Source organism: Helianthus annuus, chromosome 16, assembly GCF_002127325.2.
Source record: "Helianthus annuus cultivar XRQ/B chromosome 16, HanXRQr2.0-SUNRISE, whole genome shotgun sequence".
Classification (NCBI taxonomy): Eukaryota; Viridiplantae; Streptophyta; class Magnoliopsida; order Asterales; family Asteraceae; genus Helianthus; species Helianthus annuus.
Genome location: NC_035448.2, coordinates 33,623,089 through 33,695,177, shown reverse-complemented (window position 1 = coordinate 33,695,177; position 72,089 = coordinate 33,623,089). Strand labels below are relative to the sequence as shown.

Genomic DNA, 72,089 nt, shown 5'->3' with positions numbered 1-72,089 from the left:
TTATGTGTTTTGAGTGTGTTTTATGGCTGAAATTATAGTGTTTTATGACTTTGTACACTTTGTAGGAAAAATAGACTTTATAGCCTAACCCCACCCTCTTACTAAATATATATGAGAAGAATTATAAGCTAAAAGAAATTGTCGCCCCCGCTGCATCGCGCGGGTTTCCTACTAGTATATATATATATATATATATATATATATATATATATATATATATATATATATATATATATATAGGGGATGGATAATGAGAAAACTAGTTTAAATAAGAAAACAAAAAAACTAACTAAAAAAGCCTAAAAAACATACCAATTTGTTTTTACAATTTTTATTAATTTTCGCTAGTTTTTATATATAAAAAAATTAAAAAAAAAACAAAAAATTTGTACTGCACATGTGCAATAATACGGAAAAGCCTAAACCACCTAACCCACCTCGCACCAACACCCCACCCCCACCCCACCCCACCCTCCAAAAACCTAAATTCACCCTTCCACCAAAAGCCTAAACCCCCCATACCCTAAAAACCTAAACCCCCCACCCCACCCCCCGCGAAACCTAAAACTAAACCCTAAACATAAACCTGAAAAAACCTAACCCCGCACCCCTCAAAAACCTAAACCCCCCTCCCCCCCACACCCAAAAACCTAATCCAAATTCTAATCCTAAACCTCCAAAAATCCTAACTCTAAAAGCTAAACTAAACTCAAAAGCTAACTTTAAGCATATAATGCACATGTGTAGTACATATATAATGCACATGTGCAGCACAAGTTTTTATATATATACAAAAAGTAGCGAAAATAAATAAAAGAATTGTAAACAAGAAATTTTTTGTATGCTTTTTAGGATTTTTGGTAGTTTTCTCATTTATATGTAGTTTTCTCATGATCCTCTCCGAATATATATATATATATATATATATATATATATATATATATATATATATATATATAGGATTAGGTTCAAACGTGAACAAAATCCCAAGAGTGAACTGCGTGAACTGATCTGGGCCCTTGATTTTTATGATCTTGAGATTTTTAGTGAATGGCAAGATGGTAATTATTTGTTACTATTTAATTAAGTGAATAAGGGTATATGTGTAATTTACTTTTTAACTTGATTGCATAAATCTCGTTTATCTCCGCATTTAGGTTTCAAAATCCCACAAAAATCTCTCTCTCACATATCATCGACATAAAGAAAAGCAGAGGAGACCATCGATCCCTAAACAAAAAACGAACCCTAAATCGATCCTCGCCGTCCGCCTCCCACCGCCACCACCAGCTCTCATCGTCGCCCTTCCATCCTATCGACATCAAACATCACCGCACCTTCGACGATTATTCTCCTTCCGATTTGGTACTCAATCGATTTTCACTCACACACAATAATCAATCAGGTACAACGATTACCTTGGTGGATGAGTCTGGAACAGAGTTCAAGACAAAGTATTTGAAGGCGAGGCATGTCTTAAGTGGCGGTTGGAAGGGATTTTCATTTGCTCAAAAGTTACTACCGGGTGGTATTCTGTTCTTTCATCTAGTTGGAAGCTGCAAGCTACAGTTAATTATGGGGGGTGTTTGGATATATGTGTGATTTGAGTGTGATTATATGATATTAAGTATTCACAATCGGTGTTTTGTAGGTGCATATAGTAAGAAGATATAGAATAGAAGTTGTAGAAGCCGCTGTTTGTCTATTGGAAATGCATCCTCGGGTTAAAAAAAATCGGGCTTTAACCTCTGGTAACTAACTATATCAACAGTTAAACACTTTCGGTAATCCCTTCTTGATTTGGCAACTAACTTCTGATGATAATCTTATTTTAGAAAAACTGAAGCATGAAAAAGTAAAAGTAAAGGTAAAAGGTAAGAGGCAAAGAGATACCCAAAGAAGCGTGTAATGGGACCACCAATTTGGTGTTTCGCCCAAATGGATACCAATGAAGATGGTGACCGATGTGATGATACTAGCAACGCCTTCAGTTCTAATGTTGTTGAAGGTAATTAATCATTTGCCGGCATAGAAGAGCCAGCTGCGTATGGAGAACTGATTTCAATTGGTGGACTTAATCCAAGTGTTAATGGGAAGTTGAGTTCAACCATTGCAGATATTCTTCAAACAAAACTGTGGTTGAACGTTCAGGTGATTATTGGTTTCTAACCTATATAACTGCATAAAGTTGCTAACTGTTTACATGTACGTGGAGTGCGTTGTATGTTCGAAGATAGGCAACGAGATTGGGTTGGCACGGGATTGGGTGTACACTTGTGAATTATGCAAAGTATTAGTTGCTGAGTTTTTTTGTTCAATTTTTTGATTTTGCTCTTTTTTAATGCGATGTACACATGTGTATTCTGATTTGCTCTGGTTTAATGCGATGTACACATGTGTATTTTGATTTTGCTCTGGTTTTACTGCGATGTATACATGTGTATTCTGATTTTGCTCTGTTTTTAATGCGATGTACACATGTGTATTCTGATTTTAACGCGATGTACACATGTGTATTGCGTCTGTTTTTGTGATATATTAAATTTTTTGTGTATTGAATGTGTAAGGTTGTTGATGTACACTTGTGAATTATGCAAAGTATTAGTTGCTGAGTTTTTTGTGCTATTATAGGAGATGTCGTTAATGAGAAAACTGGAGATGGAAGGTCGATAAGGATGATTCACGTGTGAGGTCGATAAGGATGATTTCACATATGTTTGTTTGCTTGGTCGATAAGGATGATTCAGCGTACAACGTGGCGAACAGTTGTAAAAGATTATGCTTTTTGTTTTTTCGATTATGTTGGGTTTATTGTTTTTACGAAACTGAAACTTGTAATTATATGTTTTTTTGTTTGGTTTGGAAAACATTATGGAACTTGTAATTTGTTAAATATAAAATAGTTTTACAGGTATTATTTCTATGTATGTAGTATGTAGCTAATTACACACATGTACGACGCTGAGTACACATTTGTACTGTTCTATTTATATCCAAGTACACATGTGTATACCGTTGAAATATGAAGGTTACGTGGATCTTAAAAATCAAAATTGAATTCTGGTTATGAAATCTGAAATAAAAATGAAAATTGAAATCTTGTGATTTGTTATTTGTTTTGATAATTATCTTATTAATAAATAAAACATAATGTGGATAATTCAATGAATTTAAAATATGAAAGATGTAACTTAATTCAATTATTAAAATAATGATTTAAATCTAATTTTTTATATAATTACAATCCTACCCTTAACAACTAAAAAGGAAATCAAGGGTCCAGATCTGTTCACGCAGTTTGTCACACCCCCAAAATCCACACGCGGAGTATCACCGCAGGGAGTGTGACATGACCAGGATCAAGCCACCAATCATATTGAACGATATAGTAAAGTAAATGAATGTCCAACCACAAAATATAATTTGTTTTCAAAAATAGTTTAACAAATCTAAGTTATCAGTGGAAGCAAATAGTTCAAAACCCAAATCATAAATTAAAAGTGTTTAAGTTCATCATGAACACTCAATGTCCATGCTCCACAACGACCCTTCCCCATGCAAGCTCCTGCTAAACCTAGTGACCTGCAAAGCATGCAGTAACGAGTCAACAACAAAGTTGAGCGAGTTCACAGTTGGTTGTCCATTTTAGAGTTGTTCCAAAAACATAGTTTAATTCTGAACCGGCTATCTAGCCGTGGGGGTTACCCCATAGTTCAAAAACGTTTATTAGCTAATCCATTTTTACTTCGGCCATTCCAGCCGTGGGGGCTACCCCATGCTCTCAATCTTCGGCTATCCAGCCTGGCACTCCGACCGTGGGGGTTACCCCATGTTTAAACTACCAGACTCGTTACCATATCGACTACTAACGTTCGTCATGTTTATGTGCCCTCGTCAATGTCTATCATCATTGACGTGCCTAGTCCATTAGTGTCATGGCCCTAGCCCCGGTGTGACCCGATCAAGAGCCGCGTACCAGGAACCCCGTGGTTTTTAATTTAGGCAACAGCGGAAGTCTTTAATTCAGGATCTTTTAATACTAAAAATGCCCGTTTACTTTATTACATAATTTAGGGATAAAACCCTGTAATTTATAATAAAGGGATTTCACTGGGAAATCTTTATTTTACAAAACACGTTTCTTTATTTATTTATATTGAGCCACTTCCTTAAGCTTGTAGTGCTTCACGGCACTTTTCCTGGATCACAACAGATCACCTGAAACATGTTTGAAAATGGTTTTGTCAGTGGGGAAATACTGAGTGAATCATTCTTTTTGTCTAAAACAATACTTTTTGTTATAATTTACAGTATTAAGAGCGATTACAATGTTTCTACATGTCAACCATATACCCACGGTATTTGTCACTCGACCACCCATTGGCTATCTCGTTGTCCAATGGTGTCTGTGACTATGGTCATATCACCCCTTGGCTATCTCGTTGTCCAATGGTGATGGATAACAAGTAATGTATACAAAACCCCACATACCGGCTGTAATGAACACTACAAAGACTTAATCCCTGTAATTATAACTTTGAAAACAAACATGATTTTGAAAGCAAGTTTGGTGAAAAGAGAATGACTCACATTGCAGATTTATGCAGGCGGAGTTTTGTCTATTGATTAGCCTGTTTAACCTAATTTAAATAACAATGCACACGAACTGGGTTAGTAACTAATACAACATTTACGACAATTCACGAGATTAAACCCTCACAACAAATGACAAAGTGCGATACTTAAACATCCATCGAATTAACGACGAATGACAAAGTATAAACCCAATTTGAGCAGCACTTAAACATTCGTTGCATAGTTTCAATCGATCGGACCTTGAATCGTAATAGCGATCGAGTTATTACCCTGTTTATCGCGGCAGCGTTTAGTGATTCATGTGTGTTTGTAGTAATTAAACGATATCTCAGCGTATAATTGGAAGTTGATCGTTGAACCAACATCATAGTGTAAGTGCCACACCCCTCTATATATACTGAAAATTTGGTTCCTCCGCGTGTCGCGACAGGGACACCTGATCCTGTCGCGTGTCGTGACGGGTTCACTTTTAGCATAGGGTGGCCACATTCATGGGTAGCTCAGCTGAGTTGGTTGTTTGACTAAATTCATTTCCTACAGCAAACTGTTTAGATAATCGTCAGCTAGGGTTTACCCCCCTTGAGTTTTAGGGGCCCTGATCCTGATTCTGATTGTTCTGAAAATTTTAGGGTTTATACAGGATTACTTGGGTTTCTCAATTAGGGTTTCCTTATTGGACAATTAACATAATAAGTAATAATTTTAGTGAGAGTTGTTACATCCTCCCCACCTTAATAAAAATCTCGTCCTCGAGATTTACTGGAATAGATGAGGATATTTTCGCTTCATTTCTGATTCTAGCTCCCAAGTGTATTCTGGTCCTCTCTTTGAATCCCACTTGATTTTGACTAACACTAGTCGTTTGTGTTTAAGAAACTTGATCTTTCTATCCTCTATCTGTAGTGGTTTTTACACAAATTTCAACTTTTCATTTACCTCTATATCTTGAAGAGGTACTACCAGGGATTCGTCAGATAGACATTTCTTGAGGTTGGATACATGAAATACGTCATGTACTCCAGTTAATTCTTCTGGTAGTTGTAAACGATAGGGTTTGAATTTTGTTCTTGATTAATAAAACATACTATTGTCTCAGATTGTGATGGTTATCTTGCACCGGTTGCGTATGATAGACGATTGTTGATGTCTAAGATTAGGATTTCAAATCAACAAACTCAAGAAGTCATTGGTGTTCATAACATAATCAAACCATTCGTGTTAAATAGCCCTAGATACTTAATAATCCGGAACCCGGGTGTGATTATTTTCTAAATAATGTTCTCAAATCCGTTTTAATTACCGTTTTAATATTCGTCATTCTAAATAACATCATTAAATCATTTTCTACAAACCAATTGGAATCACGTTGTTGGTTCACACTTTCAAACACAACTTTAAAGAAAATTAGCAAGCTTCATAATTACTTTGTACATTTTTTGTAAATAGTCTAACTAATCGAACAGGTCATGCAATACTGACCACATGCTCTTCGTGGATACGATACTCGACTTACCCTAGCTACCTAGGTTTAATTGGGTTTTTGACTGATCGGGACGACACGGTCACGTCAAAATGGCGCCGCTGCCGGGGAGCTAGTGCGCTTAGTATTTCATTGCTTGTTCGATTTTAGTTTAGTTTTCTTTTTGTTTCTTGTATTTTTGTGATTTTACTTTGGGTGGTCGAGTTTGTTTGTGCAGGTACATGTTTTGCAAGTACCATCTTTCAATATGAATTGGGTAGATGATGATCCGTGTGAATGCTGCGGAAGCGGAGAGCATTATTTAGAGGATTGCTCTGTTTTCTACGAAAGAGTTCAAGCCAACAAGGATCGGGAAGACTACCTCAGCGGATTGTATGAATATAGGAGGGCGGATTATGAAGATTTCAATGGTCCATCCTCATATTATCCATACGATAATCCACCATCACCACATTATCAAGAATACTACCATGAACCCGAATTGCCACGTTTCTCAAGTTACCGGGAGGATTATGATGATTATTATAATGAATACTCTCAACCGGCATCCGAGGAACCTCAAGATTCGATTAATTCGAAACTAGATGCTATCATGAGCACTCTTACCAACTCACATCAAGAACTTAAAACTGAAATGCGGAATTCAAAGCAAGAAATTAAAATTGAAATGCGGAAAGAGTTTGAGGTGAGGGATAAAGCTCATGAAGACTTGGCAAAGAAAGTGGGTCATCTCGTCGAAGAATTGGCTCAATTTAGACGAGACCAAGAGATGTTGGCTAGTGGTACTATGTTTGATAGTGATGTAGTGGAAGAGGTTATAGATCTTCCGAAGCAAGAAACTGAATGTTTGAACCAAGCGGAAAATATAACACCGCAAGACGGGTCAGAACCAAAAGAAGCCCAGGTTCATATCGATCCTTCCCCCATACTTATCACTCCAACCAACAAAGTTGGAGATGCGGGTTCGGGTATAAGGATTCGAAGGGTGGCCTTGCAAGACATTGGCCAATTCGTCAAGAAACGACCCCAAAGTAGCTTAATACGCATGCCGTGTAAAATAAAAAGAGAATGGATTAGGCATGCCAAATACCGAGCGTATGTAGGCAACTCGGTAGGAAAATGTGCAATTCGACCACCATGAGAGGTAAATCAGGTAATATTGTTGTAGAGTTTGTACTAGTATTCGTTTATTTTATTTTCTTAGTTAAATGAACGTTGTGGGTGTGTTCCCTGTATAACCCTCACGAGACCTACTCGTACTCCCGAGCTATCGGGTGGTTTAAAAGGGCTTGTTGCATAAGCTAAATGCAACCGTGATTCCTACGAAAGTGAGTTAGGCTTGTTATTGTTGTAAATTATTTTTCCACATAAATCAAAGTAAATTAATGTATGACTTGGTAATATTTTCATAAAAGTGGTAGAACTAGGTAGCTAATGAATTTTAATGGTTGTGAGAAGCATGCCTCTACACAAGGGTTAAGATTTGTAGATACATTATGTTCGTGAGACGACCGCTTTGTTGAAGAGATGAAGAGCACACGAGGAATGAGCTCCAAAAATCAGGTGCATACGTTCCCTTTTTACTTTTGATTTTTAGTTAGCAAATAAGTGGATTGTAAAATGTATTTTATTTTCCGGGGTGAAATTTTGGGGAGGTTAGCTGTGTCACATCCTTTGTGCGATTTAAAAACTCTAGTTCTCACACATTGAGGACAATGTTTGCCTCAAGTGTGGGGATGGGGGAGTTAGTAAAAGTTTTGATTTTTGACCCGTTCATTTAAATACTACACATTGAGGACAATGTTTACCTCAAGTGTGGGGATGGGGGAAAAATTTCAAAAATTTTTCAAAAATGTCTTTGTTTGAAGCGATCTAAAAAGCACAAGTAACTAAGTCAACGAGGGATGGCACAACCCATTTGGTCTTTTGTCATGGTCAAGTTCAAATTAATAGCATGACGGGTATTTAGTGGGTGGTTATTTGGGAATAATCCGCCTAAGAAACTAGCACATCATGCATGTCACATACCACACCCTTTATATATGTGAGGTTTTGAGCCACTTTTACATCATAGAATTACCTATTTATGTTTCTTTGTTTGAGTGGACCATTACTCATGTATTGTAGAACTTGCATCTTTTGATACGTTTGAGAACATAGACTGAATACAAGCACGAGAATGATTAAGGCATTAGGTAAACCTTTTCCTTTAAAACCATTTATCCATCCTTACCCAAATAAATCCCCTAGTCGCCCACTTTGAGCCTAATCCTTTCGTTTGACCAACCCATTTAGCCCACAACCATTAAACCTTTTCTTTTTAAACCCGTGTGATGAAAATTCGATTGTAGGATTATTTGTTTGTATAGTTGTGTTTGTAAAAAAAAATGTTGCAAAAAAAAAGAAAGAAAATCGTTGAGAAAATACAAAAATATGAGTTAGTAGTTGTTGAATAAAAGGCTAAAGTTGTTGCCTTGTAGTTGATGTTTATAGTTTAGTTTTGTTTAGAGTAGTCGTTTGTAATAAAAATCGAATTTTTCATCACCTTAGCCACTTAAAAAAAAAAATCTTATTCCATACCCTTAACCTAGCCCCGTTACAACCCTTGACTTGTGCTTAGTATTCGTGTTCGGTGGTGAAGAATGATTGAGTTGCAAGCATATGCGGGTACGCGTTCTAATCGGTTTTTGAGTGATTACTTGAAAAGTGCTAATTTATTATCTATTAGCCAAATTTGAAACCGAGTGGAGAGAACATTGTGAGGGATGTGCATGGTTTAATATTTCGAGAGCGGGTTAATCTTGGATAACCATTCTTATATGATTAATCATTTATTGCTAAATATGTTGAAAATTGTAAAAAGTTTGAACCGGGTATGACATTTGACCTTAACCTTAGTCTCGAGAATGGGGCGTGTGTTTCTCGTTCGACCCACGTGAAAGTGAAAAACAGATTTGCTTGAGGGCAAGCAAACGACAAGTGTGGGGATGTGATGGGTTGGTAAATTTCCAAAGCTTAACGTGTTTAATTTTACTGATTTGTGTGAAATTGAGTTTTAGAATACACTACTTTGAGATGGTTTGTATTTTGTAGGCCTTGATAGGTATAAGGTGTATTTTGGAAGCTTTACGAGCTTTGGAATGAAGGTAACAAGGAAATGATGCATTTAGGAGCTTACCGGAGCTTAAATAAGTGCATTTCGGTAACTACTTGAGAAATGGGAAGCACATGGAAGCATATGGAAGTAACCGAGAGTGGTTTTGATAAAAATGGTGAAAACATGGGATGAGAACGCAAGTTACTTCATTCGGGACACAATAGAGGGTGCACAAAAGTGTAGATTTCAGAGCAGGAACACATAATGTGTCCCTGAGGACACATAATGCGTCCCTCATCAGTTACAAATCGTAAAAATACCTTTTTGACTAAAAGAAGTTATCATTCAAGGGGATCTGAACACATACGAATTGGGGGGGTTTTGCTAGGCGATTTTGGGTGCTTTTTGGGAGATTCTTGAAGATTCAATCCATCCATTATCACATTCCATCATGTTTTGAAGATCAATCATAAACCATGAGTGGCTAATTTCCCCAAGATCATCCCCGGGTGAAAGATTGTGAGTTTCTAGGGTTTGTTTTTCACATTTTGGTTTGATACAACATTTGTTTACCTTTGATTGAAATTGTATGAATCATTTGTTGGTATTGCTTTGAACTCGAAATTGTTAAGTTTTCTTGCAACATTGACATTGAGAGATGATTGCTATCATAAACTTTTGATTTATGCTAGGGTTTGAATTTTGTTCTTGATTAATAAAACATACTATTGTCTCTTATTGTGATGGTTATCTTGCACCGGTTGCGTATGATAGACGATTGTTGATGTCTAAGATTAGGATTTCAAATCAACAAACTCAAGAAGTCATTGGTGTTCATAACATAATCAAACCATTCGTGTTAAATAGCCCTATATACTTAATAATCCGGAACCCGGGTGTGATTATTTTCTAAATAGTGTTCTCAAATCCATTTTAATTACCGTTTTAATATTCGTCATTCTAAATAACATCATTAAATCATTTTCTGCAAACCAATTGGAATCACGTTGTTGGTTCACACTTTCAAACACAACTTTAAAGAAAATTAGCAAGCTTCATAATTACTTTGTACATTTTTTGTAAATAGTCTAACTACTCGAACAGGTCATGCAATACTGACCACATGCTCTTCGTGGATACGATACTCGACTTACCCTAGCTACCTAGGTTTAATTGGGTTTTTGACTGATCGGGATGACACGGTCACGTCATCTGCTTTTACTTGCGAACAAGTAAGACACCTAGATACATATGTAGCTATGTCCTTTTTCATTCCTATCCACCAGAAATTATTTCTTAAATCTTATTGTTACCGGGATGCATGGTATACCTAGATTTATGAGCTTATTCTAGAATCTTATCTCTTAATTCTCCCTGCTTAGGTACCCAGATTCTTTTCTGGTGGAATCTCCAAATTCCATCATTTCCTTACTCTAACTCTTTTATTCGTCCTTTCATTCCTTCAGCATCGTCTTCGATTGCTGTTTCTTGAACTTTCTTCAGTTGTTCCATTAAATCTAATTGCAGATTTAATCTAAGAGCACGGACTTGCTTTTTCTTTTCATGATACTTACGACTTAGAGCATCAGCGACTATGTTTGCTTTTCCTTCGTGATATTGAATATCACAGTCGTAATCACTTAGGATTTCCATCCATCTTCTTTGCCCCATGTTCAATTCTTTTTGCCCAAATATATACCTTAGACTTTTGTGATCCGTATAGACAGTAAACCTACTTCCATACAGATAATGCCTCCAAATCTTAAGGGCAAAAATTATGGCTCCTAATTCTAAGTCATGAGTCGTATAATTCTCCTCGTGCTTCTTCAATTGTCTTGAGGCATATGCAATTACCTTTTTGCGTTGCATTAATACATATCCTAATCCTAGTTTAGAAGCATCGCAGTAGACTTCGAAATCTTCCGTTCCTTCTGGAAGGGCTAGAATTGGAGCGTTTGTTAGCTTTTGCTTCAGAATCTTAAAAGCCTCTTCTTGCCTGGGTCTCCATTCAAACTTAACTGCTTTACAGGTTAGCTTAGTCAAAGGTACAACTATCTTAGAAAAATCCTTAATAAATCGTCTATAGTATACAGCTAAGCCTAAAAAGCTTCTAATCTCCATAGCTGTTTGCGGAACCTTCCATTTGGTGATTGCTTCTATTTTAGAAGGATCTACGTGAATACCTTCGTGATTCACCATATGCCCTAAAAATTGCACTTCTTGTAGCCAGAATTCACACTTCGAAAATTTGGTGTAAAGCTTTTCCTTTCTTAACAAAGTTAAGAGTACATGCAGGTGCTCACAATGTTCTTCCTGACTTTTGGAATAAATATGTATATCGTCGATAAAGACAATTACGAATTTATACAAGTATGGTTTACAAATCCGATTCATCATGTCCATGAATGCTGCAGGAGCATTTGTTAGTCCGAAAGGCATGACTGTAAACTCATAATGACCATACCTAGTTCTGAAAGTAGTTTTAGGTATGTCTTCTTCTTGTACTTTCAACTGATGATATCCGGAGCGTAAGTCTATCTTAGAAAAATACCTAGCTCCCTAGAGTTGATCAAAAAGATCGTCAATCCTAGGTAATGGGTATCGAGTCTTAATTGTAACCTTATTTAATTCCCTATAATCAATACACATTCTCATCGATCCATCTTTCTTTTTCACAAACAACACTGGTGCTCCCCAAGGGGATGAACTAGGTTGTATAAATCCTTTGCTTAGTAATTCATCTAATTGCTTTTTCAATTCTAGCATTTCAGTGGGTGCTAGCCGGTAAGGTGCTTTGGCTATTGGTGTAGTTCCAGGAATTAGATGAATCCTAAACTCTACTTCCCTACCCCGGGTGGTAATCCAGGTAATTCTTCTGGGAATACGTCGGAGTATTCTGAGAGTACTAGGATTTCCTTAAGTTCCTTACTTTTTGTGTTAATGATTACTGAAATCATGTACACTACTTCTTGTTTTCTTGAATAACTAGCCAACTTCATTACTGAAATGAATTTCAGTGGCTTTCGAGGTTTATCTCCTGTGATTGAAATTACTTTTCCTGTAGGTGTATGGATTTCTATGGAATTTTTATCACAGAGAATTCTAGCATGGTTGGCCACTAACCAATCCATTCCTAATACCACATCGAATCCGGCTAACTTCATAGGTAACAGGTTTGCAGAAAACTTATGGCCTAAGAGTTCTATCTTTCCTTCTCGCAAAACCTTATCTATGCTAACATAATTTCCATCTGCCGTTTCGACTGTAAAAATCTGCCTAAGATTGGTCAAAGGTAAATTAAGAGCTTGGCAGAATGAAGTATTAATAAAACTTTGGTTTGCACCAGAGTCAAATAATACTTTTACATACACGTTGTGAACTAGAAACGTACCAGCTATCACATCGGGAATGAGTTCTGCTTCTTGAGTGGTCAGCTGGAATGCTCTAGCATTCTTTTTAGTAGTTTCGTCAGTTGTCATAGCTTTATTGTCTGCTGGTTTGACCAGTTTGGGACATTCGGTTCTGAAATGCCCAGTTTCTCCACAATTATAGCAGATCCTGGTCTTTTTCCTACAATCTTCCTCACAATGTCCTATAGCTTTGCAAAAGTTAAAGGTTTCATTGCATTTTCCAAAATGTTTCTTTCTGCAATTCCTGCAGAAAGGCGGAGTGGAAGGTTGTCCGATTCCCCTCTTCTTGAACTTGTTATTATTACCCATACGAAATCCTTGGGTAATTTTCTGAGCCAATTCCTTTTTCCGGTTTTTTTCTCTTGTACGTACCAGTTCGTCAGTTAGGGTGTTAGCTAATTCTACCGCATCGTATATAGTGCGAGGTCTTGCAGCTTTAACGATATTACGGATTTCGCCAATCAATCCCCAAACATAACGGGAAATAAGCACCGGTTCTGGCGAAGCCAGGGTTGGTACCTAATAGCGCTATTTAACTAATGACCCGTTCGCCATTGGCCTCGGCGATTAAGTCGATATAAAAGGAGGGACTTCGTTGATAGAGTTCTAATCTAGTAAATCTAAATCCGTCCCAACAGGACGAGGAATTTACATTCCTGTACACGTCCCAACTGGACGAGGAATCCCTATTCCTTAACCCATTCCCAATCCCACCGGGAAATTACCATGCTTTGTAGAAATGTGTAAACTCACCTTAAGTTAGCTCAGAAGATAAGTGAAAGGTCAATCGAGCTGGTTGAGGCTAACCACGTCCTAACATGGTTACCACATAAGTCAGGTCTAGGTTCAAGTAGTGCACGTAAGTTTACAGAGAACTAACAAGTCAAGAACACGTAATGATCTTGGCACACACATTGAACATGTTAAGCAAATCAGTTAAACAAACCCAAAGTTCAACTTGTGCGATCCAAATGGTTTCAGCCAAACCATTTGTGCGATTCACTAATGAAGCCTAACTAAACACCCCGACCCAACATGTTGTGCGTTCAGCACAACCTTGTCCGATCCAACATAAACCCGGCCCACACAATTAAGAAGCCCAACAACATACACGGCCCAAATAATTCCCAGTTTAATGATCTTGTGCGATCCTAGTGAACTTGTGCGATTGAGTTGGGCCACACGGCCCAATAACGTAACAACTCAAACAACTGTGTGTGGCCCAAGGCTTATGCGATCGGCACAGTCTTGTGCGATCCACAAGTCTTGTGCGATCATGCATATCCTAGTTGTACCCTGTGCCCTAATCCGTTGCACTCTAGCTTGTGCGACTGTATTGTGCGATCCATCCCTTGTGCGATCAAGGGTGGATCTTGTGCGATCCCACAAGCTTGTGCGGTTGACTTGAGTGTGTGGAAACTTTATGAAATCAGTTATAAGATCCCGTAATTTTAGCAAATCGGTTATACAAATTTATATTTTTACTCAATCTATACTAACAGGTTCCAATCATGCATTGATTCGATCAAAACAAGATTGTCACAACTAATTCACATAAACCCTAATTAATCATAGTCATGAACAACAACTTATCAAAACCTTCAATCGCATTAACAGGTCGATGATTCCTATTACTAACATACACACTAACATGGCAACATAATTATCATCCAAATACAATTCATAATAGCCGATTAATCAAATATTTGATTCGGTGAACAACAAACAACCCTAGACTATTGATCCGATTATATTTCATCATATATACATATCACCGAAATCAAGCACATAGATTCAAAGCATGATTATAATTGTTATTAACATGTTTACTAGCATGACCCCTAATAAATCACATGATAGAACAATATCAAAACATGGCAGTAAACACTAACCAGAAGTGATGTTAGTTTGGCCGAGATAGGAGCCTCGAATGGAAGGATAGCCTTCGACCAAGAGGAAGAGAGGAGAAGGAGAGAGTTAGGGTTTGGTGTGTGCTCTAGAGTGATTTTGCAACAACGAGGGAACAAAACCTAATTAAGGTTTTGTATTGGTTTATATAGTGGGGTGACCGAACCCATCATGCTGCCCATTGGTTTCAAATTCAAGATGTGCAAGATTGGGCTGAGAGAATGTGTATGACAAAGAACGAGTTGTGCAGCCCAAATGGCTTGTGCGATTATATACACATAAATTACACATTACAATATAAACATAATATTTCATTTAAAACCATGTATCACATAATCACATATGGTCCAAAGAAGTTACATCAAAGCATCACGAGAGGTTCTAAATTATGAATTGTCACATTATCCCCAAGTTGAAAGAAATTTCCTCCCGAAATTTAGCACGTACTCACTGAGGAAGCTGGTTAAGTTGTATGGTTTTCCTGGTTTTCCTGGGGTGTCACATAGTTCACTCTTGGGAGGTTGTTCAAACTTGAACCCTAACCTATATATATATATATATATATATATATATATATATATATATATATATATATATATATATATATATATATATATATATAGAGAGAGAGAGAGAGAGAGAGAGAGAGTAAACTGCAATTTTACCCCCTGGGGTTTTATCAGATTGGCAATCTGACCCCCTACATACAAAATATTACTGTCTGACCCCCCAACGTTGTCAATCTATTACAACATTACCCCCTCCATCCATTCAACGTTATTATGACCGTTTAGAAGCAATGAAATGACCATTATACCCTCTCTATCTTCTTCCTCATCAAGACTCTGAGCTACTGAGACCTTATTTGGAGGAACAAACAGAGAATGAAGTGACATTCGAAGATCTGACAAAAGACTATGACCCTGAAGTGCTGGAACATGCATAGGATTACAGTTATTGGGATGAAGAGGATGATTGGTACCACAATCCATATGAAGGGGAGCGTGGTTCTGATTCGGATTGGTCTTGTTTCGATGATTGTCACTGGAAATAGGGTAGAAAGCAGCATCTAAATTTGTTGTATGTTGTATTTTGGACCACTAAATTATGGAATCTGTACTAAAGCTTGCAATGTAATCGAATTACTTTCTGTCGAAATTATGTTTGGACATAAATATGAAAATACTGAAATGCAGCCATATGAAAAACAACCAAACATTTTCATCACAACGTAATAAAGTAACAAACATAGTCATAAGTGCACAAATGAAAACAAACATTGTCTGTAACAAACTCGACAAACATCCATACAACTAGAGATATTAGAAACCATAAAGAACTTCCATCAATCATAACGATTGTCAATTGGGGCACCTTGAGTGGCAGTATGTGATTCTTGTGAAGCAGCAAATTGTTCACCCCCTTGTCCTTTGCAGCTCCTGATGTTGTGTCCCAGGTTTCCACATTTATCACACTTGTTGGTGGTTCCCTTTCTGGTCATTTTACCTCCTTTGTCGAACTCATTCTCAAGCTCTTTTTCCCCAAATGTCTTCTTTCGCTTCTTCTTTGGCCTTCCAACATGTGTATGATGCTTTGGTGGGATAAGTGTTGTTGGACACTAAGAAGGAGTCCACATCTTCGGCCCATTGATTGGCTCTATGACATTCTCATAAACTTTCTTCCATGTTGACAACGAATACACATCCGAAACCCACTCTTCTGGCATACCAGCATCAATGCTATTCCTTGACATATCCCATGTAGCTGCAACAGCATGTTTGCAAGGCATCCATGTCAAGTCTCACTTCCTGCATGCACAAGTTTTATTTTTAACATTCACAACACACTGTGATCTCGGACCTGCTACTTAATACTTGTCTGTATCAACCATTAAAACAGACATTTCAGAGGCCTGTTTCTTGATCCCATCAAAGACCTCAGTGGCATGAGGTGTCAGTGGCCCCATACACTTTGCTTGCAATTTCTTTACATTCACTATCCTCTTGGTCATGTACTCCCTAATAAATTCTAAGCATGTGATAATCAGCTTGTCCTTTGCCCCTATGATTTGTCTGTTAAAAACTTCATATATGTTGTTCAGCAACATATCACATTTAACTCTTCCAGAAAAATATGCTCTGGGATCTCATTCAGCCACTCATACATAGCCCGTTCTATTGTCTTAATTTCTTCCATAGCCTTGTTAAAATATGGAATGAAGGTCTTCCTACCGGCTGACCAAAGCAAATTCTTGTAAACATTTCCTTGCCAATTGGATTTCATGTTCTCATGAATGTGCCTCAAACAAAACTTGTGCTCAGCATTAGGAAAAACTGCTAGCATAGCTGGAATCAGACCCTGTAATACAAATTGGAAATATTGCTCTTATTCTTCAAGCAAATTTAAAGGAAAGTTAGGAATTAACACGTAATAATGGATTACCTTCTGTATGTCACTGATGAAAGTGAAAGATGAATCAATCGTGCACCTTAGGTCATCTCTCAAAAGTTGCAAAAATCATTTCCAACTTTGTGTTGTTTCTGCCTCAACAAGAGCATAACAAACTGGATATATGCCGTTGTTCCCATCTATACCAACAACACTCAAGATCTGTCCAGGAAAAGTACCTTTCACAAAACACCCATCGACACCCAGTAGTGGTCTTCCAATCATCTTAAATCCTCTCATCATAGATGCAAAACAAGCATATATCCTGCGAAACTGCCTTGTAGGAGTACCTGGGTTCCCACATGGCTCCACATATATCTTAATTGTACTACCTGGGTTGGCTTTGAGCAGTTCATCACAGTACGACCTTAGAAGACCATACTGCTCTTGGTAATCGCCATAAATCTTGGTAGTTGCTATCCTCTTGGCTCTGAACACCTTATGTAGTAGCTGATGCTTCCTAGGAAGTTGACTTTGAATTGCTTGAATTGGCATCTCTGGATTGCTTTCAATCATAGGTTGGATCTCCATGGCAATCGAACTCATTGTGTACAATGATACGTCCCTGGTTGTCAAACAATTATGATGATTATGAACTGTCTTCACACACCACTTCTCCTTAGGCGTCTTTCTTGAGATGTGAACTGCCCAAGGGCAGGTGGGCTTTGTATGCCTTTTAATGTGCCTGTATTTTTGCCCTACCTTGTTAATTTTACTATTTTCCCCTCATCTCCTTTTTTTGCAACACCAAATAGTGGTGGATTACTACCGAAACACACTACTCTATACCTTAACAACTCATTTTTTAGGATAAAAACATCCCTCCTAGCCTTAATAGCATAGTTTTTGACCATCTCGTTCATCTTACTCTTGTCATCGATAAGCTGATCAACAAAGAAGGGCACATCATCTGCACCCCTCTCTTTGATAGCAGCCTTCCTTTTCCTCCTTATCTTCCTGGCAACCCTATCTCTAAGTGTTGTATTGTCATCAGACCCACTTTCAAAGTCCTCCAGGTCTACAGGAAGATGACCTTCTACATTTCTCTCATTATCATGATCCCCATCACTTGAACCATCCAGTTCTTCCCTAGTAAATTCTACATTAGCCCTGAACCTCTGCATATCGACTTCTATTTCACAAACCATATTATCTTCCTCAACATACTCATAATCAGGATCACTTTCTTCATCCTCTTCATTCTGATCTTCACTTTTTTCCTCATCTTCATTCTGACTTTCATTTTCATTTTGTATTAACATGATGCTGGAACAATTTCTCTACATGGCCCTGCTTGAACTTTATACGACTCCATCAAGATAGCTTCTAAATCAACATCACAGTTTAATGTCCTTGATGCACATGATCAAACATAGCTTCTGAATCAACATCACAGTTTAATGTCCTAAGACCAAAATCCAAAGACATGTAAGGTTCCTTGTAATGAATGCAGAAAAAGAGACCATCATTGTAGCCTATTTTCTTAATCATCTCCTCTAAAACATCCGTAGTTAACACACGAAAGTCTACATGAGCAATGTAGTTGATCTTTCCATCTAAGTATTCCCTATTTGGGTTTTCTACAAAATTACCTCCATGGTGTAATTTAATAGTAAATTGTCTCTGAGTGTCACCTGTAAACAAACATCAACAACATATTAACACAACAAAAGGTTCAATTTTTACCTAAATCAGACCTTGTGAGCTTGCATATCACTTACGGTACATCTCGTCTGGTTCGAAATACTGATCTTCAGCTCTAATCTTCCTTAATCGAAGATCCATACTGGTAACAACTTGGATTTCTCTTGTAATTGTTCAAATGTCAGGATTGCCATGTACAGAGTGATGATTTTAGAACTAGGTTAACTTGAGGGTTTCATACTGAGGAAATGTGAAAGATAAAGGGATGTAAGTAAGGATTAGGGTGAAATTACCAGTTTGCCCTTTGATCGTTTAAAGATAACGTTGCAAACTAACGGACACAAAGGCCAGGGGGTAATGTTGCGATAGATCGACAACGTTGGGGGGTCAGACAACAATATTTTCCAGGTAGGGGGTCAGAATGCCAATCTGATAAAACCCCAGGGGGTAAAATTGCAGTTTACTCATATATATATATATATATATATATATATATATATATATATATATATATATATATATATATATAGGGGTTGGTTAACATACAATTTATCTTAACATACGATGCGTACGAGATTGAGTTACAATATGCGGCATTTTGCACACAACATGCAAGTTTTTTATATAACATGCGGTTTTCTTTTTAATATAACATGTGGATTTTCCCTTCTTCAACATACGTTTTTTTTCAACATGCGGCTTTTTATATTTTACAACATGCGACTTTTTATTTATGGATTTTATAACGTGTGAACTTCAAATCTCGCACGCTCGTACGATAAGGCATATTGTACATTATACTTTCACTATATATATATATATATATATATGTTTGGCAAATTGGAAAATAATAATCCCATCTTTCTGAAATTGGCCAATAATAATCCCAAGTCAGTTATTAGCCAATAATAATCCAACCTTGTCCAATTTTTTTTTGTAAAATAGTCCGCCGTTAAAATAGCTTAGCGGAGTTAAGCTTTTTTCCGAATTGCAAACCGATGTTTAGGGCTTTTGATCAGAACGAGGATACGAGTCAATTGATGTAAAACTTACCTCAAAATACTGCCCCCAACCCACGAAAACGGTGCTTCAATTCGGGTGGTTAACTTCCAATTAACAAAATTCAAGCAATTTCGAACACAATTTCGAGGTAAGTTTACATCAATCGACTCGTATCCTCGTTCTGATCAAAAGCCCTAAAACATTGGTTTGTAATTCGGAAAAAAACTTAACTCCGTTAAACTTATTTTAACGGCGGTCTATTTTACAAAAAAATTGGACGAGGTCGGATTATTATTGGCCAATAACTGACTTGGGATTATAATCAGCCAATTTCAGAAAGATGGGATTATTATTTTCCAATTTGCCTATATTTTTTATATCACTGAAATTAGGTCTTACGTTACATATAATAATATTTATATAAATAGTATTATTTTTTATTCTTGTACATCTTTTAAATATAACATTTATTTAGAGAAAATGAAAATATTATATATTAGTATCTTAGATGAGAAGGTAAACAACAGGTGGTGGGTATTTTTCTATTTCAGTATGTAACAAACCAATATGCTTGGCTGTAGTGGAAACAAGATCATCATTGGTTGAAGGGGGTTCATTTAGCAACCAAGAAGACAGTATAACGTTGGCTCGTCGTGTTGACGGTCGATAGTAGCAGGTGTATATCGATTAGGGAAGTTTTTCGGGTATAATTCCATCAAGGTTAATTTTTTCTGTTGTTCGGAAGTATGAAAGATGATGGCATTTAAACAATCGGTTAACATTAAAATGGGTTAGCACATTCTTCAACTATGATAACCAACATACGGAATATAAAAGAAATAACACGTGGCTGGATAGTTCGTTTGGTAAAAAACAAAGTAGGCAGCTAGGTTTTTGGTTGGTAAACGAAGTTTTACGATCAAGGTGTGATTGGTGTTGGAGTTGTGTGTCATAATGGGAATAAACAAACGAGTGGGTGTGATTATTGGAGTTAATCGTTTTGTTCACATAACTAAATGCGTACTAGGTACGTATAAGTGTGTTTTAGTTGGGTTATTTATTCATGAAAATAACATATCGAGTTAATTGTGACAAGGCATTATGAAGTTGACTTGATTATTCATGAAAATAACACATCAAGTTAATTGTGACTAGGCATTATGAAGTTGATTTGATAGGTGATATGAACATATCGTGATGCAACCATTTTTTAGATCAAGAAACAAAGGAAGGAAACAATTTTTGACTCTATTGTTAATTATTCAATTTGTAGTTTGTGAATATAATTTGTAGAGTTAACTACTTAGATGGACCGTGTGGTTTATAGCTAGTTTAGCCTTTTGATACTAAACTTTTTTAACGGGTTCAGGTTTCATGGTTTCAATTTTGTAACACCTTTGGGTACTAACATGAAACTTAATTAATTTTTATATTAAATTTCAGTAAAATGACTAAACTATCCTTCCAATTTAAAAAGACCATTTTTGTTAAATTTCAGACTTGCTCTCTTCTTCTCCGTCCTTCATAGCAAAGATTGGGGGACGAAATCCCTATAGCAGGTGACAACACATGACAGAATAATTTATTTGCTTTTGAACCGTGCCGGACCTCACCGAAACCATAGGTTTCAACCACCGGTGTTGATTTGCGATTGTATAATTGATAATCTATAACAACCCTCCTAAAATATTTTCGACACCCCTAAAATATTTAGAACACCCCTATACGTCCTAAAATACACCCCGTGTACGTAAAATGGCCCTGAATACTTTTATTTTTATAAAAATTAAATAAAATCAGTTTTTATAGTCTCTCGCGTGCCGCGAAGACTTGTTCTTCATCTTACGCGGACCGCGAGCGAGTGGACATGAGGCACGCCCCGGAGCCGCCACGTGTCAACGCGTGTCGAAGCTAGATCGGTGACCAGGCTAAGCTAGGGCCTACCCGGCCCACGTCACGGGGCGCGAAGGCCCCTTCTGTTTCTTACGCGGCCGCGAGAAAGCCAGAATCAGCTCCTATAAATTGGGAGCTTCGGCAGTCATTTTCCGTCGCTCACAATTCGAATTTCTCTCTCAAATTCTGTAGTATAGACATAATATTCGAGCATAATACCCCCTAAATAGCGAAGCTCTGCCTCGTTGAAAGTATTTTAACCCCAGTTACGTATTCGATACGCTGCCCGATTGATCTAGTGCTCCGTAACGGCTGTCGAGGCTCTGCCCGACCTAGTCGTTGGAGTTCTGTCTTGGGGAGGTTATAACTAATGTAAGTTTGGGTTATTATACTAACACGTGTGCATTATTTAAAATTTATAGATTATAACCAGGAAAACACATAGGAAAACCCTAAAGTAGCAATGTGAGTAATGTCCTTTTTGTAAACCTTTTTGCAAACTGTTTTTACAAAACCTCAAATGTCTTACATTATATTAAACGGTGATTGAGTATTTGTATTCTACAATTTTCGTCGGTATGTTGGGGTTTTGTATACAAAATTTGTTACTACACTGTGAGTAGTAACATGACCACAAGTCGGGTTGACAGTGCCGTGGGTGGTAATTAAAGTAGAAAAATAAACAAATGTAATTGCGAGATCGCCCTCAATAACTGTAAACTGATAAAACCTGCTTTGATTAAATTGGGATTCACTCACCAGTATTTCCCACTGACAAAATGTTTTTAAACGTGTTTCAGGTAACAAAATATAAAAGCCAAATACAAGCCAGCTGGACAGCACTGAAGGCTTGGAAAAGTGGCTATAAAAGTTACCTAAATAAAGAAGATGTTTTTATTTAAATAAAATAGGGTGTATCCCTATAAAATGTTTGTAATGGAAACTTGAGAATTTCCCATGTATTTAATATGATAAAAATGTGGTATTTTACTCTGATAAAATATTTCCTAACTACGGTCCTAGTGTAAAAAATGCTGCCAAATTGATAAACACCGATACCGCTATCTCTGAGTAGGCCGCGACTGCCCGCCTCCCGAGGCAGGGGTCGGGGGTTACGACAGAAGGTGGTATCAGAGCTACAGCCACTGATTCAGCCACAGAAGTGTTCTGCTGACACCAAAATTTTATCTGTTATGTTAGGAAATTATCTACGGGATTATGTGCGTATATTATTATTTTGTGTTATTTGACAATTTGTTAGTTTACAGTATGAGTGACCAAGGACCTTCAAATGGTTACCGTCAGTTGTCCAACTCTCCTAGGGATGAAGGAACCTCTTCCCAGCCTACCCCCTCTAGGTATTCGGCTGACACCGAAAAAGGGATTTTTGTATTCAAAGCACAATCTGAAGAGCCATTCCTTCCCAAGAAGAGAGGATGGTTCAGCAGAGGAGCTCATGAACGTAGAAAAAGGATGAGAAAACTTCAGCAGCGATGAGCTTTAGCAGCCGCGAATTGAGAAATGAATGCTCAAACACAAGATATGATCAATAGGAGATTAGCAAATTTTCATATCTTCGCAACTACAGCTGCAGACCCGAATCTAGAACAACTCATAGCACCCCAGGCGTTACCACTATTTCCCACACAACCTATGGAAATTGAGCCAAACCCAGTAGATCAAATTCCAGCACCTGCTTTTGACCCAGCTGAAATCCCTAGAGTACCAGCACGCCATCCCCCAGAATATGACCCATGGTTTGACGACCATAGGGATTATCAACAACGCTACCCCCTAGAAGATGAACCCATGCAAAACCCAGTAGCACCCTACCCAGACCTTGACCCTCTAGACCCCTACTGGGATAACGACCAATATATCAGGGAGATTATAGAGAACCCGTACACTTACGAAGAACCCATGCCCCAGTTCCCTGACCCGATACTAGCACCTGCACCACCCATGAGCACTGAGAATGTGCAAGAACTCCGCACCTTTGGTGAGGAGATATTAGAAGGAAGTGAGAGAATGAGAAAGACAAGGGAGAGACTCGTCTGGAAATATGACGAGCGCAACATGCAATACTGGATGAACCCCTATCAGTAATAGTAATAATAATAAAAATAATAAAATATATGTATGTGTGTGTGTAAGTTTGAATATATATATATATATATAATGATAATAATAATATATAATCATATATAATCAACTAAAATAGATAATCCTATAGTTATCGATGCATACTAGTATTGTATTTTGATTCCAATTGTATTTGTAATAGATATAGATGCATATATAAAATAGAGTAAAGGTCGCAATGACGACGATTTTGGATCAATGTGTTGTTGTGTGGTTATTCGCATTCAATATTGTTTCGTAATATTAATACTTGGTAAATGTTTATAATCCAGATGGACAACGAAGTGAATCAAGAAAACCAGAGTAATGATAATAACGGAAACCAAGTAGATTACAGTGCCATCCAACACATAGTGGCACAAAGGGATTATAGACGCAATGCCATATATTATCAAAACGGTTAAGGAAGCAGATAATAATAAAAGTAATAATGGCAGTAAACGACCACCTACTAAACCAGAACACAGCGTAACCAATGGTCCAATACTTCAAGTGCCCATTCCAAAAAGAAGAAGATCCATGTCTTATGGTTGTACTTATAAAGAATTCTGGTCCTGTAAACCAATGGAATTCTCGGGCAATGATGGAGCCATTGCAGCTTTAGGCTGGATAGAAAAGACTGAGGCAGTCTTGAAAATAAGCAAGTGCGCAGAAGAGGATAAGATAATGTTTGCCTCCAATCTGTTTAAGAACTCAGTATTAGAATGGTGGAACACTATCCTCCAATCTAGGGGAAGTGACAGGGTCTACAATATGGAATGGAATGAGTTTAAGAACATGGTTGAAAAGAAATTCTGTCCTCCCAATGAAAATGAACATATAGCAAATAAGTTCTTAAACCTTAGAATGACTGGAGTGGATAGTAAGGGTTACACTACTACGTTCTTCAAATGTGCTAGAATAGTGCCAACCCTTGTATCACCAGAACCAGTATTAATCTCCCGTTACATCTGGGGATTAATTAGTGAGATTAGGCATGTAGTCAAGGCAGCTAAACCACAAACTATGGAAGAAGCTGTAGCGCTAGCAAGTACCTTGACTGATGAATTAGTACGTACACAAGAAGAGAACCAGAGGAGGAACCTAGCCCAAAGGCTTACCCAAGAATTTCGTTATGGAAATTCCAATCGTGGGAAAAATATAGGTTCTACCTCCGCACCTTACTGTAAGGCCTGTAAGAAGAAGCATTAAGGAAGATGCTCCACCTACTGCAACTTCTGCAAGATACCAGGACATAAAGAAGAAGATTGTAGGAAGAAACCCAGTAATGGAGTGTGCTTCAACTATGGAGAAAAGGGGCATATCAAGCCAAACTGTCCGAAACTAGCTCCAGCCATGAACAACAAGACTACTAAAAATGCTAGAGCATTTGTTCTGACTGCAGAAGAAGCGAAGATTATTCCGGACGTGATTATCGGTACGTTTTTAGTTAATGATGTTTTTGTCAAAGTATTATTTGACTTTGGTGCGAACCAAAGTTTTATTAATACTTCATTTTTCAAACTTCTCAATCAACCATTAACTAAACTTCCACAAGAACGTCTCGTAGAAACAGCAAATAGGGAAACCATTAAGATCACCGAAATCTTGCAGGGAGCAAGAATAGAATTTTTAAATCAAAAGTTTATTGCAAACCTTTATCCAATGAATCTGGCAGGATTCGATATTATATTAGGAATGGATTGGTTAATATCCAATAAAGCCAGTATTCTATGTGATTAAAAGTCAATCCAAGTAAATTCATTAAAAGGTGAAAGATCACAATTAAAGGAGATAAGTCGTCTAGATCCACAAAATTCATCTCTGTGATGAAAACAACCAGTTATGTAAGAAAAGGATCATTAGTGTATTTGATTTCCGTGATCATCAACACTAAAGGAAAAGAACTGAAAGATATTCCCGTAGTATCTCAGTTTCCAGATGTGTTTCTAGAAGAATTACCAGGACTACTGCCGGACAGGGAAGTTGAATTCAGAATTCATCTGCTACCAGGGACAACACCAATTGCCAAAGCATCCTACCATTTGGCACCAACAGAAATGCAAGAGTTAAAGAAACAACTGGACGATCTTTTTGAAAAAGGATTCATACAGCCAAGTTCATCGCCATGGGGAGCACCGATCTTATTTGTCAAAAAGAAAGACGGGTCAATGCGTATGTGCGTTGATTACCGATAATTGAATAAGGTCACGATTAAAAATCGGTACCCATTACCGAGAATCGATGATTTATTTGATCAATTGCAAGGAGCTCGATTTTTCTCTAAAATCGATTTACGTTCAGGATATCATCAATTAAAAGTACAGGGAGAGGACATTCCTAAGACCGCTTTTAGAACAAGGTATGGCCATTATGAATTTACTGTCATGCCATTTGGTTTTACCAATGCCCCAGCCGCATTTATGGACATGATGAACCGAATATGTAAGCCATATTTGGATAAATTTATAATTGTATTTATAGATGATATTCTCATTTACTCTAAGAGTAAAGAGGAACATGCAGCGCACCTACATGCACTTTTAAGTTTATTGAGAAAAGAAAAGTTTTATGCCAAATTTTCGAAGTGTGAATTTTGGTTAGAAGAAGTACAGTTTTTTGGGCATTTAGTCAATCATGAAGGAATTCATGTGGATCCCACAAAGATTGAGGTAATTACTAAATGGAAAACCCCTAAATCACCAACCGAGGTTAGAAGTTTTCTAGGATTGGTCGGTTATTATAGAAGATTTATCCGATATTTCTCTAGAATAGCCATTCCCTTAACTAAGCTAACCTGTAAATCTGTTAAGTTTGAATGGGGACCAAAACAAGAAGAAGCCTTTAGAATTCTTAAGCAAAGATTAACCAACGCACCCATACTAGCATTACCAGAAGGAACTGAAGACTTTGTACTCTATTGTGACGCTTCAAAGTTAGGTTATGAATGTGTGTTGATGCAACGTCAAAAGGTTATAGCCTATGTGTCTAGACAACTTAAGAATCATGAAGAAAATTATTCAACCCATGATTTACAATTAGGAGCTGTAATTTTTGCCCTGAAAATTTGGAGACATTACCTTTACGGTAGTAAGTTTACCATTTTTACTGATCATAAGAGTTTAAGCTATGTTTTCGGGCAAAAGGAATTAAACATGAGACAAAGACGCTGGATGGAGATTCTTAGTGATTACGATTGTAATATCCAGTATCATGCAGGAAAGGCTAATGTAGTTGCTGATGCTTTAAGTCGAAAGTATCACAAAAAGCCAAAAAGAGTATGTTCTCTTAAATTAAATCTGCAGATAGATTTAAATGACCAGATTAGGAAAGCACAAGAATCATTAATCAAGGATGATATTGAGAAATTGAAAGGAATGATTAAGGAATTAGAACAAGGAACAGATGGAATTTGGAGATTCCATAAGAAAAGGATGTGGATACCCAAACTAGGAAACCTACGCCACCGTATAGTTAAAGCTGAACATCAAAAGCCCTCAGGTTTATTGCAGCAGTTAGAAATGCCGGTTTGGAAATGGGAATTGATAACAATGGATTTTGTTACCAAATTACCCAAAACAAGAAAAGGTAATGATACAATCTGGGTGATTGTAGACAGACTAACTAAGTCAGCTCATTTCTTACCAATGAAGGAAACTTTCAGTATGGAACAATTAGACAAGTTTTACGTAAATGAAATAGTTTCATTACATGGAATTCTTTTATCTATTGTTTCTGATAGAGATAGCCATTTTACTTCTCATTTTTGGATAATTTTCCAAAAAGCAATGGGAACCAAGCTAAATCTAAGCACCGCTTATCATCCTCAAATGGATGGACAAAGTGAAAGGACAATTCAGACAATGGAAGATATGCTTAGAGCTTGTGTAATTGATTTCGGAGGAAATTGGGATGATCACTTACCAGTAATAGAGTTTTCCTACAACAACAGCTATCATACCATTATTAACACTGCTCCATTCGAAGCACTTTATGGACGAAAGTGCCGAACTCGAGTCTGTTGGGCGGAAATTGTAGAAAAGCAACTATCTGGACCTGAAATATTACAAGAAACAACGGACAAAATTATTCAAGTCAAGGAACGACTGAAGGCAGCACGTGATCGACAGAAGAGTTATGCTGATAACAGGCGAAAACCGTTGGAATATCAAGTAGGAGACAAGGTGTTATTAAAGGTCTTTCCTTGGAAAGGAGTGGTAAGATTCATCAAAAGGGGAAAGCTAAGCCCCAGGTATGTTGGACCGTTTGAGATTATTAGAAGAATAGGAGCTGTAGCCTATCAGCTACAACTGCCAGAGGAAATGGCAGGAATACATGATGTATTTCATGTATGCAATCTCAAAAAGTTTTTAGCCGATGAATCATTAGTAGTACCTCTTAAGGATATATAGGTAAATGAAAAACTTAAGTTTATAGAGAAGCCTCTACAAATTGAAGACAGAAAAGTCAAGAATCTAAAACACAAGAGATTGGTTCTAGTCAAAGTAAAATGGGATTCCAAGAGAGGACCAGAATACACTTGGGAGCTTGAATCAGAGATGCAGAGGAAATATCCACACCTGTTCCAGTAGACCTCGAGGACGAGTTCTAAAACAAGGTGGGGAGGATATAACAACCCTCCTAAAATATTTCCAACACCCTAAAATATTTAGAACACCCTATACGTCCTAAAATACACCCCGTGTACGTAAAATGGCCCTGAATACTTTTATTTTTATAAAAATTAAATAAAAATCCGTTTTTATAGTCTCTCGCGGGCCGCGAAGACTTGTTCTTCATCTCACGCGGGCTGCGAGCGAGTGGACATGAGGCACGCCCCGGAGCCGCCACGTGTCAACGCGTGTCGAAGCTAGATCGATGACCGGGCCAAGCTAGGGCCTACCCGGTTTACGTCGCGGGGCGCGAAGGCCCCTTCTGTTTCTTACGCTGGCCGCGAGAAAGCCAGAATCAGCTCCTATAAATTGGGAGCTTCGGCAGTCATTTTCCATCGCTCACAATTCGAATTTCTCTCTCTAATTCTGTAGTATAGACATAATATTCGAGCATAATACCCCCTAAATAGTGAAGCTCTGCCTCATTGTAAGTATTTTAACCCCCGGTTACGTATTCGATACGCTGCCCGATTGATCTAGTGCTCCGTAACGGCTGTCGAGGCTCTTCCCGACGTAGTCGTTGGTGTTCTGTCTCGGGGAGGGTATAACTAATGTAAATTTGGGTTATTATACTAACACGTCTGCATTATTTAAAATTTATAGATTATCACCAGGAAAACCCTAAAGTAGCAATGTGAGTAATCTCCTTTTTGTAAACCTTTTTACAAACTGTTTTTACAAAACCTCAAATGTTTTACATTATATTAAACAGTGATTGAGTATTTGTATTCTACAATTATCGTCGGTATATTGGTGTTTTGTATACAAAATTTGTTACTACACTGTGAGTAGTAACATGACCACAAGTCGGGTTGACAGTACCGTAGGTGGTAATCAAAGTAGAAAAATAAACAAATGTAATTGCGAGATCGCCCTCAATAACTGTAAACTGATAAAACCTGTTTTGATTAAATTGGGATTCACTCACCAGTATTTCCCACTGACAAAAATGTTTTTAAACGCGTTTCAGGTAACAAAATGTGAAAGCCAAACAGGAGCCAGCTGGACAGCACTGAAGGCTTGGAAAAGTGGCTATAAAAGTTACCTAAATAAAGAAGATGTTTTTGTTTAAATAAAATAGGGTGTATCCCTATAAAATGTTTGTAATGGATACTTGGGAATTTTCCATGTATTTAATATTATAAAAATGTGGTATTTTACTCTCATAAAATATTTCCTAACTACGGTCCTGATGTAATTTCATCTGCCAAATTGATAAACACCGATACCACCAGTAGGCCGCGACTGCTCGCCTCCCGAGGCAGGGGTCGGGGGTTGCGACATAATCCTCTCCGGAACCCTAATTTTTAACCGATAGTGTTGTTTTGCGGTTTTAGATAGTAAAATGCAATGGATAATTAGATTTTCAGGTTTTGTTTGCGTTTGTAGATCCCCAGCGTCACTAGCAGGACCTCCATTACCGTCTGTAGGTTGATCATACAGAGAAGATGCATTTCTTTGTTATATCTGGCCGCCCATGTAATCGGAACCTATAAACATCACAAATGATCACTTCTTCAAAAATAAACGTTCAGATTCCAAACTTATGAATCATAATATGTACATATATTTCATTCAACTTTTTAAATCAAAAACCAAATACAGATACATTATCATAACAGAACATACATACCTAATAATAATCAAAAACTTCAATTCGAACGAATAATTGGAGCGTTATCAAACACAATTACGACTCAGATCAAATGAATCTCAAGAATTCAACCGGATGCATTCCGGTTCAACATTTCGGCGATGTTTGCGTTTCTCAAACATTTCCCCAAATTGAAGTTTAATTTGTATTATTTTGATCCATAACTGGTCCTTGGAAGTAAAAATAGAGTAATGACATATATAGTCCCTTTAAAATAGAAGGGTATTTTAGTCATTTTACTAAAATTTAACATAAAAATTAACTAAGTTTGGTGTTAGTACCAAAATGTGTTACAAAATTGAAACCATAAATGCTGAACCTGATAAAAAAAGTTAGTACTTAAGGCAAAACTAGATATAAACCACATGGCCCATCTGTATAATTAACTCTAATTTGTATTGGGTGGATTGGTTAAAAAAACCCACTCATTGAACACGTAATTGTTTGTTCTCTTTAACTCTATCTTTACTTGATAGTCAATTCTATAAAATCCCGTTGTTATTATATAAAGTTGGATTCAAAAGTACACTCTTATTAACTTATTATATACATACAAGGAGTCATGCCAATTGTTACATATATAAGGATTACGTACTGATGATGAAAGATAAAACATTCTTATAATACTCGACTCATGAAATTATATATGATTCATCAGTTTTGAGTTTTTTTGTAAGCAGTTGCCTCTTCACCACCACCAACTTTGCCATGCCCTCCACGGCCACCACAACCTTTTTATAAGTATCTGCCTAAAGTATAATTCTCTGTAATATATATATATATATATATATATATATATATATATATATATATATATATATATATATATATATATAATCACCTCCGTAAAATATAACTTAGTTTAGAACGCGAGATTATGGGCGGAAATGAATATGACGAAGAAGGCGATGGTTCTCAACCGCCAAATGAGGTTACCGTGTTTCAAAATGTGTTGGGTGTTCGACGAGGATGGATGCGGGGGATTGGGAATAAACCTTCTTCCAATATGCCATTGAATGTGTTTGGTGCGCAACCTCCAACTCACAACCCTTTTCTGAGGTAAACTATACAATTGCATATTTCCCCTAAAAAACATCTTAATTGCATATTTACCAAATCTAAAATTTAAATTGCATATATCCCCTTCCTTAACTAACTAAATTGCAAATTTACCCATTTTGTTTTATTTTATTTAAAATACATTATATAATGACTATTTTACCCTTCATCTTACTAAAACTTAAAAATTGCATATTTACCCATTTTAACTAGGTTTTGTGTCTTTTTCTTTGTTACTTTCGCTAGTTAGTTTTTTCCCTTTCTTTCGTCTTTACTAAGTTCTTTTTTTGCGTTTTTTATTATTGTCCGTCTATCACGAACTAGAGTAAGAATCATAAAAAATACGAGCGATAATCATCTAAATTAACACGTTCCATTATTGTTCCGTTATTGAGGTGTTCCATTTCTTTACCCATATTAACGTAATATATTTTCATCATGTTTCACCCGTTCCATTTTTATTCAACAATTGTAACCATTATCTATTGTAGACTTTCCATCTTTATTAACCATAGGATTGTGATTGACTTTATTAACCATATTAACGTAATATATTTTCATCATGTTTCACCCGTTCCATTTTTATTCAACAATTGTAACCATTATCTATTGTAGACTTTCCATCTTTATTAACCATAGGATTGTGATTGACTTTCAATGCTAATTGTTAAACCTACTGTAAAAAAACGAAAGCTATTGACTTTCAATGCCCAAAAATCTTCAATCACCGTCTACACTTGAACAACAAAGGTCAAAGTCTCTCAGGAGGTCTGAGCTTTTAAGTACCATTGCCAAAACCAAATATATATCAACATAAAACCATAATTATTTATGATTATGTTTGGGCTATACTTACTATTGTGGTTGTGTTTGACAACGAGACAGAGAGAAGCTCGAGTGGAACATGAGAAATTGAAGAGTCTCAATAGTTTTGAGTGTTTTAAACCTGGAATTCTGATATAGATGATTTAATTTTGAAAGGGTAAAATAGACATTTTAATACAGATGGAGAAATATGCAATTTTAATTTAGGCTTGGAGAAATATGCAATTAAGAGTCTTTTTTAAGGGGAAATATACAATTATCCGTTTACTTTAAAAAGTTATACAAGTATCAATGAGCGCATGTTAATTTGGCAAAAGCATGTTACTTTGGTAAATATATGTTGGTAGTATATTAAATGCTAATATAGGTTTTGATATGTATTAATGTAGGAATATGTTTCGAGTTTGTTCTAAACCCCGACATTTTTAAATCAACTCGATTCCTATATTACTTCGAAGGGAAAACGAGCCGCAAACGACGATGATGGCATTTTTGACAAGGACGATGAGGATGACGATGACTATTAAGTATTATCGACAAATGACAACTATCTTGTAGTTTTCAGATGTTATTTTAGGATGTTATTGTATGGATTAAACGTTTTATGCGATTTTAGGATGTTCAGTATTACGTTTTATACGATTTTAGGATGTTAAGTATTACGTTTTATGCGATTTTAGGATGACAAGAGGGCCTTTACTGGCCAACCTTTAGCGACGACATGTCACCGCTATTAACAATAGCGGCACAGATCATACCTTTTAACGGCGACATTTGTCGCGGCTATTGCTTTGTTTTCTTGCAGTGATACCTAATAATAATCAAAAACTTCAAATCGAACGAATAATTGGAATGTTATCAAACACAATTACGATTCAAATCGAATCAATCTCAAGAATTCAACCGGATGCATTCCGGTTCAACATTCTTGCGATGTTTGCGTTTCTCAAACATTTCCCCAAATTGAAGTTTAATTTGTATTATTTCAATCCACAAATGGTCCTTGGAACTAAAAATAGAGTAATGACATACATGGTTCTTTTAAAATAGAAGGGTATTTTAGTCATTTTACTGAAATTTAACAAAAAAATTAACTAAGTTTGGTGTTAGTACCCAAATGTGTTACAAAATTGAAACCATAAAACCTAAACCTGTTAAAAAGTTAGTATCTAAGGCGAAACTAGCTATAAACCACTGTATAATTAACTCTAATTTGTATTCGGTGGATTGGTTAAAAAAAAACCGACTCATGAACATGTAATTGTTTGTTTTCTTTACTCTATCTTTACTTGATAGTCAATTCTATAAAATACCATTGTTAAAAACATGGTTGCAAAAGCCGCTAGGCGCTCTCTAGTCAGTCGGCCGAGAAGTTGAGAGTACTCGACCTAGGCTGAGAGTACTCAAGGAGTACTCGGATATGTTAAATTATAAAGAAATTAGTTTTCAGATATTAAATATATGTTATATAACATAAATTTACTAATATTTATAACAAAATACGTGAAAATGATATTCATTCTTTAATATGATAGACATAGAAATTATATTTTATTCTTTTTTAAGTCAAACTTCGCTCGAGTTGACCTACTAGATCCTATTCTTGCTGAGGTTGACCGCGTTTGATCGATTCCGAGTAACTAGGCGGAATTGAAGAAAGTCACCTCGGCAGCCTACCTTGTAGCGACTACTGGAGGAGTACTCGGCCTTAGAGACCTTGTTTTACAACCATGGTAAAAAAATGGTGAAAGCATTGGTTATAAGGATATGATATAAAGTTGGATTAAAAGTACACTCTTATTAATTTATTCTATACACACAAGGAGTCATGCCAAGTATTACATATATAAGGAGTATGTACTGATGATGCAAGATAAAACATTCTTATAATACTCGACTCATGAAATTATATATGTTTCATCCAGCTCGAATATGCTTATCATCAGTTTTGAGTTTCTTTGTAAGCAGTTGCCTCTTCACCACCACCACCTTTGCCATGCCCTCCATGGCCACCACTACCTTTGCCATGCCCTCCATGTCCACCACCGTTGTATCCTCCACGTCCACCACCGTTGTATCCCCCATGTCCGCCGCCTTTGTTGTACCCTCCATGTCCCCCACCGTTATATCCTTCACGTCCCCCAACGTTGTATCCTCCATGTCCACCACCGTTGTTGTACCCTCCATGTCCACCACCGTTGTTGTACCCTCCATGTCCACCGCCGTTGTTGTCCGCCGCCGTTGTTGTACCCTCCATGTCCGCCGCCGTTGTTGTACCCTCCATGTCCACTACCACCGCGGTTGTATCCACTACCGCCATCAACCTCACCTGCATCATTCCATGTAGTTATTCATATTCTGCATGATTTTTATGCTTCTAGTAATGATAACACACCACAACGAATAAAGGGTAATAAAAGTACAAGTTAAAAAAGATCCACATACGAATATATAACATTATGAAAGATAAATGCACATAAAGTAACAATATAGATGTTAATTATGTAGCTTAAAAACATTGAGATGGTAACTAATTAATTCCTTTTAACGTATTACGTAAATATAAGTTATTTGGGATTAAGTTATTTGTTGTAATGACAAAACTAAAGCGAAAACTGTTCTTACCGTCATGGTTGGAGGCTAAGTCTCTAGCGGCTACTTCTGAGGTAATTAGAAGAACGACAGCAAACACAAGGGCAAGGTTTATTTATAGAAGGATTTTATGCATGAGAATGAAAATTATAATTATTGCTATGGTCCCAGTAGGGTTGGTTGTTGAGGATCTGGGATTCTGGGCCAAGGTTTATTTCATTTTCTTTTACGTTTTGCTACACATTCTTATCAAAATCCTCATTTTAGTTTTTGGCACCACACACTAGCTAATATTTGTTAATTTTAGTGTCTATCCTTTCAATAATCTGTTTTCACACACTTATCAGTTTTCACAAATGCGTTATACTAATTAGGTTATAAGGGGGGAGGGGGTGGTCCGTTATGGACTCCTCATAACGAGTGATAGTATCACTAACACCGCCGCCTCCACTTTGGTAACGAGTGATAGGAATAACTCGTTATATATATAACGCGTTGAATATTGAGGAATGAATGTGTATGAGTTGTACATTGTGTATTAATACTTGTACATTGAAATCTCATCACTAGTGATGACTACCTCAACTACAATTCTATCACTAGTGATAGAGTATTTGGTGATGACATGACATGATTTGATTGGATATTAGGAGTGATAGAAATCTATCACTAGTAACCACCCCCTTCCCTCTATGGGTCGAAAACAATTAGCTTCTTACACTTATAATAAGAGCATCTCCAATAGATGCTCTTTCTCCTTTGTCTACAACTATTTCTATACATCTTCACACATTTCTTTTATATCTCTCCTCCATATCAACTCAAAAAAAAAAAAAAAAGATAAATTTCGGCCAAATGAGTCATATCAGATTCTCGATGTATATTTCAAAATAAACCATGCATATAGTGAATTAGTGATGTACAAAATTGAAGAGAATGCATGCCTATAAAGCGTGCATCTTTGAAATCTATCCATTCGACACTTCACACTTGTGTACACTTATCTGGCCAAAATTTATATTGTGAAGTTTAATAAGTATTCATGAAGTGCAAAAAATTTAGAAGACATTTTTGTTAGAAATTAAAATGTTAGATTTTCTTTGTATTATGTTGATTGTATCTCTATATAGTTAAATAATTATACAAAATATTTTACGGTGCGTTTGTAACACCTGGGTTTAGGGTGCTAATTTTTTTAATTAAATTATAAAGAATATCAAGACATATGTGTATTGTGTTTGTATATATAGGTATTTTTAAAGCGGTTAACATGGGTTATTTTATAATTTATACCTCATAATTAATTCTATTTCACCCCACAAAGATACCATCAAACAAACTTATTTAAGAACGTTAGGCTATCGGGTGTGGGGGTCGGCGGAGGGACGTCGAGCCCCGTCCTAGCCGTCCACACCGCCCCCACCTGCCTCGTCCCCGTCTCTCACGTCCTCCCCTCGACGCCTTCTACGACCCTCTCTCTTTTTATCACACACACATATACATACATACATATGTATATATATAAAGGGACTTATCTCCATACTCTAAGGCCAACCCTTTAGGCTCATGACGTCTACATGGCGGATCATTATCAAGGGACTACCCTTCTCAATAAACAATAGGCTAAGATACCAACAAACTTCTTTCATTGAGTTATTCATAAAGAATCTGATGTGTTTATTTATAAAATAACCCCTAGCTTTTTATTATTTTTTCATAGATAGTATTGGATCTGGATCTAGACACTAAAATGAATACATATGAAAGCACATTACCATATTCATTGCTCTAATGATACATGCTTTCAAAACACCTGAAAACGTTTTTGATCAGTTTAAAATATTAGCAATACCCACAACGTTTCTTGCATGTCCATCACCACTTTATCTTTAACCACAACGCCCCACATTTTGTATATAACATTTATGAGGAAAATACTTATTATAATAAAGCGTTAAATGCCATTTTAGTGCTTATGGTTTGGGCTATTTTGCCAGTTTAGTATAAAGGTTTGAAACGTTGCCATTTTAGTCCAAATAGTTTCAAAGGTTGCCTTTTTAGTCCACTGGGTTAACTCCATCCATTTTTTCTGTTAGCTAGAAGGGTAATTCAATCATTTTATATGGTCGAATTGCCCTTCTAGTAAACAAAATTACATATAAAATGACCGAAATGCCCTTATAGTTAACAGAATAAAGGGATGAAGTTAACCCAGTGGACTAAAATGGCAACGTTTAAAACTATTTGGACTAAAATGACAACGTTTCAAACCTTTAGACTAAACTGGCAAAATAACCCAACCCACAGGGACTAAAATGGCATTTAACTCTATAATAAACTATTTAGGTTTCAGTTTCGTATAAATATGGATGTTAAATTGCTTTTAAGTACTATGTACAATACTAAGGTAAAATTATATATAATAAAAATAAGAACATTTTTTCCGGTGCATACATATTAATCAGCAACATACGTACTGGAAAAGAAATGACTAAAACTGAAAAATAAGGTGTTGTTCACCTCACTACCACTAAAACCTAAAAAGAGAATAATCCTAAGATTCATACCACTAAAACCTAAAAATAGGATATATCTAAGTTCAATAGACAAAATACAAGTACTAATTCCAACTCTAAGGTTCTTTAAGAAAGAATCTCACTGCATAATTATGTCATTAGACTAGGCATAAGCAAAGAGAGTATCTATAATTCAAAAGAATAGTTGGCTAAAATAGGTAGTCCGTATCGGGCTTGCTTTAGAGCTTGCCTTTGCGCATCCAATAGCTTCTCATCCATAAGCAAAGAGAGTATCTATAATTCAAAGGAAAGATTGGAACCCAGATTCGACCATTGAATCTAAGAATTCCATCTTTCCTAGGTGACAACTGATCAATAGTTCCACCTAATCCTTCACTAGGAAGGTTGGCCTCTAACAGGGCTTGCTTTTGCGCATCCAATAGCTTCTCATTCAAGTTGTTCCTGAGCTCAATGCTCTTGGCGTTAATCCGTATCGGTTTAACCCTTTCCTTGCGACTCAGCGCATCAGCAACTACATTTGGTTTGCCAGGATGATAGCGTATCTCGCAATCATAATCATTAAGCGTTTCCATCCAATGGCGTTGTCTCATATTCAAGTCCATCTGGTTGAATAGATGTTGGAGACTCTTATGATCAATGTATATAATACACTTTGTTCCATACAAATAGTGTCTCCATAGCTTAAGTGCAAATACACCGGCACCCAACTCCAAATCGTGGGTGGTGTAATTCCTTTCGTGCACCTTTAGTTGTCATGATGTGTAGGCAATCACCTTGCCTCTCTGCATAAGCACACAACCCATGCCGGTGTGCGGAGCATCACAATAGACAACAAAGTCCTCAATACCGTCAGGTATAGCTAGCACTGGAGCATTGCTCAACTTGTGCTTTAGAATCTCAAAGGATTCTTGCGGTTTTAGACCCAGTTGAACTTAATATTCTTACGGGTCAGGGTAGTCAAAGGAGTGGCTATCCTCGAAAAGTTCTCAATGAACCTCTTATAATAACCGACCAATCCTAAGAAACTACGGATTTCAGAAGGCGTCTTTGGTGCTTCCCAATTCATTATGGCTTCTATCTTAGCGGGATCCACCTGGATACCACGCTCGCTAACCACGTGTCCAAAAAACTGGATTTCTCGAAGCCAGAATTCACACTTGGAGAACTTAGCGTAAAGCTTCTCTTGCTGTAATAGCTCGAGAATGCACCGAAGATGTTTCTCATGATCAGATTGATTACGAGAATAGATGAGTATGTCGTCTATGAAGACAATGACAAACTTATCTAGATATGGTTTGCAGATTCTATTCGTGAGCTCCATGAATGCTGCAGGTGCATTTGTAGGGCTGGCATATCGGGTCAACCCGATCTGTTAAGACACAAACACGATAAGACACGAACACGAAACATGTAGATACGAACACGACACGAAATCTTATCGTGTCAGATTTTCCAAACACGAACACGAACCTGTTAATAAACATGTTACATGAAATGACCTGTTAGGACACGAAAATGTTCCCAACATATCATACGACCTGTTTAATACACAAACACAATTTGTTAAGACACAAACACGACCTGTTAAGACACGAACACGACCTATTATTCCATATCTGATATTAGCCATTAAGGAACCTATTTAGTGAAAACTTGGAGTATACCTAATACCACCCCGCGTACTCTGACTCCACAAGTCCACATACCTTAGCATGTCATTAACGGGTTCTTAACAGGTTAACGTGTTTTAACCTGTTTAGACACGAAAAATAAACAGGTCTTATCGTGTCAACCTGTTTAGACACGAAACCTGTTAAGGTCAAACACGAAACCTGTTAACTTCATGTAGGTTCCTGTCGTGTTATCGTGTTCGTGTCAGAATTGCCAGCCCTATGCATTTGTGAGCCCGAAAGGCATTAGTAGAAATTCATAGTGTCCGTATCTCGTCCTGAAGGCAGTCTTTGGAACGTCTTCACTTATGACCTTCAGCTGATGATAACCCGACCTTGAGTCGATCTTAGAGAAGTAGCTAGCCCCTTGCAGTTGGTCGAACAAGTCGTCGATCCTGCGCAGTGGATAACGATTCTTGATCATTATTTTGTTTAGCTCACGGCAGTCAATGCACATTCGCATTGAATCGTCCTTCTTGACAAACAAGATGGGAGCTCCCCAAGGTGATGAGCTAGGATGCATGAAGCATTTCTCCAAAAGCTCATCAAGTTGGGTTCTCAATTCCTTCATCTCTATTGGCGCCAATCGATAAGGAGCTCATGCAACAGGTGCAGCTCCGGGTAGGATGTCGACCCTAAACTCCACTTGCCTCTCCGGAGGTAAACCAGGTAGTTCTTCAGAGAATACATCAGGGTATTTAGAAGTGACAGAGATATCATCTATCTTGGGCTTCAGCTCGTCTACCATCACCTGTGCCATGTAAATGACACATCCGCCCTTCAGACACTTGGATGCCTTAAGTAGATAAACTTTCTCGGGCAATCCATAGTGTAGATCTCCTTGGATGGTGATTATTTCACCGGATGGGGTTTTAATCTCAATGAGTTTCTTATCACAGGCAATGTGGGCTTGGTTATGCGATAACCAATCCATGCCTAAAAATACATCGAACCCCGCCAATTTCATTGGTAGAAGAGAGATAGGAATAGAATGATTCCTAATGGATATGGAACATCCATCAAGAATGGAAGATGCGGTTTCTATGGTTCTATCGGCAAGTTCTACCACATTAGTAATATCTAGAGTTCTTATGGGTAAGTTTAATAGTTTGCTAAACTTATGGTCTACAAAAGATTTATCAGCACCCGAATCAAAAAGAACTCTAGCAAAGATGTCGTTGATAAGGAACGTACCCGTTATGACATAATTGCCGTTCACTGCCTCCCTTGCATTCATTTGGAAGGCCCGAGCATTTCCTTTCTTTGCCACACTAGGCTTAGAAGTACCTTCCTTAGCAGCCTTTGGGCAGTTCGTCTTAATGTGGCCCTTCTCGCCACAACTATAGTAGACAGCATCCTTAAGATCTTTACAGTCTAAGGTCTTGTGCCCTGTCTTCTTGCATATTCCGCAAGGCTTAGCCTACTGATCCGAACGACACTGTCCCCAGTGCCTCCTGTTGCAGGTCTTGCAAGTTGGTCTCTCATCAGACTTTTGCTGGTTTTTTTTGAACACTGACTTACCCTTCTTCTTGGACTTGTGGGAGTTATCCTCCTCCCTTTTCCACTTTCCATCGGTCTTAGTTTTGATTGATTTTTGTCTCACCGCATCTAGGGTGAGAGACAGTGCTAGGTCCACAGCTGACCTATACGAGGTAGGCTTCGAAGCCTTTACCATGCCCTTAATTTCTAGTGCTAGACCACCAATGAAACGCGCAATGCATTTGGACTCTGGAGTGATCAGGTAAGGCACTAACCTCAATAGAGAGTTAAAGTCGGTAACATACTTCTGACAGTCCAAGTTTTTCATTGTGAGAGTTAGAAAATCTGACTCCACCTTCTCCAACTCATGCGGTGGGCAGTAAGTCTCCTTAATGAGGTCCAAGAAGTTGGACCACTCAATGTTGTATAAGGGTATCTTCCCTGTTGACTGAATCATGGCCTTCCACCATGTGAGGGTGTCGCCCTTGAATGATTGTGAGACAAACTTCACAATATCCTTATCAGCACAACTGCTGATATCTACAACCGTCTCCATTTCATCCAGCCATCTCATGGCATCAATAGCCCCTTTCTCCCCATTGAAGTCCCGGGGTTTGCAGGATACGAAATATTTGTAGGTACAACCGTCCCTAGAAGAACGAGACATATCCTGAAGCACTTGCTTCTTAGATTCACTCTTCGCAGTTGAAGAGTGACGTCAGCTCTCTCTACGAGCTGATGAATGTGGAATTGTTTGGGACTTGGAACGGGTACCACTTGATTCCCTATAATTAGTCATGAACACATTCATGGCCTTGCCGACTTCAGCGGCAATCATAGCCTGAAGATCAACTCCATCGGCGTTGCGGTTTATATTCGCATCATCGTTGTTGCGACCGCTATTGGCTTCATCCGAATTTGCCATATTCGTAAGCTTGGTACTAAACACCAGAAATAATTAATTGCTCAGTTGCAATATAAAATTAGTCATCGAATTTTGATGACTTATAATGCTTTAGCCAAGGTATCATTAAAACATTTAGGCTATAAGGTTTGGATATATAAATCCTTTGCCTTTTTGGACATTGTGCACACTGGTCCAAGTTTTAACATTTCAAATGAATGTTTAAATAAGATAATGAAGTATATGTTTAGCCTAGGTCACAAGGACCATTAATGGCATTTGAGGTTTGGACAAAGTCCATTACCCATTAGAAAGTGGATCATAAAGTCACAACTGCCATTGTCATAATGACAATTATAGATAGCTCATAGGCTCATCTTGAAGGACATTAAATTAAGGCACATAGGCCTGTCACATATATATATATATATATATATATATATATATATATATATATATATATATATATACACACATATATATATATATATATAAGCCGCGATCTCATTTGATCAAGGGGCTTTAAGGCTTGAACATTGTTCATCACCTTTAGACAGGGAGTCACACGAACACAACTGTTCTTGTCATAATAGAAGATATAATATGGCCCGTAGGCAAATCAATTGACATCACAAGGATGTTAAAAAAAATAATTATCACACTGATGATATTAGTCGTGATCTCCTTGATCATATAGATTATAAGGTTTGGGCATAGCCACCGCCTTGGACAGGGAACCATAAAGGTCACAACTGGCATTGTCTCATTTGACAATATAATATAGCCCGTAGGCAATCCATCACTAAGGATGTTAAAATATGATCATCGAATTGATGATATCAGCCACGATCTAACTAGATCATATAGGCTATAAGGTTTGGATGTAGTCCATCACCTTGAAGGCTAGTGTGGTTCCTCAGTTCACACTGCCAGGAATATTAACCTTACTTGAATGTTAACATAGAATAATTTTCTTAATGGTTAAATAAAAAAAGCCATGATCGCATTTGACCATAAAGGCTTTGAGGCTTGAACATATTTCACCACCTCTGGATAGAAGGGCTATTCTTCCTTAACTATCATGATAGAAGGGTTATTCATCCTTAACTATCATTTAAAATTGCCAAATAATATGGACATTGCCAATTGGCTGGTCAAAACCATTAAGGAGATCTTTTGGAATTATCGAGCGGATCGATAAAGTTCGAATTAAAATCGAGACGATCGCTTGAAAAGGATGTAATGAATACATCTATAATACAAATTCCAAAATCTTCATTAAATGATAAGAAATTACAATACTTTCTTTAAATAGGACTTTGAACTAAATTTAAACTAGTTGTCCACACAAGGACTAAAAGGAAATACTTATCCACGCAGGGACGAAAATGATATGTCCATGCAGTGACTAAAAAGATATGTCCACGCAGGGACTAAAAGAAATACAATGATAAAATAAAGAAAGCCTTCACTCTTCTTTCTTTCCCTTGATCAGCTTGGTAAGTTTCTTGAAGAAATTACTTGTTTTCTTCTCATTCTTCTCAGCCTGACGCTGAACTTGTTCCGCCCTTCCAAGGCCTGGTTAATGGCCTCAAATTGTGGCGGTGGCAGTGGCTGTGGTTGAGGCACAGTAGGATACGAGTATCCATAATTTAGATATCCCGTAGTTGGGTAAGCAGGAGGGAAAGGAGATGGGTATAAGGCATTATGTACGATCGCTTGTATATAAGGGTCGTACGGAGGCGTCTGGTAGTTATAATCTACCGGCGTAGAAGGTTCTAAAGGATTGTATCTAGACGTAACTAGATACGTAGGAATTAGGTTGTCAAAACCTATTGGCGGTGGTGGTTGAGCAAACGTTGCTGGCGTTGGATCAACCACTGGCGTAGTGTTTGAGGGTCTACCCATTTGTGGATCCTTAGGGATAGGTGGGTAAGTTGGTGGTAATGGTGGTAGCGGTCTTGACCGCGGTCCTGAACGCATGGACATGCGTGCACCACGTTTTCTCCTTAGTGGCTCTAGAGGTGGCTGTTGTTGCTCCACAGCTGGTAGTGGTTGTGGTTGTTCCACCGGTTCCATGTGCACATCCTCTTGTGGAGGTGGCAGAGGCGGTGTAGGAGAATGGTAAGAGGGTGTGTATTCGAACGTAAATTGGTTCCAATACTGGTCCCATTCATTAGGACCTTGATAAGGTGACCCCGCGTAAGAAGCGTAACCACTTGAAATTTCAATGGGATGCGCTGGTGACCCGAGGGTGGCATTTCCAGATCTAGATCTTCGTCTGGCTCCATGTTTTGGTCCAACTGGTTCTGAGCAGCTGGAGGGTTGTTTATGTACTTGTTTGGGTCAAAGGACCCATTAAACGAATGAGAATGAGAGTGGTGTGATGAATGATGGGAATGGGAATGGGAATGGTGTGAGTGGTAAGAATGATGGTATGAAGGTGACGAGTCCAGTGAGACAGAATGTCTCGCTGATGAATACGAATTTCCCCAATCTTGATAGGGGTCCGAATCATGAGAGTGGGAGGGTATGTGTCCCGATGGTCCTCCCCTCATTGGACCTTTGCCTCGTCCCATTCCGCGATATCTTGGCGGCATGTTTGTTCCTGTCAAAAATCAAAAAACAATACATATAACTTAATAAGGATAAGAGTTAATCCTAGGTCATTGCCTGTAGACACTTCAACAATCTCCTCTTACTTGTTTTGTCTCTGGCCATTCAATAACGTATCCTTCCATGACATACCCCCATGCCGGTTATACGTAAGGTGCTTCCTATCCGCGTTATTCATCACCGGAAACTGCTGAGGGTTCCGATTATCCACTAGTGGCGGTGGTTTCTCCCCTTCGGCACTTGTAAACTTGGCGACATTCACCTTCAGCTTATTGTCTCCCATCTTCGTGTTGTGCATATTATTCTCAAGCTCCTTATATCCTTCACGTTGTTGAAGCTAATAAACCCGAACCTGTTCCCTTTTAAGTCTCTACTTTTGGCTATGTAGATGTCACACCCCGATATTTATAGCACATCTTGGTGGCCCCGAGTGGGGAGTATCGTGACGTAAGATTGGTATCATCATAGACACAAACACAGATAGCACAACAAAAGTCTTGGAGTTAAAATATTATTACAAACTGTCAAGTGTCCAAATGTTCAAAAAATATACAGACGGTTTGTAATAAAGATCCACATGCGGATCGTAAACTGTACAAAAGTGAGATCAACAGACTACTAGGCTTTATGCAAAGGAGTTGCAAATTCCTCTTCTAGCATTACCGAGCAACTTCCAGCCTATTTACGTATCCTTGCAACCTGTAACTTAGTCTTTTGAAAATATGTTAGTTTACACTGGTAAATACAATCAACCGACTCGTTTTGAAAATATTTTCAAAATCATGCACAAGGCACATGATTTTGTAAATAACTTGGGACAATTCAAAATGATCTTGTATACAGTTTTACATGCCTGTCAATACATATGGGGCCCAATACTAAACAACGAGACATGATTAACCGACACGCCACTTAAACCCACAAAAGGGTATCCCCGATTAACGGGTAAGAAAAACATTTTATAATAGCATTAGCATCTGTCAGGTGTATGCCTACACCCCGTGCTCGGTCGTGGCCATTAGCAACTTAAATGAGTCAAGGATATCCAGGACACGGTCGCGTTAACCCCCAATGTTTAAGTTATCAGACAAAACAGATTAAAATGGGTTATGGAATTTTGTAGTCACAATCCGACTTATGATCCCATACCCGACCAAGCGGTAATAATTTACCGTATCCCAAGCTCGTTTAGGGAAAATAGGTTATGAGTATTTACCTGGGCTAAAAGTCGTCTTAATATGCAAGATTTATAAATAGCTCAGCCGTTAATCAATTAACTAAGGTAGGTTGCACTTTACCGGAAGGACCTAGTCTGGAATGATGGTATAAATAACCAATTAGAATGTCAACGGGTCTTATTCAAGTCGTAGACTTGGACCGGTTAACTTATTATCGAAAATGTTGATGCACGGAATGTCTGTTGACTACGTCTGCATGAAGTCTTAGGTCAAGATAGGTCAACATAGGGTCTAGAAAGTCAAAAAAATGTTTTATATATGTAGTTTCGCTTGAATGTCATAAGTTGTAGAGGTTCCGCTTGTAAGTCATAGGGGTTTCGCTTATTAGGCAGGTTCGCTTATACGGCATGTCCGTATAAGCTGAACCACTGGGACTATATATATCATTCATAAGCGAAACCTGGAGAGTAGTTGTTGAACATCAAAGTGGAACTGTTGAGAGCTTTAGGTGTGAAACTCTGTCAAATTTACTTCAGAAAGCAATAAAAAGCAAGGAATTGAATAGGAAAGCTATTGTTACTTCATTTACGTTGATTCCGCCTTCGTATGTGAAGATGAACGTTCTCTACTGACTATTCGGGGTCGGAACACGGTCCAACAAGTGGTATCAGAGCTCAGGACGAGGAGTTCATACTACTACAGCTTGAATCTGCAGAAATCTCTCATTTCTACTCACTTTCTCTCATACTTTTTCAGTTTGAAGTGGTTCCTACGGTTGAAATGGCCTGAATTTTGACTATATTGTGTGTTATACAGTATTAATAAATCCTAGAAAGTCTCAGGTTAAAATTCAGACTAAAACATGGTAAAAATTGGTTAGAACTAGGTTCCGCTTAAATGGACATTGAAAGTTCCGCTTGAAAAGACCTAGTTTCGCTTGTAAGACCTAGATCCACTTGAAGGTTCCACTTGAAATACTGCTTTCGCTTATATGTTTCGCTTGTAATGACAATTAGGTGGTTTCGCTTTATTGGACACTGATATTTTCGCTTATCCGGACTTGTTGGTTTCGCTTATAAAGACAACTTGCTAGTTTCGCTTATCAGTCACTTCTGATTTCGCTTATCAGTCATACCGTTTCGCTTGTTTGTCATTTTTGTCAAAAACTTGAAAATTTTTCTAAGTGTTGATTGATTTTGCAGGTACGTTCACGATGGATGATATTTTCTTGAACCCATTCAGCGACATGTACGCTTTCACGGGAAATTCCGGAAACGATGATACTTCATCAAGCAAAGAAAATGAGAATCCGCCGAAAGAGAAGAAAAGGGAAGCTTGGGAATCGGAGAGTGCCTTCGGAACATTCAATAGACCCCCAAAGCTTATGGCTATCGAGGAGTACAGTCGGTGGTCTAGGAAGTTTGAAGATTGGCTGATGGCATTCGCATTTCCCAGCTGGAAAAGTTTGAAAAACGGGTATGCCAATGGAAACAAAAATGGTGAAGCGTTAAGATCGGCTGAAGAGATTGATGCATTTGTAGCTGAGCAAAAATGTGTGGCTTTGTTGTTTCAATCTGTTCGGGAAGACATCATTGCATTGATCGATTATTCAAACGCAAAAGATCTGTGGAACAAACTTAAAGCAAAATGTTTAGGAAGCGAGGAAATTGTGAAAAACAAACGAAAGCTTCTTAGAAAAGAATTTGATCTTTTTGGATGTCTAAAGAACGAGTCGGTTTGTAAAATGATAGAAAGATTTGGTTATCTGAAGCTGGAATTAGCACGACATGATATCACATATCCTGAGGATGAGCTTATCGACAAATTGTTCGATTCGTTACCGGACGAGATGGATTGGAGATGCTATGTGCTGATGTTGAAGAATACCATCAAGGCACCAGAAAAGTTGACGTTAGATTTGTTGATTGAAAAACTCGAGAGTCACGAGTTGGAGCTGAAGAAGACATACAAAGTCAATCATTCATCTTATCAACAAAATTTGGATCTTTATTATCCGAAAAGCATGATGCCAAAAGCAACTTATCCAAAAACTGCATTTTCTGCTGAGAATGTGTCGACAGCAAGCAAAGAAAGTCAAAGCAATGGAAGTCACAGTGGTTATCACAGTGGATCTTCATCATCTGCAAATCATTCTGATGCAAAGTTTCAGTGCAATATCGCAACAGATTTGAAGAATGCTCAGAATTTTGAGAAGAGTCGGCTAAACAACAAATGGTTTTCTTGGCGTCGGTATTGGAATCATATGAAGGGTTAGTAGCTGGGAAGATCGGCAACACAAACCTAACGAAAGAGGACTATGACCAAATAGATCCTGAAGAAATGGAGCTAATAGATATTCGTTGGGCTATGGCCAGTGCTGTTCGTCGAGCACAACGCTTCATGGAAATAACTGGCAGGAAGACGATTAGTGGTCCATCTACTAAGTTGGGGTTCGACAAATCCAAGGTGACGTGCTTCAAGTGTAAGCAGAAGGGTCACTTTAAACGAGAATGCAGAAAAGCTTATGCTGATGAGTCGGAAAACCCTTTCAGAGATGATTATTACAAGAAGGCGATTTATCACCAGAATAAATCTGAACCGCCTAGATTGAAGCAGTCTGAAGATAACAGAGAGAAATCTAGAGCTCTTGCAGTGATCTACGATGATGAGGGGTATTATTGGAGTAAAGATGTTTTACCGGAAGAAGATGCGGTTGGTTACGCATTCATGGCGAAAAACGATGAACCTATTCCGTGGAAAGATGATCGTACTGAAGAGCAGAAGTATAGCTATCGGAAAATGATTGCTGAAAACAGAATCATCAGAATTTCTCATATCTATCTGGAAGCTAGAAGAGCGAGAAGATGGGATCCAGATAGGGAGTGTTATCTTGATGAGTATGGAAATATTGCGATTGATGGCAAAACGCTTGATCTGGAAGCCATCATCAAGGAGATAAAAGAAGATGATGAGTATTGGCAACACAAATGGTGGGGAACTCCAACCGAGAAAATGAAAGAAGAAGAGAAAGAGATAGAAGAGAAAGAGAAAAAGGAGAAAGAAGAGATCGATAAAGTAAAGCGGATTGATACCGGCATTATCGATACTACGCAGGAGTTGACGGCAGAAAACATGGGAAAAATGGCTGACAAAGTGCTTGCTGCTAAAGCACTTGAGGTAGACTCTAACTCCGTGTCTGAGTCAAAAGGCCAGGTCAGTCCAAACTCGTCAATAAATGCGTCAGGTAAAAAGATTGAAGGGAACGCTGATTGCAAAAATTGCAACAAAGAGTGCAAATTTTGTAACACTGTCACATATCTCAACGGTGAGAAAGTCAAAGATCTAACCGCTAAGGTCAGAAGCGTTGAGAATCAGATTCTTGCGCGTGACAAAACAGTTAAAGCTTCAACTGGACGGATTAAAGAATTAACTGCTCAAATTGAAACTAATAAAATTGAACATGAAAAAGTTAAACAAGAAAATGAAAAGTTAATTCTTTAAAACCGTCAGATTTCTGAAAAATTTGAAAAACTCAAAATCATAGTAAAAGATAGTGATGATCGAAATGGTAAAACTTTTAAAGAAAATGAACATCTAAAAGCTGTGCTGAGAGTAAAAGAAGAATCAATTAACAAACAACTGGATGAAATCGCTACATTGAAACTTAAAGTTCAAGAGGCTGAAATTGAAAACGAGCGAATCCAGTTAAAGCTTAACAGTTATAGCTCCGCAAGCTTTGTTTTGCAACATATTGTTCCAAAACCCATTGGCAAAAACAAAGTTGGCGAAGATGTGTATTCTGATGGAACCGGGGTGGGTTTTCACAAAGTTCCACCGTCGATTTTGGATAACTACACGAAAAAGCAATCTGTTTTGGTTGAACTAGAGGAAGAAAGTGAAGTTAAACTTCCAGAGAACATTGATGTCACGTTCACATCTTCCAATGACGATAGTGTCCAAAATGATATTGTAAAAGGTGTTGTTGAAAATGTGTTAAAACCAGATGGTGACACTACTGAGGAAGATGGGTGTTTCTTGGACAAATACATTTCGAAACAAAAGTCAAAGAATAACTTAAATGATGAACCTGATCTTGTCATGTACAAGATGTCGGGATCGGATAAGTTGTTTTCGGATTCTGAGTTTCCGATTGAGAATGTAAACATGAACAAATTGACAAATGTTTTCAAACTGGTCGAAGTTGAGTTGTCAGCAGTGAACAATATGAGTCAAAAGAAAAATAAAATGAGTTTTGAGAAAGAAAAGGTTTACAACAAGAAATCTGTTAATCCACCGCGTTTTCATAATAACAACAGAAACAACTGGTTGGGTGGTTATCAGTGGGGTAAGTCTTATCAGAAAAGAAATGTTCCAAACCAGAGGTTTGTCGAGAAGAAACAGTTTGTGAACAGTTTAAGTTCACTTGCTGATGAAGAAAAAGAAATTTTTTCAAAATCGAACAAAGAGTTCTTTGAGAAAAAAGCTTCTCAGTCTCAGTCTGAAGGCACAAGTCGAGTGGCTGATACTCGAACTTGTTTCAGATGTAATCAAGTTGGTCACATTGCATGAAAGTGTACCAATGTGAAGTCTAAGACTGAAACTGTGCAGACTCAACAAAAGAAAGTTGATGTAAAGGGTAAAGCACCAATCGTTGTTGAGAAAAAGAGTGTAAAAAATGAAAATACCAAAGTGAAAAATGAACCCGTAAAGAAGTTGGTAACTAAAAACGACAAATTTTACAAAAGGGTTGCATTATCTCAACAAGTTTGGAAACCCAAAATTGAAAAGAAAATTTCAACGTCTGAAGTGAAAAAGGCTGAAGAATCAATTACGGTTGATTATGATGCAAATTTTCCACCTCTCAAGGCTGAAAATTTCAAAATTCAAATTGCGAGAGTCAAGGTTACACCTAAGGCTGATGAGGCCTGGGTGGACTCGATGTTTGACTAAACAGTTTGAATTGCCGGAGCTTCCTAGTTCGCGAAGCATGAATCGGCATCTTTCTTGAAGTTGTTTAAGTGATAATTTGTTATGTGCAGGATCTTCCAAAACATGTATCCAGATGGATCATGGATAGTGGAGCTTCGAGACATATGACAGGGAAGACCGCATTACTGTATGATGTGAGAAACATTAATGGTGGTTACGTTGGTTTTGCGGGTAATCAAGGAGGAACGGTTATAGGTGAAGGAATGTTATCCAATGGGATTGTAACGTTTGAGAGAGTTAACTACATCGCTGAGCTGGAGAACAACCTGCTGAGTATCTCCCAGATCTGTGACAGGATGTATACTACTCATTTCACTGACAAAGAATGTTTGATCTTGAAACCGGGATTTGTGATACCTGAGGAATGGATCATCATGGGGGCACCAAGAGTCAATGATCTGTACGTGTTGGACATGAGCGTTGCTACTACAACCACGGGTCAGGCTCATTGTTTTGTGTCCAGAGCAACTGAGAAAGAATCAAGATTATGGCACCGAAAGATGGGGCATATTCACCTAAGGAAGATGAACCACTTGGTGAATAATGATTTGGTCACAGGAGTTCATGTCAAAGGTTTTTATCTGGACGGGGAGTGCATAAGTTGTGTCAAAGGCAAACAGAAGAAAAAGTCACACCCTACAAAGCAAGTCAATTCAGTTTCAAGACTGTTGGAAAGACTTCACATGGATTTGTTTGGTCCAGTGAATGTTAAGAGTATTATAGGAGATTACTACTGCTTGGTCGTGACTGATGATTATTCCAGATTTTCGTGGGTTTCATTCTTGAAATCGAAAGACGAAACATTTGACAGTTTGATGGCGTTGTTTACAAGTGATAATGGTACTGAATTCAAAAACAGTAAGATGGAACAATTTTGTGATGAAAGAGGTATACTGCATGAGTTTAGTGCTCCGTACACTCCGCAACAGAATGGAGTAGCAGAACGCAAAAATCGGACGCTAATCGAGATGGCTAGAACTATGCTCGCAGATTCTAAGTTACCAATTAATTTCTGGGCTGAAGCTGTTTCTGCTGCATGATATACTCTCAACAGGGTTCTTACTGTCAAGAAGTTCAACAAGACGTGTTTTGAGCTAATCAATAATCGCAAACCGAATTTGAAGTATCTAGAACCGTTCGGGTCACCCTGTACAGTTATAGAGCCTCATGGAAAGTTTGGTCCGAAGAGCATCGAGGGAATCTTTGTTGGTTATGCCAATCCATTGCGACGTGTCTTCGTTCCAAGTGAGAAGCGGATTATTGAAGCAGCAAATGTTGAATGTCAAGGTTACACTATGCCGCCACAGAATCCTGGTGATTCATGGCGTTATCATTATGACAAACTTTGGGATTCGTTTGACATGAGAGAAGAATCAGAGGACGATGAAGATTTCTTTGATGAGCTGGATATTTTGCGAGAGTATAAGTCGCAGCTCAGGTTCCCAGCGGAGTATTCTAGAAGACCTCAGGAAACTTCAAATGATGATGAAGCAGGTCCTAGCAATGCTGGTGAAAATGATGATGAAGTTGCTCCTGGTAATCAGTCGGTGGTGAATGATATTCAAGAAGCTGAAAACATGCCAGTTTTTTATCATGGTGATTCAGACTCTGAGGGGGAGCAGATCCAGTTTTCAAGTCAAACAAACCAAGTTGGTGAACAAGATGCAGAACAAAATGTTACTAATCTGGAGGGAAATGTTGATGTTCCAAGCGAAGTAATGCCGCGAACTCCTTCTTTTCATCCAGAGGAGTTGATCATAGGGGAATTGCATTCAGGCGTTCGTACAAGACGTCAAATAGACCAGGGCTTAACATGTTTTTATTCTACAGTAGCACCTTTATAAACTGAATTTTCATTAAGTTGTTTTATCTCGCAGGTCGAACCGAGAACTTACAAAGAGGCGCTTACTGAAGACTCTTGGGTCATCGCAATGCAAGAAGAGTTAAGTCAGTTTGAAAAGTTAGGAGTGTGGAAGTTAGTGGATTTTCCGGATGGTCAAAGCAAAATCAATACTAAATGGGTATTCAAGTGTAAGAGGGACGACAGAGGAGTGGTTGTAAGGAACAAAGCTCGACTCGTTGTTCAGGGCTTTAGTCAACAGGAGGGGATTGATTTTACAGAAGTCTATGCTCCTGTCGCACGACTAGAGGCAATCAGAATTTTCCTAGCATTTGCGTCTTGGTAGAACTTTAAAGTTTATCAGTTGGATGTTAAATCGGCGTTTCTTTATGGGAAGGTCAAAGAGGAGGTTTATGTCGGTCAGCCGCCGGGCTTTACTGACCCAATCCACAAGAACAAAGTTTATCTGCTAGACAAAGCGTTGTATGGTCTACATCAGGCACCGAGAGCCTGGTACGAGACTTTGTCTCAACACCTACTCGCTAACAGCTTTATCAGAGGGAAAGTGGATGCCACTCTCTTCACTAAAGAGGTCGACGGACACCTTCTGATCGTTCAGATTTATGTAGATGATATAATTTTTGGGTCAACGAATGAGAAATTGTGCAAAGATTTCGAACAGGTGTTGAAGCAAAAATTCGAGATGTCATCAATGGGGAGATGAAGTTCTTTCTGGGTTTACAAGTTGAACAACTTCCTGAGGGAATTTTCATTCACCAGACGAAGTACGTGCATGATATTCTAGAGAAATTTGGAATGTCAAGTATACTCCTGCTGCTACCCCACTTGCGACTAATCATTGGATTCACCCAGATCTCACCGGAGACAGGGCTGATGAAACGTTCTATCGTTCCATGATTGGTTCTTTGATGTATCTGACTGCTTCACGTCCTCATATCATGTACCCAACGTGCCTCGCAGCAAGATATCAATCTAACCCGAGAGCTTCGCACATGATCATTGTCAAGAGGATATTACGTTACTTGAAAGGAACACCCACATTGGGGATTGTGGTATCCTAGAAAAGGCAATTTTACGCTCGAAGGGTATTCTGATTCGGATTTCGGATGCTGCAAAGTCAATACCAAATCAACAACTGCAGGATGCTAGTTCTTTGGACCTAGATTGGTTACCTGGCAGTGTAAGAAACAAACGTCTGTGGCGCTATCTACATGTGAAGCGGAGTACGTTTCTGCTAGCAGTTGCTGCTCTCAGATCCTGTGGATACAACAACGGATGCGCGACTACGGTTTGCAGTTTCTTAACACACCTCTGTTTGTTGATAATGAGGCCGCAAAAAATATAACTAAAAATCCAGTACATCACGCTAAAACTAAACATATAGAGATTCGTCATCACTTTATTCGCGATTGCTTCGAGAAAAAGTTGATACGAATTGAGAAAATCCACACTGACGAACAAAAAGCTGATTTGCATACCAAAGCTTTTGATAAAAATCGGTTTCAATATTTGTTAAAACTTAATGGTATGAAATTGCTTTCGGTGTCGGATGGAATTGTGAGCGTTGATGAGAGTACTGTTGCGGATGACGACGAGAAACAATCTGCAATGGTTTGTCGATTTTTTACGTGTTTTGGTATTTAGGGGGAGTATAGTTAGTTGTATATAGATATATTTTCTGAAAAATACAAAAACAGTAAAAAAATGCAAAAATACAAAAACATGATAAAATTGAAAAAGAGCTTGTGTATATAGGGAAAATGATAGTACATCGGCTAGACAATTACAGTATGCTAAAGATTTGTAAAGACTAAATGAGTTCAACAGTCTCACTAATGATGTGTCGATAGGTTTTCACACATTTAGTAGATTTATTCGGGATATAAACCTAAAATTTCCAACTTGTGAAATTCGTGGGGAACACTACTTGGATATATAGGTAACCCCTGAAATCTCGTTTGAAAGGTCTCGTATTCTGATATACTAGGTTTTTATACTCAATGATGTCTGGGGCATTATTCCGGGACTTCTGCTGAACGGAAGTTCTGACCTAGTCTTTGGCTAATACTTTCACCAAAATGCTTGAAACATAGCATAAACCCTCAGCATGCAGATGAAACAATAAAATTGATAGTCGCTGTTGTTGTAAGCTAAAAGATCCTCTAAAGGGGACATACTAAAAAGTCGAAGCTGATATCTCTCTGCGTATACAGAAGTATCGACTTGAGATCCCTCGGCCCTCGCATACCTAATTTATGAACATATATCATTGTAGTATACTTACCTGTAAGACTGAATATTGGGATTCTGGATACGGGAGTATAATCAAGAGGTGGGACACATGAATTGAGCTAAGTTCATAAAACATATAAATCTTATCCTGAATAGATTGAAATTTGTGTGAGAATTTTAGATCGATCAGTATATCGACAATCGAGGTGAATTGTTTAAGTCTGAGCATGTAATTAAGCTTAACGGTACTAGTAATTTGTCTGAAAAGCTGATATGATTCCCTGACACGCTCGCCAAAATTAAGTTTGTATATAGTTCAATTTCTTAATTTTTTTTCTGCAATTTAAGTTTTCTGTTATTTCATTTCTTAGTTTAGAACACATTTAAAATTCAAAAAGATTTTTCAATTCTGCTTTAGTTTAGACAAACCAGAGTAGAGAGTTGATTGTTGGATTCTCAGAGATTAAAGCAGATGCAGGAGATTCTGAGCTGAAGAATGAGGAGAGCTTACTTTGTTGGAGTTTGGAAGATGTTTTCAAAGTTATAACAAGTTCATAAAGTTGATGCTTGTTACATTGTTTTTAGAAAAAAAAATGTGAAAATGATTTTATAAAATCAGTTTGATTCGTCAAATGATCAACCAGGGTCATTAAATTGAACTTGGTAGATTAATTGAGTAATCAGGGTCATTAATTTGGACATGAATACTTGAGTGGATTTCTAAAAAGCTGATTGAATTTGTGATTTATTGTTGAAAAGATAGAATTGTAATGTTATTGGTTAAGTAACAGGTTTGGACTTCATTATTCCCAACGGAAGCTAAATGTCAGAGCTTGAACCAGATCTCTCAGATTCTAGCATACTGAGAGGGGGTGTCTGTGAAAGGGGGAGTCTGGATCAACAGCTAAAGGGGAGTCTGAAGATGGAGTCAAGATGTGATTCTAAATCTGTGAAGATTGAATGATAAGCAGACAGAGAGTTAGAGAAAAGACCTAGATTGAAGACTCAGAAGCTGGAGACTGCTGAAGACTACGTCAACATCCAAGGGGGAGTCTGTTGATGCACGGAATGTCTGTTGACTACGTCTGCATGAAGTCTTAGGTCAAGATAGGTCAACATAGGGTCTAGAAAGTCAAAAACATGTTTTATATATATAGTTTCGCTTGAATGTCATAAGTTGTAGAGGTTCCGCTTGTAAGCCATAGGGGTTTCGCTTATTAGGCAGGTTCGCTTATACGGCATGTCCGTATAAGCTGAACCACTGGGACTATATATATCATTCATAAGCGAAACCTGGAGAGTAGTTGTTGAACATTAAAGCGGAACTGTTGAGAGCTTTAGGTGTGAAACTCTGTCAAATTTACTTCAGAAAGCAATAAAAAGCAAGGAATTGAATAGGAAAGCTGTTGTTACTTCATTTACGTTGATTCCGCCTTCATATGTGAAGATGAACGTTCTCTACTGACTATTCGGGGTCGGAACACGGTCCAACAGAATACGATACAATACGCTTGATTACACGATGACCAGAATAAAATGTAGTTTAAACCCAACAAGTACTAAGACTTGTATAATATGGGTAAACAATATACACTCTGGAATTTGAAGTAAAAATGATAAGGATTTACCTGTTTTGGTAAACTTACGTAAACTAGTTACATAAGCTTAACCGTATGCATATAAGCGATATCGGGTAACCGGATGAGTCATAAACAAGTTCTATATGCCTTTATACTTTAAATAAGTTGTAACATCAGTAGGTTAGCAACTTACATGACCATAATCGTTTTAAAATCAAAATATGCTCCGTAAGGGCATTTAAGTCATTATGCGACATAAAATAAGAACTTGCGTATAAACTGATATTATGAACATGTTCATTCTATAAAATACTTTATTTATGATATAATATCAGTAAGTAATCAAATATGTATGGGTTTTATGATTTAAGACCAAACTATGCACCGTAGGGGCATTTTGATCATTACATACATAGTTTGAGAACTTTATTTAAAAATCTGAGTTATGATCAAGTACTTACTGTGAAAATACTTAAATTATGTTATAATAACAGTAGGTAATAAGTTTTGATTGATAGTTATGGTTTAAAACCATACTATGCACCAAAAGGGCGTTTTGGTCATTAAATAACGTATTTTGTGATCTTGTATCAAAACTCAGGTTATGATTAGTTTCATAATATCAAAATATGTTAATTACATTAACATATGAGTAGGTAAATCATTTTCAAGTTCATTGTTGATTAAAATCTTGTTTATTGCAAAAATGGCATTTTGGTCAAAGTTGGCATAATATGAAAACTTGCATAAAAACTCAGAATCTGATTATGATCATGTAATATAACCTCAAAGGGCTATGCTACATTATATTACGACCATAGTACAACTTAAATTCAGTAGCTATCTAAGCTAAATCGAGTCAGCATCGAAAGTCAAAGCAGAAGTGAAACTGCTCGACTTTCAGTTGCGAACCGTCCTTAAATGTGGAATTGACGGGTTGAACGTGTTCTTACATGTTCTAATATTAATTACGAACTTATTTAAGTGTCAAAACATGATTTATAACATACATATGATCAGATTATAACATTTACGAAAACTAACCCTTTGATTTTTTTAAATAATAAAACCTTGACCCGTTAATTGACCTAATTAACGTGATTTTCAGGAGGTGCCCCTTTTGAGGGATTAACACCTACCTAATTACGATCACGTATCCATGTTCGACTCGAACAATGGTTGGACCATAAAGGTCTAAACCGAAAGTCAAAGAAAATATCGAATTTGCTTGACTTTTGGCTTAAAAAGCCTATAAAACGAAAATGCAGAAGAGAGGAACACTTACAAGTGATCCTTTGATGAAATAAGACTAATTTGGATGCTCCTTTTAGTTAGGAACTTCCAGAGGAGATTAAGAAGTGAATTATGAGAAGGTGCAAGTTCAAGTGTTGCAAATTCACTCCTATTTATAGTTGGAGGAGTTGATTCAGATGAACACAGGTGTTGGGAGGTGCTAGAGGATTAATACAAGTGTCCCACAACGTGGCATTGCAGCTGAGAGGCCCCTAGTTTCGAAATGGTGGTAAACTTGGAGCCCACACAAAAATTTTGCAGCTGGCACCTCTTTACGGACCGTTAGGGATTCCCTTTGCGGATTGTAAGCCCTCAACGCGCACTGATCTTACCACCTCCTTGCGGACCCGTAGAGGCTTATAGCCTACGGTCTATATACGATGATTAAAGCCCCAAAATTTTGCAAGTTTCCATCTTTAGTCCCTCCACCTTCTAACTTTAATATATTGTAAAAAATGGTCCTTCTCGTCCAATATTTGGCTCATTTGAGAGTATGGACTCGACCGTATAGCATCAAGCTTGCGGTTCGTAAAGGGTGACTCGGAGGCATAGTTTCAGCATGTTGACCCCTTTAGTCCCTCCACATTCATACTTTCCATAATTGGCAAAATTAGTCCCTCCCGGCCAGCGTTAGGCACAATTGGGAGTATGGACACGTGTCAGTAAATTACCGGACACGAATTTACGAGGTGTTATAGTATATCCACAGAATCTCCCCCATATCCTTAAAGAACTCCTTTAGATCTCTTGAACTATTGCGCTCCAGTAAGTTTCTAACGAAAAACTTGGTCACGTTCTCCCCTCCTCTCCCGCTGACCCCTCATCTCCCTTTGCTCCCCATCTTCTTTAACAATTAATATGATGTTATGTGTCGTTTCTAATTATTTTAATCTCTTTGAGACGTTATTAAACTTCAACTAACTTGGAAAACTTTTTCCTACCGACAACAATAATTGGAATAGTTAATTGTATAGTACTTATAGGGTTGAGTTATTCTACAAAGATGTATAAAAATTATAAGTGTAAGAAACCACTATAGAGTGACAAGTATCACAAAAGAAATCAAGTGGAAAGGGTAATTTTGTCATAGAGAATAAAAAGATGATACACATGCAAGTCACATGCTATTTCCCCCCTATTTTTTAAACGTCCATAACTTTTTATACGTCATTTGTTTTTAAAAAACTATACCATAAAATCGAGCGTCTTTTTATCTTTAATATGAGTACCATATTGTTATATTTAGAAAAAAAACTCGAAAACCCAGTTGCGTATTATATAATGGACATAACGTAAAACACGATGAGAAAACCCAGTTACGTATTACACAATGGACATAACATAAAACACAATGAGGATCAAATTAAAAACATAATGGAAAGTAGACTAAAAACACAATCGATGACAACAGATAGATGACACAATAGACATAGCGTAAAACACAATGACTATTAAACTAAAAACACAATGGAAAGTAGACCAAAAATACAATCAATGGCAACAGATAAAAGACACAATGGACATAACGTAAAACACAATGGAAAGTAGACTAAAACACAATTGATGACGACTGATAAAAGACACAATAAGTGATATCAAATAAAAGACACAATGGGCAACAAACTAAAACACAATGAGTATCAAACTAAAAACACAATGGAAAGTAGACTAAAAACACAATTGATGATAGACAAATAAAAAACACAATAAGTCAGATCAAATAAAAGACACAATGGACAACAAACTAAAACACAATAGACCACAGACTAATATACAATGAACAACAGATTAAAACAAAAATGATAGTTGAATAAACACAATGACCAGAACCTATAACACAATATATAGAGTACCCGAATATAAAAGACACAATGATCTGAACCTTTAACACAATGCAAAAAAGTACCCAGTTAAAAATGAAATTTTTTTATTTTATTTTTATATATCAATATCATACTCATATTAAAGATAAAAAAACGCTTGTTATTATGGTGAACTTTTTTTTAAAAAAAATGTCCTATTAAAAAGTTATAGACGTTTTAAATAGATGGAGGGAATTGACATGTGCCTTGCATGTGGAAGGAGAAAGTAAATAAATGTATCATTCTTTTTATACCCTTCCATTATCTTCTTTTCTTTAAAAATAATCTCAACACTCCAAATCTTAGATTAATGGACCAAAATCCTTCTTACTCTTCTTATTTATTTTTTCTTTGTATTTGACTAGGTTATCGCCCGCGAACTTCGCGGGTAGGAAAATTTACTTTATATTAATCAAACTATGTCAGAAAGTTGTTTTATAATTGTTTTGAATTGAAAGTTGTAGTCATTAGGGTTGCGAACAAACTTGTTTTTTAATTGTTTTGAATTGAAAGTTGTAGTCGTTAGGGTTGCGAGTAAGGTTAGAAACTTTGGGCAAGAACCGGAGGCAGAAATTTGCCTCACTGAATGACCCACGACAAAAAAAAAACTTTTATTTATTATAACAGATTATTAGAACTTTATTAATATTTTGTCCGTTCTTTATTATAACACTTAACATGTACAAAAAAATAAAAAAAAACTATAATGAATTCTCCAAGCCTTTAACACCACCATTGTCACCAACCTTTGAAAAATACAAACACAATATCTTTTGATATGCACAATCACATTGGTTGAGTACCACACATATTGGCCAAACAGGTTGAAAGTTGACTGTAGTGCAATCCAAATTTCAAATGCATAGTTTTCAAATGTATTTATTATTGTTATAATATTATTTACGTAACTATATTTGACCTATTAATTATTATTTACAAAACATACTAAAAGTGGTTTTTGAAACTTTAAAAGTTAAACATAAGAGGTAAAATCTTACTTCATAATAATAGATTGTCAATTTGTAAACAAAATTATTAACTCAAAATTATAAAATAAATCTATCTATGGAGTATGCATTGGTAAACATACACGACATTCTCAAAATTACAGAGACAAATTTCAATAGTTTGTTTGATTTGCAAAATATTTTATAAATTGATATTAACAAACGGGAAAAAATAAAGATAAAATATAAATTATTAATGTTTTGTTTATTAACAAATTCGAAACCTTAAATTTTTACCTACTTTGATTTTAAAAATATAAGAAAGTACTCACGGTTACGTTATTGATGGTTTTAAATTCAATTTGTTTGTTTTTAAAAATAAATTAATTTGAAAATTCAAATTGTTTGTGTAAAAAGATATTCATCTATTGATCAAATAAAACGTTGTATCCAAATGACTTGTTTTTGTATAATAAAACATAAATGATATTAGTTTGTATTGATACAAAATTTCCATGATCACAACATCAAACGGAATTTGATCCATTATACGAAACACCTAGTAAAATGGAAACGTATAATAAAACATAAATGATATTAGTTTGTATTGATACATGAAAAAGAGATTGTGTATTACTTAAAAATTATCAGCCAAATATACTAAAAACACATTTGTTGACGTTTTTAAAAAATATTAATATATTCTTAAAACAGGCTTCTAATAATTAAAACGATATTAGAAAACATACAAATGTTAGCATCTTGAAGGACATAATCATCTAAAATACAGTGAAAGTTCAAAACTCAATTCCGTATCTATTATTTTAATGATTTAAAGCATATACGGTAAAAACCAATAAATTTTTTAATATGATTGTTGAATAATTTGAATCTAATTAGTTATATAGAAACCAATAATTGTCGATTAGAGGTTATTAAAAATTAGGATAATTAGCAATTATAAAAAATGAATGTAGTCAACTTCTATTTCAGGTAACTTTATTTAAAAATAAATCAAATATAATTTAAATTTAAAATTACTATAATATGTTGGAAGAATTTAATCAAAATTATATATAAAACTCTAAATTTTAAACCATTAACATGTCTAGGTACATTGAACTCACCTAAAAAGGAAATCCAATTAATGTTATTAACTCCAAATCGTTTACTTCCATAATATCCTCCAAATCAAAATTTTGAATTTTAAATCAAGTTATTATCTATCATCTAAATAAGGAAATAAAAATTAACAATAATAATTTTGGAACAAACGGATGGATAGCACCGAATCGTTATCATGATCCGAAATTCAATTGTCAAACATCAAGGATCAAACCATTAAACTCCAAGAACAAATATGATATTCAATCAAGCTTCAAACAAAACAATAGAAACGTGGAGCAAAGATTCTGACAAAACAATATTACAAACTTAAAAAAGAGAAAACAACTATAACATTCAACTAACCTCTGTTGCTTGTTGAATGATCGGAGTCCGATTGTTATCCAAGATTTAGGGATTCACATGAAAATCAAAATAAAAAAATCAGTAAGTTTGATAAATGTCCAATACATGAGTTTGATAAATGTCCAATACATGATTAACATGCATAGACACTACATAAATCAGAGAATGTAGATGATGATAACAAAACCTCTGATCTTGATATTGTTTGCAAAAAAAAATATAAATGTTCAATCGCTTAGATTAAAGATGCACAGTAGATAAACAACAAACTAAAACAACATACCTTCAATTTTATGATCGGATCTACAAAATTCAGAACAACATAACTTATTTTGGTAGACTAACAATCCGAGTCCGAATTTCAAAAAAGATTGAGGGTTCACCATGAGAAAATACAAACCATAAATCATTCAGAACATATATTAATAAGTAAAAAAAATAATGAATAGAAAGGATATAAAATTACATATTACAAACTTAAAAAAGATAAAACAACTATAACACTTAACTAACCTCTTTTGATTGACGAATTATCGGAGTCCGAAATCAGATCTACAAAAATCAGAACAAAGAAAAAGTTATTACAAATCAGAACAAAGATTATTAGAAATCCAAAGAAAGAAAAAGATAAAGTTTGATCGGATCTACTGAAATCAGAACAAAGAAAACGTTATTAAAAATCGAAAGAATCATTATAAAATGAACTTTATATACAATTGAACAACATAAATAACAGCATACCTTTAATTTCTTTAATCAGATCTACAGAAATTAGAACAAAAATGGTTTTTAGCAATCAAAACAATATTCATAAAAACAACTTTGTATAATACAATCGAATAACATAAATAACAACACACCTTTAATTTCTTTTATCGGATCTATAGAAATGAGAAAACAAATGGTTTTTAGCTATCGAAGCAATCTTTATAAAAACAACTTTGTATATACAATAACATAAACAACGCAGATCTAGGTTCGATTAGGTATATTTACCTTTGATCTTGATAAAATCTTGAAGATCCGATGAGACGATGAACAATTGTAGAAGAAAAAGAAGATAGAGAAGGGAGATTCGGTAGGTATGATTTCGGTGAACAATTTTGGCCATTTTTGCGGGTATTATTTTAGGGAGATCGAAGATACCTTATAATAAAGATGAAGGAGAATGAAGATTATTGACTCGGAATGGCAATGCTTGAATCGTATGAATGTGGTGTCTAGGGTTTTGGAAAATAACATATAGGATCCATTTTCTGTTGACCCGACCCAACTCAATTCGGATCCCGCCTTTTTTCCTTGGAATCGTGATTGTTGAAATCTAATTGGGATTTCCCTCCTAAACCAAATTGCCACATCAGCCTATATGGCCAAAGACAAAGGACACATAGCCCAAATCCATCTCATTTATATATATATATATATAGATATAGATTACTTATAATATATACCGTATTTTTAATGTATAGTTTCTCTTTAGCGGTTTGATATGTAACATACAAATTAAATGTGTTTAAAAATCAAGGTTAAACTAGCTTTACTTAATTTTTTTTATTGACACAGTAATAAAAAAAAAACTATGTTAAAACAACCGACGAACAGATTCTGCAAGTTGTTAAACCATTTTTGTTTGAGCTAATAGTTTGATTTACTATGTAAACATATGATCTACTAACCCAATAGTAATAGTAATTTAGTTGTAATCAATTATGGTATTTTATGTTTTAAAATAGCTTTCACTCTATAATAGTATAATATTATATAAACTAGGTTATAGACCTGTGTATGTGTATTATACGGGGTTGTATAATATAAAAGATATAATTATATATTCTAAAAAAACTTCATATAATTAATGTATTTTTACTCTTATATGACATTTCACATAACTAACTTGAATTTATCACAAACACATTCTTATGTTAATAAGTAACACTGAAATACCGTAATAACTCGCAGGGGCGTACCCCCCCCCCCAAAGCCGTGGGTGGGCCGGCGCACTCCTTGAAAAAATAATTTTAGTATTATTTTTCGTCGGAAATTCCGACCGCACTCCTTGGAAATTTCACCTGAATCCCTTGAGAATTTTCAACTGCCCCACTTAGAAAAAAATATTATGAATTTATTAAAAAAATAAACACTGATTATTATTTAATATATAAGTATATAACACAATTTATATAATTATTCTTTAACCACTTATTCACTTTATTACTTAACCCAATCAAAGCTCAATCTACAATCTATTTTTATTAACCCAAGCACAAACCAACCCAAAGAAATTTGAACTAAATAAAATAATCCAAACCCATCCACACATTCCAATTCCAAATCCCGTCCAAAAAAAAAAAACTTCCAGCGACTTGACGCCACTGCTCACGACCGTGGGGCTTTTTTTGCCAGAAAAACCAAAATTTTAGCAAGACCGACCTATATTACGCTAGAATTCCGATATAGAACTAGTATGGTTTCTTTATTGATTTTGTTGTCGTTTTATTTTATGCGATGATTATGAGAAAATATAGATCTACAAGGGTTTGATTTTTTTATGTTTTTCGATGTTTTTTTTGTTCTAGACTTGTAGTTAAATGATTTTTTGTTTTATTTATAGCTTTTTTTGTTTAAATGATTAGTTACAAGTAATCAACATTTAATATTAGGGCTTGAATGTTTGAAAATAAAATTGAAAATTATGTAGTATGGTTGAACATGATTGTTTATTTTGTTTAAGTGTTTAGTGTTGTTTTATGAACTTATGGAGCGATTAATATGTGATAGAAACCATGAGTAAGAATGTAATGAACTTATGGTGTGTTTAGTATCTCTAGATGATGTTTTGGATAGATTTAAAAATATGAAAACCTGCATGGCACAATTTTAAATACGTTTGAAATGACGTTTGACGTGTTTTTGATGATTACATAAATTTTAATTTGATGTTCTTTTGTCTTACATGACCCGACCTGATCCGACCCACTATGAACCGATTTTTTTTTATTTAGCAAGGGGCCTAAAATATTTAAAAATATTCCGCACCCTCAGGAAAAGATTTCTAGATCCGCCACTGATAGCTCATATATTATACGACCTAGATACTGAAAATATATAATACACACACACACGTATATAGGGGAAGGTTCATTTGAGAAGAAAATTAAGTTAAGAAGTAAAATAACAAAGGGTACAAATGTAAAACAATAAATAATTTTATCTCAACTCATTTATTATTATCTCTGACTAATTAATTAGTCATAAACACTATCATCCTCCACACTTAAATTTTTTGCTTACACACATCAAAATTTATCCTACACGTTTTGAAATTTATCCTACACATATTGAAATTTATCCTACACAACTCGTAATTCATCCTACACACCTCGTAATTTATGCTACACTTTAAATTATAAATTTTTTTTTTTTTTGAAAAAATATGTTATTTTGAAAATAAGTTACAAATTTAATGTAGTTACCTATTAAAAAGAAAGACTACCAATTAATGATCCATCTCAGTTTATCAATATACCCTTACACTAATATTAAATACAAAAATTAAATGAAGTTAAATGAAGCATTCTTATTAGTTTTTTTTTTTTTTTTTTTTGAAAGATTCAATTCATTCAAAAAACACCACGGCCGGTCCTCAAAACAAGGGCCCCCGGGCAAAAACAAACGAAATTACATCACAACTAGAGGGTTTTTACACCAAGCATTCCAATCTAAATCTCTACTTTTAGCTCTATTTCGATACCAAAAATACGAAGTCATTTTTATGCTTTCCAAAACTTCAACCGGACGACGCCGAACTCCTTTGAAGATCCTCGTGTTGCGCTCGTTCCAGATAGACCACAGCGTAGTAAAAACAATCCCTCGAAGAATATTTCTCGACCTCTTAGACTTCGTTTGAATTGAAGGGATCTCCATAAAATTCATATCAAAAGCGAATATAGGAGTAAGGCTGCACCAGTGCTCTATCCGACTCCAAATTTCTGCAGCGAAGAAGCATCCGCTGAATAGATGGAGGGTAGTTTCTGGAACCGACTCGCAACAAACAAAAAGCTCATTCGGAAGGGTAATGCCGCGTTTGCTGAGGTCAACTTTAGTAGGCATACGGTTAATCAAAGATCGCCAAACCATTATTTTACATTTGAGCGGCACCCATCCTTTCCACTTCATAAGGATGCTCGACGTCTGCTGATTATGTTGGCGCATCAGTGCTTTAGCAGCTTTAACAGAAAAGCTACCGTTTGGGTCTGCAGTCCACTTCGACGAGTCTGTACCACCCTTCCATTCATAATCAAAGACAGCAGACAGCAGACTAAACAATTCAACGATTTCTTCTAGCGTCGAAGGTTCTTTCCTCCATTCCCACTGCAGCGTTTTTTACACGTTTGTGATTTGAATCCTGTCTGAAACAGAAACCCATTTGTGCTTCTCGTGTCACACCCCAACCAATGGCGGAAACATCGGGATGAGACGAAGTGTGAAGATTGCAAGAGACTTCATAACGCTATTTGTGACAATATTTAATAAATAATTCCCATTTCATTTCATAACTTCAAATTGTCAACATTACATAAACTCAAGTAACAACAAGTTCAAAAGATATACATAATAACATAAGCAAAATTTATACGACATATTAAACCTAACGTCTATATGTGTATCTAGGCATCAACGCTACTTCTTTTCATAGCATCGTCATCATCAACCTGTAACATGTTTAAAATACAATTCAATGCAAAAGCAAAGGCGAGTATACAAGTTTGGTATGTACATAACAAAAGATAAGTTTAAACAATTCCTCATAGCAAGCATGTGATTCAAGATAAACGATAAATATGGCATGTGTCTAACATATCAAACCAAAAGAGACGCAACATGCTCATGACATAACCTCAAGTCTACGGGCGGGTCGTCAATCCTATAGCGCTACATATGTCACGGTTAGGCTCGTACGAAGTTAATGATAAGTTCAACACATAAGAATCACCCAAGTTTAAAGTATCAAGCCATCACGTATACAAGCATGTTATAGGAATGTTCATGTGTTTAAGCAAAATGTTCATGTGTAAGTTTTTGATAAGTAAACATGTTACACCCCAAAAGTGGTAAAAGTAAAAAGGGGAAATATGAGTATACTCACATTGGTTGCGTTCGTGATTTCTTGTAAGTAACGTACGAGTAAGATTAGGAATCCAAGAGAACGAACGGTAATCCTAAACGATAATGATCTTTTTAATATTCGCATGTTAGATATAATCCCTAACATTTAAAGTTTTCAATTTGTTTAACTAGATATTTTATTTATTTAGTTATTTTCTTTTATCACATTATAACAAAAATGATATAAAAGGGTTTAACATAAATTAAAGGGTTTAAGATAAGTTGGCTAGTTATTATTGGTTATTAACAAGTTTAGGTTATAATACAACTGAAGTGGATTTTTATGGTTATATTAAAAGGAAGAAAAATTGATAAAAATAAAAAATAAAAAAAAATTAAGTTTAAAGTCAAAATCCAAAATACATGAATCATAAAAGATTGAAACCATTCTGTAAAACCCGTGAGGATCTCTCAATGATATCAATCTTAACTTGTGAAAGCGCGGAATTCAAACACAAGTTGATTCAAGAACAAATATAAAGATCAAACGATGAATAAGAACAATAAACAAACCGAAACTTGCATTCAATGTTTACCAATGACTGATACAAGTATTCGAGAGGAACTCGGTTCCTTATGCTTGTGTCGCCCAAACTTCTATTCGCAATCAACAACCCTTAATCGATTGATTAAGGTTGTTTATATACAAACCATATAGGGCCGATACCTACTAAGCCCATGCGACATATTTACTAACTAGCCCAAACCACATTACTTGACCCAAAACATAAAGAACTAGATAATTACAAGATCAATCCCTAGACATTGCTAACCTACATGAATAAACCTTCAGGTTCCAACAATCTCCCCCTAGGTTTATGCATGCAGGTTCTTCCGACTTCAGTTGCCTTGATTACCACCACTCATATTGTCTTTATATCCACCAAAACCCTTCTTATGAATATGCATGACAGAAGCTACTGCAGACGTCCAACCCTTAGCAATTTCCTCATATTTTTCAGTAGCTCTGATTTGGTTGCTTGCTAATACTTCAAGATCTTCAACTGCAAGATTCAATAAGTCGATCTGATCTACCAAACAGTAGCTAGCATCTCCATCACAAACAATCACCGCTTGACCAAGACGTTCATCATACGCCCAAAAGTGCAATGTCTTCAGCGCCCTTTTTGGAATCTTTCTCACCAACGGAATCGTCTTCTCTTTATCAGTAGCGGGCCAGTGCACAATCTTCATTCGTTTGTTTGTATACGGATCCCTAATCCCTTTCGCTGGTTTAACAATAGAATCCGCTGTACGCATCGAGGGAAAACCTTTAGCAACTTCCCTTTTCAATCTCTCGAAGAATGCATAACCAGGACCATTAGGCTTATCATCCACATAAGGTTTATTTGTCAAGTCTGTCAAATCTACCTTAGTGAAAGACTGAAATTGTCCTGAATGTTTGTACCATTCGACTGGTCCAACTTTCCTCTTGATCCACCATCTGTTACGATCATGATCATAACCCCAGCTAACTACACCAGATCGATTTCCTTTCTTATCGTAGAGAGTTTCACCAACATCCATTAAATGATGTGTAGCACGTGCATCTTCATCATCTGGATTTGCATTCTTGTTCTTCAGAATCACAAACTCTCTTTTCTTCTTCAATCTCTCTGCTTTAGCTTTCTCTGCTTCTGGATCAGTAATTCTTTCAAAGTATTTTTCCATAGCAGCATTCTTTTCAGCATTATCCTTTTCAAAAGCTTTCTTTCTGTTCTCGACATCTGTTGGATCAGAAAATTCTTGTCCAAACTTCTTTTCAAGCTTTCCTCGTAGATCATAAACAATATTGAACAATAGGCTAACGTCTCCTTGCAGTTGCTCAATTTGTTGATCTTTCTTCACAATTGTGTCTTCAAGCTGAATGATCTTTGCATCTTTATGAATTGAATCTTGTTCAAGCACAACCAAACGTTTCTTCATTTCCCTCATGCTTATAAACTCATCATCATCACTAGAATCACTGTCAAAAGGCATTCTAAGTGGTTCTACAGGCCTTTTACCACTTGAACTGCTCGGTTCTTCATGAATAGTACCAGAAGGTCCAGCACCAGCTTCATTGTGAACTTCAACATTGGGCCTAGCTTCATTTTGAACTTCAACTTCCATTATAGCTATATCATCTCTTTGAGTATGAACACCAGACTCAAAGATATTCTCTGTAGTGGTGGTGGTAGCATCGTCAACGTACTTTTCAAAATCAAAATCATACAAACCTTCGCTATCATCAGCAACGCTCATGGATTGATCTTTTCCTTGTTCAATAAACATTCCAGGTCTAGGATCCCTCCTTTTCCTTTTCAACGGAATAGAATCAGAATCCCTTGGGCTTTCTTCTGGCTCTTCAGTAGATACTGACAGATTGGGAGGAGGATTTCCCATCGTGTCAGTCACTTTCTTTATCAGCATTGCCAAACTCTCAGCAGAAATCACTGGATTAACTGTAGAAACAGCATCAGCATTAACTTTAGGAGGAAGTTCTATGTTATCATCATCTGAATCACACGTAATCTCAACACCTTCATCGTCAGAGTTAATAGTGATACGCTCTGGCTCAGGCTCATTTTCAGCTCTCCTTTGAATATCATGTTCTTCATCAACGATAACTCGTGTAGGTACAGCTTGTGCCATCACTGGATTCTCACCAATGTCTTCGGTCTCTGCAAACTGACCAAATTTCTCCAACTCGATCAAACCTTCAAACTTTTTCTCTGTTCCCTTCTTCGTAGTGAGAGCACCAAAACATGAAGGGCCCATAGGCTTTAACTCCAAAGTGTTACCAGATCTCTTCAATTCAGGATAACGCTCATTTAGAATCATCTGCACAAATCTAGGATACATAAGAAACTTATCCTTTCGAAGCCCAATAGCATTTCTCTTCATCGCTTCCAGAACATATCTTGAATAGTTAAACGGCTCGTTTGTAATCACGCAAATCAAAGCAGCCGTCTGTGTGGAGTTTAACTGATCAATTCCCCCACGATTTTCGGTCATGCACAACAGGAACATGTGCAGTAATAGACGCCAATACGGATGAACAAACTTCTTAACCAAGGGAGGAAACTTTCCTTCATAACTCAATCGTGGCAAAATTGCTTCAATGGTTCCAGCAGCAAGCTCGATTGGATCTGTTTCCTGATCATTGAACTTCAACACATCTCTGATAATCTGCTCCGTCACTATAACCTTCGTCCCGTCAATCTCAGCAGTTATAGCTCCCTTTCCTTCAATGATTTCAACTGCAGCAGTCTTCCAAAATTCTCGAATTAGGCTTTCATAAACGACCGGATTTTCACGAAGAGCATGAACAATGCGGCATGTATTTAGGCCTTTTATCAATGACGTGTACAGCTGCTTGTGCTTCACTGGTGGAGGTGCCAAATATGCTACTTGATTATGAGATGCAATAAACTTTAAGTCCATTTTTCTGCACACAATCACAAAAACATATAAGTTTCCAAATATAACAGTGATAAAAATTAAAATTCAAAACAAACACTGTCACTATTCACTCGAAACCATGAGTCGCAACCAGCAAAACTGAGTCGCAACCAGAAGATTGCGAGTCGCAATCATGAGTCGCAACAAACCAAGATGAGTCGCAACCATGAGTTGCAACCTTGAGGTTGCGAGTCGTAATCACTGGTTTCGAGTCCTATTGTTCTTGATTGCGAGTTGAAACTTCATCGGAAACTTCAAATATTCATCGGAAACTTCATCGGAATCATCAAATATTCGCCGGAATCTTCAAAAATTCATCGGAATCTTCAAAAGACATTCAAAATTCCTGCAAAACTTGATCAATGACGTCATTATACCTGATGATTATCTAATCAGATTGCGAGTCACAACCGGAAGTGAGTCGGAACCGTTGATAGACGCCGGAATGTTGAGAGAGAATTGAAATATGAATGCGAGTGAATGGAGAATACGACTCGTAATTGCCCTTTTATACTTCAACTGTTTCTCATGGGCCCAAGTCTTTTGGGCTTGGGCCTTATGAACTTGGGCTCAGGAAAATGATTTTCAAATGATATTTTAACAAACCCAATTCAAAAATCAGATTTAACAAAAATTACCCATTAAACCTTTTTGAGCATTTGTTTGCAAAATAAAACCTAAAACAAAATTAAATAATAAAATATTATTTACAAAAATAAATCAGGAAATTTGCAGAGATGCTCAGGGATCAAATCACAAGGTTTCGGGCTTGACTTCACTTATCAACGCTGATCGACTAGAGGATGATCTAGACGATTGCCAGTATATTTGTCCTCTTAAACTCATCTCCCTAGATCTTTTCCATATAACTGCCTGTATCTCTTTTTATCATGTTTTGATATTTTTAATAATGAGCACCCAAACAAATACTAATCAAATCCTGGAATTATGCACAGCTCACTCTATCATGCAAGCAGTTTCCCTACCACATATTTCACAAGACCAATCCAAATTTCTGAAATCTTAACTGGGAGTGGATTGAGAAGAGAACAGAATAGATCTTTTGCAGAGGTGATATAATATACAGATCAAATGAGTTTTTCTCAATTTGATATAGGTTTGTTTGGGTTTCTTTTGGGCACTAGAGGGCCTCTTTCGGGTGTTTGGATCTACAGCGCGACAACAGACAGCTAGGTCAGCATGTATCTGGATGCAGCAGAAGCTGTCGTTGCCTAGCACCTCCAGGTCAGCATGTATCTGGATGCAGCAGAGGAGGTACACGACTTTTTCAGAGAAGATTTCAGAATCAGATCAAAATTGTGTGTATCGGGACAAAATACAGACATTCAAATAGACATGAGCTAATTCCAAGTGATTTTCTTTTCTGAGGTCATGTACTAATTTAGTTCTAGACAGAAACAGCTAATGTTTCCAATCTTAAGGATAGAGCCTACCAACACATCATACTAGAGTCAAGCTATTTCGATACTGGTCTTACATGAGTCAGCCCTTGACCATAAAGTGAAAATTCATTTCATTTCCCAGTCCAGCCACACTTCCTTTTGAACCTCTTTTTGTATTTTTCAATTTTTCAATGTTTTTGTATTTTTTTTGATTTTTCTCCCCCTAAATTTGTGCATAAATAAAAACTACCTAAAAATAGAAAACTTTATGAACAAATTTACCTACGAAAAATAAAACATGCTCAATCGGTAAAACGGATCATTTTTAGAAAATCCACAAGCACTCTGAATTTCGAGCTGCTGACAGGTTTGGTGAACAAATCAGCAGCATTAGCATCTGTGTCGATTTGTTCAAGAGTAATCAGACCTCTGTCAAAGCAGTCTCGAATGAAATGAACTTTAATATCAATGTGCTTGGTTTTGGAGTGAAAAACAGGATTTCGAACAATTTGTATTGCAGCATCATTATCGCAGTAAATAGTAGTGTTAAGATAAGTCAAACCATAATCCTGCAATTGATGTTGCATCCACACCACTTGAGAGCAAGAAGCAGAAGCAGCAACATACTCAGCTTCAGCTGTGGATATCGCCACTGTTTGTTGTTTCTTGCACTGCCAAGAAATGAGCCGATCACCCAAAAATTGACATCCCGCAGAAGTGGATTTCCTGTCACTGTCAGTACCTCCAAAATTGCTGTCAGAGAAAGCAAACAAGTCAAAATTGGAATCTTTCGGATACCACAGGCCAAACCGAGGTCGGCCTTTAAGATACCGAAAGATCCGTTTAACAGCAATAAGATGAGAAGTTTTAGGATTAGCCTGATAGCGTGCACAGTTGCAAACAGCAAACATGATGTCCGGACGGCTAGCTGTGAGATACATCAATGACCCGATCATGGACCTATATTGACGTTGATTTACAGACTCTCCTTCTTCATCTTCAGTCAATAATGGTCTCTCTGCCATAGGTGTCTCAGCAGGCTTTGCGTCCGTGAAC

The 72,089-nt window shown here is 36.8% G+C and overlaps 3 protein-coding genes across 6 annotated transcripts; all 3 read right to left on the bottom strand.

Moving 5' to 3' along the window:
• Positions 1-33,646: 33,646 nt before the first annotated feature.
• Positions 33,647-34,511, bottom strand: LOC110868617 (glycine-rich protein DC9.1-like). 4 transcript variants are annotated; one of them, XM_022117827.2, is made up of 4 exons: positions 34,436-34,511; positions 34,068-34,139; positions 33,830-34,024; positions 33,647-33,799 (listed from the first exon to the last, which is right to left on the bottom strand). In XM_022117827.2, the coding sequence occupies exons 1-4, from the start codon at positions 34,439-34,441 to the stop codon at positions 33,728-33,730; spliced, it is 345 nt and encodes a 114-aa protein (XP_021973519.1). In that variant the 5' UTR covers positions 34,442-34,511; the 3' UTR covers positions 33,647-33,727. The 4 variants fall into 4 exon arrangements, with proteins under 4 accessions (XP_021973519.1, XP_021973518.1, XP_021973517.1 ...); XM_022117826.2 differs by having other exon boundaries at positions 33,830-34,139; XM_022117825.2 differs by having other exon boundaries at positions 33,647-34,024.
• Positions 34,512-37,855: 3,344 nt separating this feature from the next.
• LOC110866952 (uncharacterized mitochondrial protein AtMg00860-like) lies at positions 37,856-38,260 on the bottom strand. The gene has a single exon (XM_022116096.1). The coding sequence runs from the start codon at positions 38,258-38,260 to the stop codon at positions 37,856-37,858; it is 405 nt and encodes a 134-aa protein (XP_021971788.1).
• Positions 38,261-42,483: 4,223 nt separating this feature from the next.
• Positions 42,484-43,071, bottom strand: LOC110866954 (extensin-like). Its single transcript, XM_022116097.1, has one exon. It carries the CDS (start codon positions 43,069-43,071, stop codon positions 42,484-42,486), a length of 588 nt encoding a protein of 195 aa, XP_021971789.1.
• Between the last annotated feature and the right edge of the window lie 29,018 nt (positions 43,072-72,089).

Excerpts from the sequence above, each read along its gene's own strand:
- LOC110866952 (XM_022116096.1), bottom strand. The coding sequence starts at position 38,260 with ATGGAGCTCACGAATAGAATCTGCAAACCATATCTAGATAAGTTTGTC.
- LOC110866954 (XM_022116097.1), bottom strand. The coding sequence starts at position 43,071 with ATGGAACCGGTGGAACAACCACAACCACTACCAGCTGTGGAGCAACAA.